At 37.9% G+C, this 67,916-nt stretch overlaps 2 protein-coding genes across 3 annotated transcripts; one reads left to right on the forward strand and one right to left on the reverse strand.

Moving 5' to 3' along the window:
* Window positions 1-20,638: 20,638 nt before the first annotated feature.
* Window positions 20,639-40,593, forward strand: LOC122089028 (nuclear pore complex protein NUP1-like). Of its 2 annotated transcripts, none has more exons than XM_042658443.1 (9): window positions 20,639-21,013; window positions 26,546-26,595; window positions 32,119-32,240; window positions 34,261-34,468; window positions 34,648-34,950; window positions 35,050-35,136; window positions 35,229-35,987; window positions 37,445-37,926; window positions 38,467-40,593. In XM_042658443.1, exons 1-9 carry the CDS (start codon window positions 20,764-20,766, stop codon window positions 40,049-40,051), a joined length of 3,846 nt encoding a protein of 1,281 aa, XP_042514377.1. In that variant the 5' UTR covers window positions 20,639-20,763; the 3' UTR covers window positions 40,052-40,593. The 2 variants fall into 2 exon arrangements, with proteins under 2 accessions (XP_042514377.1, XP_042514378.1); XM_042658444.1 differs by having other exon boundaries at window positions 26,549-26,595.
* Window positions 40,594-54,639: 14,046 nt separating this feature from the next.
* On the reverse strand, window positions 54,640-56,789 carry LOC122089498. The gene is made up of 2 exons (XM_042659256.1): window positions 55,953-56,789; window positions 54,640-55,746 (listed from the first exon to the last, which is right to left on the reverse strand). The coding sequence occupies exons 1-2, from the start codon at window positions 56,787-56,789 to the stop codon at window positions 54,640-54,642; spliced, it is 1,944 nt and encodes a 647-aa protein (XP_042515190.1).
* Window positions 56,790-67,916: the final 11,127 nt, after the last annotated feature.

The following is a 67,916-nucleotide window of genomic DNA, read 5'->3' on the forward strand; positions in this document are numbered from 1 at the left end:
TGGCCATCTCAGCCAGCCTTCCATGTGCAACTGCATTGCTAAGTGCATGCATTTTATAGATAGGATTCTACATCTCATAGTTATTCTCCCTCTTGGGGACGCAATGGTGAAATAAGCAAGGTTTAAAGTATCGGTGGGTGTTGATATGATACAGTGAGATACGTATCTATTTTTTTTTTAAGGGTGGTTACCGTATCCCACCATATTGGCCGATACAATGCATTACCATGTGATACCATCGATACGTCTCTTATAACCCCTGAGTGGGGGTTTTTTTTTTGGGGGGTAGGAGTTTTGGAGGTTTTTTCTGTTTCTTTTTTGGGTTCTGAAATGAACACCCACATAAGGGTTTTTGTCAATTTTTCGTACATATTGAATGTGGTCAATACTATGCCTATGTTTGGTTGGCAACTTGGTATTGGTGTATTACAACATGTAAGAAACCTCATCCCTTTTAGTAATTTCGATTGGATGCCATTATCTCATATTATATCTCCATTTCACAGTTTATGCATGATACATATTATATATTGGTTATTTATACTGTTTTTTTGCTCCAAAAGTGTATTTTAATGCATATCTTGACCATTTATATGTGTATCTTGTGTATCTCCGATACGATACAATACGTCTCTCAAAATCCCCCGATCAATATGATACGAGATATCGATACTTTAAACATTGGAAGTAAGTATAAACTTTGTGATATGATTCACCAAAACCCTTTTAACATTGTGTACTTAGTAGCATCTTTTCAAATCTCAACAAAGTCTTTATCTTTGGTACAACAGTAATGTCCCAACTTCCATCCCACTTTTTAAGCATGGCTCATGGATTCTCAGGATTCATGTGTTTCTGAAGAGATGGCAACCTAAGAGAATCCTCCTCCCTTCTAGGTTTTCCCAAAAGGCATAATGGAATTTTAGTCTTGTAATTGGAATGTTACTCTAGAATCCTTATGTTTGGCATTTGGATGCACCAAAATCTTTGATATTCTAATTGCCATGTAAGGTTTTAGAAGTGGTGGGTTGTGGTGGTTGTTATCCATGTATCTCTTAAAGTACACAAGATATCTCCTCTATGCATCTCTATGTAATGATGCGCAATTAAGGGTCTAATCTCTGGCTCTTGGAATCATCTAGTCTCCCTCCACCCCCCAACTCCCGAATTTTTTATTGTTGTGTTGATACAACTTGACATAGGTAGGGGGAGGGTTGGGCATGCCACTAGTTTTCCTGGAGGTAGCAGCTCAACCAATGGGGATGCTGGGATGGGGGAGGGGCATTGGGCTTATTTCTAAATAGGGAAGGGGGGGGGCAGAGAGAGTGACAGGCTGGACACCTCAGTAGCATGCCCAACCTTTTCACAAAGAATGTAGAAGTAGAGGAAGAAAGGGGGTGTGTACGTAAACTTTCTTGGTCTTTCTGTTGCTTCATCCTCACTGTGGACCTGTGGAGACAAGGAAAGTGATGGAAGACTAGCCGATTAAGAATGAATGTGAAGGGGGAACTATACCTATCATCATAGCTCCGTCTTTTCCTTGGATTTGTGGAGCTTTGCATGCCAGATCATGTTGGTCTGACTTAACTTCACATAAGCTTTAAGCCCTTTGAGCTTAGTACTTTTTCGTGATTTGTGTTTGTTAATATTATTGACCACATTTAGCTTATTCCCCATACCCTATTTTAGGGGGGGGGGTGCTCAAATTGTTCTGATTCCTAGACACATCCATACCACCCAACACCCATACCCTTATTAGGAGTAGATTGTATTAGTAGGCACAACTTGCAGTCAATTTTTTAATCTGCCATTCCTTTTAAGGACTTTTTCTGCTTATTATGGTCGAACTTCTAACCTTATTAATACTTTAAACTAGAAATCTTATGAAAATCTGGTTTAAGTCTTGCTCGGCTCAGACTCCATATTCATTTTTCTTTCTGTTGAATACGAGTATTCGGTGTGAGGTAGGTCCTCCAATGATGGTGTCCAGGTCTTCAAGAATAGGCTAGGGTTGACTGTTCAACTACCATTGCGGCTAGTTCCATGGCTTGTTCTTCCTCGCTTCATTAGATGTTTGGTGTTGTCGCTTGCTAATGTTGTTTCCATGGATGACACCAATCTATTGCGATAAAAATTAATTGGGTCATATTCTTTGCAAGACTTGGTATTCCATGCTAGAATTGTAGAGAAGAGTAAACAAAGGAGAGTCGGGCTAACCCGACAGGAGACCCTCCAATGCCTAAGTCAGATTTCTTCCACAACAAGTACTCAAAAGGTTTTACCATGAGAATGATCCCTTCAATTTTTTGGGCGCTTACCTTGATATTTATAGGCAATGGATGAAGTGAGACGATTGAGGGGATTCCCATTGGCAAGTAGTTCACTTTTGTTAGGAAATCTCTTCGAAGAGTCCCATTAGGTAAGTGTTATCTTGTTCGGTTCGGATTCGTATCTGGGTAGATCTCTTTGATAGATTTCTTTCGTGAGCTTCAAGCGATAAGATTTGCTGAGATCTCGTGATAAGATCTATTATGCTGGCAGTGAGTGGTCTTCAACTTTGTCCCCCGCAATTGTCGAGATCAAAGTTGACTACTTGGGGAGGCGATCTGATGTGTTGGCCATACTTATAGGCAATCTGAAAGGTCAGCTCAGCCAAGTGATGACCTGGATTGCCAGCTTGAGCTAGGGGTTGGCTCAGCCAAAGGATGACCTGATGGTCAGCTCAACCAAGGGGTCGGCTCGGTCGAAGGATGACTTGAGGGATTGGTTTTCCGAGGGACAATTTGGATGGTCGGCTCGCCCAAGGGATGGCCCGAGGGGACAACATTTTTACCCTCATCCTAAGCCCCTTACTTTTTCAGGTCGAGGTTCATAGGTCAGCCTATAGAAGTTTAATAAGCAAGGATTCTATATTCGGATCAGGTCTTGATCTTCAATTCAATGAAGACATCTTTGTTTACTTTTGATTGATTATGGTTGTCTTTTTCTACCGACCTTCGGGGTCGGGCTTTGAGTGCCGACCACCAAAGACCCGTTGGCTTGGTTTTCCCTACCTTAGAACGTAAGGTCTTTGGTGCCGAGTTGAGGTTTGGTCTTGTGCACCTTAGGGCGTAAGGTTTTTGTTATGAAATGTTTTCATAGTGATGCGCATAGAATTATAAGGCAAGACACGGGATTGAGGAATGTATAGTTAATAAGGATTAGAGGAGGCTTGGAGGGGGTCTTCTTAAAGACATCAAACTCATCATTGTTTGCACATAACTTATTTTTTTTAGGATTAGCGGAGGCTTGTTCCTTTATTTCTATTTGCTCAAATTTTCATTCTGACTAATCCTTGCTTCCAAATTTAGTTTGAACTCAACTTTAAGTTTTTCTTTCTTTGCTATTAAGTCTCAGCTAGCCATGCTGAGGATGTGGAGTGTATGCTTCTTTTTTTCACCTTTGATTGTGAGCTACATACGTTTAAGATGGTAGGTGAACTTGTGCTGGTTTCTTCCATCTCCTAATCAATCCTGGATTTTCTCATTAGATCCTTGACAGTTGAAGTTAACTTCAAATTTAGGGGACTGGTTGTCTGGACAACCCACTCAACCACCCAAGGATGCCTCCCTATACATACCTAGTATTGGCCTTACCTCCCTACACACCCTTGTATCAGCCATGTGGCAGGGCAGGTGGTGCTTGAGTTCTCTGGACAAGTAGAATGCAGGGCCCCCATCCATGTATCACGTTTCGGCTCAAATGGAGTATGCCAGGTGGTGGAATAAAGCTTTGATTATCTATTAAATAGTCATATCGTCAAAGTATGGATGGATAAATTTTTGATTTTTGCTCTGAAGTTATGGCCTATCCTGACCTAAATCCTATGTATCCTAAGCTCAGACTTGTCAAATCACTTTCACGTTGTACAATCTGGTAGGCCCTATAGGAACCTTCCCTGGGTGGGCTGTCTGAAAAACTTGTGCCTTGTATTAGTTTTTAAAGAGAAAGGGTCTACTTGGGAGGGGACCTCCTACATCATTGCTTGATCAAGATGTTTTCGCACTATTTTGTAGTGCCATTTTCATTTTTGTGCCTCTTTCATTTTAATTGTCCTTGTCTATCTACACCTCGGTGCAATTAATTGCATGTTTTATGGACTTTCAAGCTTTGTACTACTTTTTCATATTCTAACATGATAGAATTCTTTCCAGAACATGATAATTCCACATTTGTTATGCCATCTACTAAAGATCAAAGTGTTGGCATGTACTTTGATGGAGCTGTTGAATGCACTATGGATCTCGGTGTAAAGAAGGCTACAAGTCCAGTCCTTGATAGTTACAGTCCATTAAAGGCTTCATCAGATGCTATGGGTATCAGCCATAAGGAGGTTTCCAGCCCACTTATTTAAGGTTGAAGTCCATTCAAATTTATTCAAGATTATGCTTTTGATGACAGTGTAGAGGATGATGAGACTTCTCTTGAAAATGTCAGTCCTGTAAAGGTTTCGGAATGCACTACTGACGGTGCTACAAGTTTTTGCAAGGATACAGGGACTGGTCTGGATGTAAATGTAGACTCCATGATGACTAAAAAGGGAGTTAAATCGTTCAATGAGTCCATTGTGATAGATCCTATAAATGTGCCAGATATTTCCCTAGAGTCTCATAAAGTGGGGGAGGTAATTTTCATAACTTCTGATGCATTAGATGCGAGCACCAAAGCTGATGAACTTGGAGCTAATAATGATGGGAATCAAACATGTAATGACCCAACTACTTCACCAGAGGTTTTAGAGAATAAAGGTGGTTTGAACAATGATATTGTATATTGTATCTATTGATCACCGGAATAAGTTATGGATGGAAGATGCAAAGCAAGGTTGTACCTCTATGAAAGTGGACAAGTTTGGGAGATTGGTGACAGAAGATGCTACTGACAGTGACTCTGATGGGCCACACTATTTTGTGAGGCGTGGTAAGAGAGGCAGGAGCCGGAGCCAATATCCACAAGATTGGAGGAGGAAGTGAAGTCTCAGTCCATGGAGGAGGGAGAGACGGAGCCAATCTCACAGAGAGAGAGGGGGTCCTGAGCTCCCGCTGCATCTATCCATTTCTTGTCCAGTGGTCCCTAAACTCTTTAACTTCGGTTCTAAATTTATTATCTTCATATGATCCACTCCCTCCACTCCTGCGCTATGTCACTTGTGTCTCAGAGTGGCTTACGTTGTTTTAACACACTAGCACATGCAATTGAGTGAGGAGTTTTATCATCATTAGGTGATGTTCATGAAAAGTGGTGCAATAGCGGTTTGGTATTTTTGAAATCTGTGAATGCCAGTGTGTTACAATTGCACGCTTATGCAGTAATATTTTACCGTTGGTGCTTTCAGGTTGCTCTTAGTAGCAAGAATACACTTGTCAAAGGAGCCTCTGGCACGGTTACAACTCCTGATGATTCTGACTTGGAAAGAAAAGCTGACAGGGTGAAGGAAGCCAAGTTGGAAAAACGGTAGAGAAAATGGATGATGAGTCTCAACCCTGTTGGGGTTGGTTTTCCTCTTTCACTCCTAAATGTATTTTAAGATGCTTTTGTATGGATCTCTTGTTTTGTAGATTCACTTTTTTTTTTCTACGGTATGTTTATGTGAAATAACATTGTTCTCAAGTGAACCTATCTCATAGATTCACATTATTTTGTCTTTTCCTTCTCTCTCTCTCTCTCTCTCTCTCTCTCTCTCAATTAAAGAATGGTAAAGAAAATGGATGCAAACATAGAACAAGAGAGAAGGAAAAGGTTGATGTGAAATATGAGCCACTACAAGTTTTTAATCGTCAACACTCTTCTTTGAAGAGGGGGGAGAAAGAAATAAAAATCAGACACTTTTGTCACATGCTTGCAAATTGACCTCTTATTATTCTCCTAACTATGACACAAAATGGAATGACTCTCGGAGTAATGCTGCTCGCTGATCGGAGTCCCTGTGAGAGAAGGAAAAGGTTGATGTGAAATATGAGCCACTACAAGTTTTTATCGTCAACACTCTTCTTTGAAGAGTGGGGAGAAAGAAATAAAAATCAGAGAAACTTTTGTCACATGCCCGCAAATTGACCTCTTATTATTCTCCTAACCATGACACAAAATGGAACGACTCTCGTAGTAATGCTGCTCGCTGATCGGAGTCCCTGTGTCCGCTTTTCTCCACCCTCAACTTGGCTTTGCCAACACAACATTAGGGTTGTCCAAACTTACGTTTTACTTTGGTTGACATGAAGTATTCTTCGTGTACTCTTGGTATGTTGTCAATTGATGGTTGAATCCTAGTTCCTGTCTGTTCCAATTAAGGTGTATGTGAATGTACCTTTTTACTCTTTTTGGAAGTGGCACAATTATGACCAATCTGCGATGTGGATCCATTTATATTTGGATATGGCTTTGATATATTATGACTTAATCACATCATTGTTGTTGTTATGCACATTTATAATGTTAAATCAAAAACATCTTTGATTCTTTATACCTCTCCATTCTTAACATGTTAAATCAAAAGCATATTTTACTCTTTATACCTCTACATTTTTAACAGTTTATGATTATTTTTTCTAGTGTGTACATATATATCATTTTTTTTTTGTATTGCACATACATATCGTTGTTTGCACAAAACTTACTTTTTTTAGGTTTAGTTAAAATTTCTATCGATATAGTGATCTTAAAGTCGGAATTGAACCATAGAATTTGTTTCCTCTTCAGGTTGAGTGTGGTTTCTTGAATATCTAATGTTACTCTATCCTGTGATGTGTTTCTGAGTTTGAAAGAGGGGGTTTCTTCAAAAATTTGATTTGATGTATATTACTTTATTAACTACAATTATTTTTTGGAATCTACTTTGATATTATACAGTGGTATTCTTACTGGAGAAGTATTGGAATTATTGCTAATTTAGGAATGTGGGTGGAATAAAGAAAACATCAGTGGTTGGTGACTGATGCTGCAAAGATTGAGTTCCTATCTCCTTTTCCTCTTTTTTTTTTTTCCCCTTTTCGTCGCCTTCTTCTGGTATTCAATTTGTTTTGTAATTTTATTATTTTTGCAGATTAGATGCTCGTGATGTGGCACTTGTACTCGAGTTGAGGTTTTTCTTACCTTTTTTATTTGCTTTATCGTTGCTTCGATTGAAGTTTTATGTTATTATGTTTGTACGTCTTCCACAAATAGTTAGTGGTTTACAAAAAAGTGGGTACGTAATTGAAAAAATAAGTTTACTCCCCCCCACCCTTTTTTCTTCCTTGTCTTTAGTTCTAATTCTTTAGTGTTAAGAGCAAGACATACTTTTTGTAGTACTGTTTAAATCTGTGATTGGTTTTATTTTCAAGGTTAGTTGTGAGTTTAGGTCATGGTTATGGATGAAGCTATACGAAATGTGGATACTTTTCCTAAGTACCATTCATTTGTCTCATCTTTGAATTTTTCTTGTTTTTCCCTATTTAGTTACTTTGTCATTGTAATGTATGCTATTATTTCCTGTTTGAGTTAGCCACTGAATTATTTGATTTATTGTGCACGATGTTTGCAGCGCATAGAAAGGTAACTTCTGTCGCAAGATTGAGGAGCATATCGTTAATGAGTCAAGCTGAGGGGCTCTTCTCGAGAAAATTCATTGAGGTTCCTCATTTTTTCCAATTGATTTTTGTATGAATTATGATTTTTGACGTTATTGTATTTGCTTCTTCTACAAAGATGTGCGTGCTACTGTTCCAAATGGTAGAAAGTGGGTATATACTTGCATAATGATTGGTTTTTAAATCTATTTTGTTGTAGTCCTTGGTATTGAATATAAGCATGTTTCTCTCGAATGGTCTTTAAATCAATATTTAGTTGAATATATTTTTCGACAGGATTAACTATAAGTCCAGGACATGGTTATGGATGAAGCGACACATAATATCCTTGGTTTGATGCCTTTTTTTTTTTTTTAATGAAATATTTCACCTTTTTTTATTTTTTATTTGTTAAAGGTCTAATTACTTTATCTTTGATACGTAAGGTTTACATAGTGATGCACATGGAATTATAAGGCTAGACATAGGATTGAGGAGGACATGGTTAATAAGGACTAGCAGAGCCTTGGAAGGGGTCTTCTTAAGGACATCAAACTCATCATTGTTTGTACATATCGTATTAATTTTTAGGTTTTGTTTGAATTTCTATCGATATATTGATCTTAAAGTTTGAATTGAACCATGGAATTTGTTTCCTCTTCAGGGTGAGTGTGGAATCTTGAATATCTAAGGTTGGAGTATCTTAAGATGTGTTTCCTAGTTTGAAATAGGGGGTTTCTTTCTTATTTTGCTTTCATGTGTATTTTATTAAGTACAATTATTTTTTAGATTTCTTTTGATATTATACTATGGTGTTCTTACTGGTGAAGTATTTGAATAATTGCTGCTTCAGGAATAAAGAAATATATAATTGGCTGCTCATTGATGCTGCAAAGATTGAGATTCCTTTCTCCTTTTTGTCCACTTCTACTATCCAATTTTATTTTGTTTATTGCTTTTGTAGATTAGGGACTCGTGATGTGGCACATGTGTACGAGTTGAGGTTTTTTTACCTTTATTATTTGCTTTATCACTTATTCAAATTATGTTTTACGTTATTGTGTTTGTATGCGTTCTACAAAGATTTCTTGGTGTAAAAAAGTACGTACATAATTGAAAAAATGAGTTCCCTCCCCTTTTTTCATTTCCAACTTATTAATTCTCATTCATTAATTTAATATAAGACAATATTTTGTAGTATTGTTTGAATCTGTGATTGCTTATTTTTTTCAAGGTTGGTATTGAGTCGAGGACATGGTTATACGTGAAGTCGTACGAAAGAGGTGGTTTATTCCATATTTTTCTTTGATGTGTATTACATTATTAACTACAATTATTTTGTGGAATCTATTTTGATATTATATTGTGGTATTCTTACTGATGAAGTATTTTACTTATTGGTGCTTCAGGAATGTCGTTGGAATAAAGAAAAATATCATGGCTGTTGGCTGATCTTGCAAAGATTGAGTTTCCTTTCTCATTTTCCTTGTTTATTTTCCTTTTTGTCCCCTTCTTCTACTCTCCAATTTTATTTTGTAACTTTATTGTTTTTGCAGATTAGGTGCTCGTGATGTGGCACATGTATACGAGTTAAGGTTTTTTACCTTTATTATTTGCTTTATCATTGCTTCAAATTATGTTTTACATGATTTTCTTTATACGTATTCTAGAAATATTTCTTGGTGTCTAAACTAGTAGGTAGATAATTTAAAAAATGAGTTCCCCCACTTTTCTTCCATCTCATTAATTCTAATTCATTAGTATTAATAGTAAGACATTCTTTTGTAGTACTGTTTAAATTTGCGATTGGTTATTCTTTTTTTCAAAGTTGGTTGTGAGTCTCAGACATGGTTATGGGTGTTGCGATACAAAATGTGGATATTTTTCATTAGTACCATTCATGTTGACCCTTTATTTCTATTTTTTATTTTTTGTTTTTGCCCTATTTAGTTAGTTTGTCATTTTTTACAATTGTCTTTTTGTACTGGCCTTCGAGGTCAGACTTTTAAGTGTCGACCATCAGAGACCTGTTGGCTCGGTCTTTCCTGGCTTTGAACGTAAGATCATTGGTGTCTGACTGAGATTTGGTTTTGTGTGCTTTAAAACATAAGGTCTTAGTTCATGCTAAGGCTCAGTTTTTTTGTGCCTTTAGAACCTTAGGTCTTTGATGGCGAGCTGTGGCTCGATCTTGTGCTCCTTAGATCGTAAAATCTTGAGGTGCCAAGCTAAGGTTCACACGTGCATCTTTGAACGTAAGGTCTTGAGGTGTCGATCTGTGGCTTAAACCTGTGTGCCTTAGAGCATAATGTCTTTAGGTTCCAAGCTAAAGCTCAGACTTGCAAGCATTAGAGTGTATGGTCTTTCGAGGTGCCAAGCCGAAGCTGGACTTACGTGCCTTGGTGCGTAAGGTTTTGAGGTACCAAGTTGAACCTCGGACTTGCGTGCCTTAGAGCATAAGGTGTGTAGTGCCTTAGAACGGTCCTTCTTTCCTAACAAATGAGGTCTTCTTTTGTCGACCAAGTCGGGTCGGTCTTTGTGTTCCTCATGGATGAGGTCTTTTTTTACCGACCATTGGGGCTGACCCTTCCTTTCTTAATGGATGAAGTCTTCTTTGGTTGGCTCGACCTTTCATCGTGGATGAAATCTTCTTTTGCTGACCAGTTCAGGTCGGCCTTTCTTTCGTCACGAATGAGGTCTTCTCTGGTCGACCATGTCAGGTCGACCATTCTTTTCTCACAGATGAAATCTTCTTTTGTTGATCAGTTCGGGTCGATGTTTCTTTTTCACGAATAAAGTCTTCTCTTGTTGTCCAATTCGGTCAGCTCGTCCTTTCCACGCGAATGAAATCTTTTATCGATGAGTTCGGGCCAGCCATTGTTTCATTGTAGATGAGGTCTTTTTTTATCGACTATTAGGGTTGGTTTGTCCTTTCCTCGTGGATGAAATATTCTTTTTCCGATCAGTTCAGGCCGGTCTTTCTTTCCTCACAGATAAGGTGTTCTTTTGCTTACCATTGGGGTGAGCTCATCCTTTCCTTGTGAGTGAAATCTTCTTTCGCCGACCAGTTAGGGTCGGCCTTTCTTTCCTCATGAAGAGTTCCTCTTGTCCACCATTGGGGTCGGCTCGTCCTTTCCTTATGGATGAGATCTTTTACCAGATCTTTTACCGACTAATTTGGGTCGACATTTTTTTCCTCACGAATGAGGTCTTCTTTTGTTGACCATGTCGGATCGGCCCTTCTTTCCTCAATTTTCCAACTATTGGGGTCGGCTTATCCTTTTCCTTGTGAATGAAATCTTCTTTTGCCGACCAGTTTGGGTCAGCCTTTCTTTCCTCACGAATGAGTTTCTCTTGTCTACCATTGGGGTCAACCTTTCTTTCCTGAGAATGAGGTCTTCTGTTGTCTACCATGTTGGATCGGCCCTTCTTTCCTCATTGTTTGCTGACCATTGGGGTTGGCTCCTCCTTTCCTTGTGAATGAAATCTTTTTTTTCCGACCAGTTAGGGTTGGCCTTTCTTTCCTTATGAATGAGTTCGTCTTGTCGACCATTGGGGTTGACTTGTCCTTTCCTCCTCGTTCTTTTTCCGACCCATTCATGTCTGCCTTTCTTTCGTCACGAATATGGTTTTACCTCGCCGGCCATGTTAAATCGACCATTCTTTCTCCATAGACGAAGTCTTCTTTGGCCGACCAGTTTAGATCGGGGTATTTTTTTCATGAATGAGGTCTTCTCTTAACTTCTAGTTCGGTGGCATGTCCTTTCCTCGCAGATGAGAGAGATCTTCTTTATTGATCAATTTGGGTCGGCCTTGCTTTCCTTAGAAATGAGTTCTCTTGCCGACCATGTCGAGTTGGCCCTTCTTTCCTTACATATGAGCTCTTCTTTTACTGACTATTGGGGTCAGCTTCCGCATAGGACATGGATAAAATCTTCTTTTGACGATCCGTTTGGCCCTTTTCCTTTCCTTGTGGATAAAATCTTCTTTTGACAATACATTCAAGCCGACCTTTCTTTCCTCACGGATAAGGTGTTCTTTTGTCGACCATTGGGGTCAGCTCGTCCTTTCCTTGTGAATGAAATCTTCCTTTGCCGATTAGTTATGGTCGGCCTTTCTTTCCTCACGAATGAGTTCCTTTTGTCGACCATTGGGTTCGGCTTGTCCTTTCCTTGTGGATGAGATCTTTTACTAATCAATTTGGGTCAACATTTCTTTCCTCACGAATGAGGTCTTCTTTTATCGATCATGTTGGATCGGCTCCTCTTTCCTTATAGTTTACCGACATTGGGGTTGGCTTGCACATTCCTCACTGATGAAATTTTCTTTTTCCGAACTGTACGGGTTGGCTTTTCTTTCCTCATGAATGAGGTCTTCACTTGCCGAACATTTTGGGTCGGCCCTTTGGTCTCGAGGACTTTTCGTGTTCATTATGGATGAACTTCTAACCTTATTAATACTTCAACTAGAAATCTTATGAAAATTTTGTCTTAGTCTTGCTCGGCACAGACTCCATATTGATTTATCTTTCTGTTGAATACTAGTATTCGATGTGAGGTGGCTAGGTCCTTCGATGATGGTCAAACTGATTGATTTGAATATTAAAGTCCTTGGCTTGATTGGCTACAAATATCTTAGGTGTTATGACTGCAAGTATTGACCTCTGTACTGATGACAACATTTTTATATAATTCCTCAAGAATTTTGCACAATGTCAGGAGCCCCGATGCTTTGACCTTATCATTAGGAAAGATTTGTTCATTTTTTTCTATTTGCTCAAATTTTCGTTCTGACCAATCCTTGCTTTAAAATTTAGTTTGAACTCATCTTGGAGTTTTTCTTTCTTTGCTATTAAGTATGAGTTAGCCATGTTGAGGATGTGGAGTGTTTGCTTCTTTTTTTCCCTTTGATTGTGAGCTACATACTTTTAAGATGGTAGAAGTTCATTTGCGTGCAAGAAGTTGTGCTGATTTCTTCCTTCTCATAATCAATCGTGGATTTTCTAATTTGATCCTTGACATCTGAAGTTTAACTTCAAATTTAGGGGACTGGTTGTTTGGATAGCCCACTCAACCAGCCAAGGCCGCCTCCCTATATAGCTCTTGTATCAGCCTAGCGTCCCTATACACCCTTGTATCAGCCATATGGCAGGGCAGGTGGTGCTTGAGTTTTCTGGACAAGTAGAGTGTAGGGGCCCTATCCATGTATCACGTTTCAGCTCAAATGGAGTATGCCAGGTGGTGGAATATAGCTTTGAGCATCTATTGAATAGTCAAACTGTCAAAGTATGATGGATAAATTATTGATTTTTGCTTTGAAGTTATGGCCTATCCAGACCTAAATCCTGTGTCCTATGCTCAGACTTGTCAAATCACTCACGTGGTACAATCCGGTGGGCCCTATAGGAACCATCCCTGGGGGGCTGTCTGAAAAACTTGTGCTTTGTGTTACTTTTTGAAGAGAGTGCTTTTGAAGGGGGGGTGCACCTCAATCATTTGTTTCCTACATCATTGCTTGATCAAGATATTTCTTCGCACTATTTTGTAGTGCCATTTCCATTTTTGTACCTCTTTCAGTTTGGTTGTCCTTGTCTGTCTACACCTTGGTGCAATTAATTGCATATTGTATGGACTTTTAAGCTTTGTACTACTTTTTCATATTCTAAAATGATAGAGTTCTTTCCAGAACATGATAATTCCACATTTGGGATGCCAACTACTAAAGATCAAAGTGTTGTCATGCACTTTGATGGTGCTGTTGAATGCACTGTGGATCTCAATGTAAAGAAGGCATCAATTCCAGTTCCTTGACAGTTATAGTCCATTAAAGGCTTCATCAGATCTTGCAGGTATCAACCATAAGGAGGTTTCCAGCCCACTTATTCAAGGTGGAGGTCCATTTAGACTTATTCAAGATTATGCGTCTGATGATGACAGTTTTAAGGATGATGAGACTTTTCTTGAAAATGTCAGTCCTATAAAGGTTTTGGAATGTGCTGCCGACGGTGCTACAAGTTCTTGCAAGGATACAGGGACTGGTTTGGATGTAAATGTAGACTCTAGGATGACTGAAAAGGGAGTTAAATTGTTCAATGTGTCCATTGTGATATATCCTATAAAAGTGCCAGCTATTTCCCTGGTGTAGACTCCAGGTTGAGTTTCATCCTCGATCTTTCCCTCCAATGGAGGAGCCTTATAGTCCTCCTCTTCATTTTGGTACACCCGCGAAGGTTGATTCAGCAAGATACACATCAAGTTTATTGGAGAGCAATAAGCTAGCTTGCTTATCTGATCTTGGAGGATAAAAAATTTCAGACACAACTCATTATAACCCATTTGCATCCACATTTGAACAGCCACCTGGAGGTTCAAAGTTCAGTTCGAGTTTTTTCAGGCGTGAATTAGAGACAAACTACAGTGGCAACTATGGAACTTCTTTTGGTCTGAGCCATGTTCGAGTGGATGGGCAGGGTGTTGTTAGGCTTGGGTCAAAGCAGGCAGCTTCACCAATGGATTCTTGTAGGCCTAGAGGGCAGATTTTACCCAGGGCTGATGATTCTTTGTTGGCTCTGATCATGTACACCCAAGGGATGTTCCGGTGTAAACTTTTTCTGGCACCCGGTTTCAGAATGTGAGAGTAAACGGCTGTTGACTAGTATGATCCATTATTTGACAGTATTGAGCCTTCTTCAAACACATCGAAGAAGTTTGGCCGTGTTCAAGAACGACATCTCAACAGTGATGTTAGTAGGCCTGTTTCTGCCCTTGTGGCTGGTGACTTAGACCTGGTATCAAGACTTACTGGATCACATAAGCCTTTGGATAAAGCTGAAAACAATAAGCAGAATGAAGTTGTAGCTGCTGAGGCTGTAACCAAGTCTTCAGAAAACGATGAGTTTGGTGAGACAATAGAAGTGGATGCTGTGGAGAGTGGGATCCCTCAGCCAGGGGATGGGAAGAACTGGAGTCCAGGTAGTCCAAATGTGGCCATAGGAGATGTTGAAATTGACATGGTTCGGAGCCCAGGGAAGAGCAAGAAGAGCAAGGATTCCAGGTCTATGAAGCTCTTCAAGAGTGCCATTGCTGATTTTGTAAAGGAGGTTTTGAAGCCATCATGGCGACAAGGTAACTTGAGCAAGGAAGCTTTCAAGACTATTATTGTCAAGAAAACTATTGATTAAGGTATCTGGCGCTATGAAGAGCCACCAAATACCCAAGTCCGAGGCAAAAACAAATCAGTATGTCGAGTCCTCCCAGCGAAAGCTTACTAAACTTGTGATGGTAAGTGATCCTTTTCCCATCTTTTCATTTCCTGATTAAATTATGAACTAGGTCTTGCAACAAAATGTGGGTTTATTGCCTGCCCTATGGTTACTACTAATACACATGCAAGGGGTTGATTCACTTGCATGCTTTACTGCATACATGCTTTCATGGAGTACTGTGTGTTGGATTTATGGGCTAAATTAATTATTCGGGTTGATTAAATGGGTGAGAGTCAAATTGCATGAACCGGTTCGGTCCACTCTCAAGCTTAGGGATATGCTGGCTCAACCCATTGTGGTTTAGGGTTTTGAGTGCAGGACAGTATTATAAATACTAGATTTTGGGTCCCTACAACCATTATTCACTCTTCCCCACTTTACCACTAAAGTGAGAGAACCAAGGAGGTTTAAGGGGTTGTAGAAGATCCATAGCCAAGCCAAGAGAGCGAAAGTGGGAGTGACCAACATCAATCATCTTCAACATACTTGGTGAAAGGTACAAATCGATCATCTATAATTTTATTAGATTCGTGTTCTTGTTTTTCCTGTGTGGTTTCCTCCATAGGGTTTCAATCTCAAACCCATAGGGAGTTCTAACAATTGGTATCAGAGCAGACCACATGGGACAAGAATCGATTGAATTTTTCTTGTACATGAAGATTTTGATTATTACTTAAAACCTGATTTGATTAAAAATCATGAAAATCATAAAAATCATAATTTTACCATCACTTAAAGATCCTTTATGGAAAAACTTTCTTCACGAAAGTTGTAGATCACGAGAATACGGTCGCGGCGGTATGCCGCAAGTCACCGGAAACATCCGTACGCGCCGGCACGCGCCACCGGAAACCGGCTGCCGGAGGAGAGAGAAAAAAAATTCAAAAAAAAAAAACGGCGGCGAGGCATCGCCGGTTCAACTCGAAAACCCTACCGATTCGAACCGGTGACACAGTGGGTCAACTCATATGTACTATTTGACTCGGTCAAAGGTTGACCGGGTCGTTGACCAATTGACCCGAATTTGACCCGGAATTCATATGGCCGAACCGGTTGGTCTTGATTGATTTAAAAAAAAAAAGGCTTGTTTGGTTTTTGTTCATTTTGGGTTTTTATTTAAACTACTTTAAATTTCATTTAAAGGTTCGTTTTAAGGCCAAATTGAAATCTGTTTTTTGCGTTGGATTCCTTGTTTCGGGCCACATTTAATGATCTAATTTTTAATATGACATGTTTATTTGAAATTTTATGTTGTATTTAGTTTCAATCATTGAAACAAAATGGCATAAATCAATGCTTTGAAAAATATATATGTTATTGGTTACCATGAAATTGAGAAATTTTTTTTTAAATAAAGATATGTTAATATGGAAAAGGGTGTAAGCTTCCGCTCATTCTTAGTTGCAAAGTAATTTTGCTTTAGGAAACCATGAAATGATGAGGTGGAATCCACCAAAGTGGTACATCTTATTATTTCATGATTTTCCACAGGGTAGCAATGTAGGTGACATTTGCCCAAAGGTGATGTCACCAAAGTTAAGAAAATGACAGTAACCTAGAGGTTCCTAAGCCCAAAGGTGAGGGGATTTCAAAAGTTATTGTTCTTTTCACAGTAAATATGAATTTACAAGAGAATCAGTGCATTCTTAGCCCAAAGGATAGGAATGTAGTTACAGTTGTGACTTTTGTATGGTTATTGTTGTCCTAGTGACATTTATATGTATGTTTTGAACATAAAGATATACATCTCCAATGGGAAAGATATGATAGAACTGAGTGAAACCCACCAAAGTGGTACATTTAGTTCGATTATATCTTCTCCAACAGTAAAGGTGATACTTTCCCAAAGGTTATGTCATCAAGGTTTGAGGATAATCATCCACATTTCAGAAAGGGACATTGAATTTGGAGTTCTTTTGCCCAAAGGTGATTGAATTCCAAAGTTAGTGTTGCTTTCACAGTTAAAAGAAGAATATAAGAGCATCAACTAATTCCTGTCCCAAAGGATAGGGATATATTTTTAGTTGTAACTCTTATTTAAAATATATTGATGGTATTACATGCTTTTATATTATGGTTTATATTTTGATATTTGGCATGTATTGTGTTGTTGGTACTGCTGTAGTAAGATGGACATTCCCTCAAGTTATGTATCTTCCATCCCAATACTCACTGGTAATAACTATCAAAAGTGGGTAGAGGAATTAGAATTGCATTTAGGTCTTCTTGACTTAGACTTGGCACTTAGGGAGCCTAAACCTGAGCCTCTCACAGACTCGAGCAGAAGTGCTGAAAGGACCAAGTTTAAGAAATGGACTTAAGCAAACAGAAAGTGCATACTGGTTTTAAAAAAGGCAGTTCCTGAAATTATACGTGGGAACATAGAGATCAAAGACACTGCAAAAGAATTCATGAATGCTATTAAAGTTAGATTTCAACACAACAAGAAAGCTGAGAAAACCACATTGATGACCAGGCTAATGAATACAAGGTATGATGGATGTGGGAGTGTTAGAGAATACATTTTGGGTGTAGCTAAACTTAAGGATCTTGAAATACAGATCGATGAAGAATATATTGTACACATTGCACTGAATACCCTCCATAGTCAGTATAAGGTTATCCAATCTACTACATTGCACTTAAGGATGATTGGAGCCTAAATGAGCTCATTTCCATTTGCACTCAAGAGGAAAAAAAATTGAAGCAAACTAGGTTTGAGAGTGCACATGCAACTTTCCACAAGGGATCTTCTGGTGGACCAAGCAGAAGGAACAAAAATTTAAGAGGAGGAATTCTGGGGTTGATAAGCAGGATGATACTAAGAAAGGGTGAGGTAGACTGATCATCAGCAATTGAGAGCAAGTAAAATTTGGTCCCATCAAGTAGTTAGGATTTTTTTACATATAGTTATTTGAAATGCTTGATTAGTGGGAGCTCTGGTTTTGTTTAGTATTTGTTTATGTTTTGAACCTTAGCCCGTATGTTTTGGGGCACAGTTTGATGAATTATGGTTAAGTTTTAGCATTGACATTATGCACAGTTATTTCTTGAAATATTTGGTTTATGATTTCATTTGAAAATGTTTTTATAGGCAGTAATTGTCTTAGTTATAGGCAATATTTTGCTACAGTTCAAAAGGTAATGTTTGTCACATTTTAAGAGAGCATTTGTCACAGTTCATAGGCAATATTTGCCACAGTTTGCAGGCGAAAGGCCACAGTTAGATATTAACCACAGATCAAAGGCGATTTGCCACAGTGAAGGATAATATCTCAGTTAAGGACCTACATAGAATGACAATAGTGTAATTTGAGGATATGTCAATATTTCTATGATGGTATCCCACATAGATTCGTGTTATGAAACTTACTTATGTTTGTAATAACAGAAAGTTGTATGCCGTATATTGAGGTGTGTCTTCTGCTGTTATTCGATGTGAGTGGTTTTTCAACTGAATCACAGTAAGAGTGGTTAATGTAATAAGATTCTATGGCCACACAAATTTAAAAGACATCCTTATAATTACTGTAGCCCAAGTGGGAGATTGTTGGATTTATGGGCTAAATTAATTATTCGGGTTAATTAAATAGGTGATAGTCAAATTGCATGAACCGGTTCGGTCCACTCTCAAGCTTAGGGATATGCTGGGTCAACCCATTGTGCTTTAGGGTTTTGAGTGCATGACAGTATTATAAATACTAGGTTTTGGGTCCCTACAGCCATTATTCACTATTCCCCACTTTATCACTAAAGTGAGAGAACCAAGGAGGTTTAAGGGGCTGTAGAAGATCCATAGCCAAGCCAAGAGAGCGAAAGTGGGAGTGACCAACATCAATCATCTTCAACATACTAGGTGAAATGTACAAATCGATCCTCCATAATTTTATTAGATTAGTATTCTTATTTTTCCTGTGTGGTTTCCTCAATATGGTTTCAAACTCAAACCCATAGGGAGTTCTAACACTCTCGTCCTTGTTGTTTCTGTTCACTGCTCACCATTTCCAACCCTTGCTCGCCATTTTCAACCTCCATCGCCATCCAGCAAGCTATTGCACTAATCCGCTGTATCGTTCAACCCATCGCACATCTAGGCTTCTTGAAATCACAATTTTGAAGCAATCGATGATCTCTTTTACGTATCTTTTTGCTATTTATTATTGAGAAATTTTCAGTTCAATGTAAAATGTTGTTTTCCATTTCTGGTAAACTATATCTCTGTTTTACTTTTATCTGCTGGGAGATTCAGATCTGGAGATCTGGAGATCATGAAGCTTTTGACAACCTCTATGATATCTGTGATTTTCTAATTGATTTCTTTCAGAGAGAAAGGTTAGAAGAGAAAGAACTCCAAATGTTGATTGAAGAAATGATTTGAGATTTCTCTGTTTTATGCTCAGACACATTCAACAAATGCAGAAAGAAAAATCTTCCACTGATGATGGCTTCAGTCCTTCTGCTTCACCAGCATCGCAATATGAAGGCTTCAGTTTCACTTCTTTCGGTTCCTCTTCATTCTCTACGAAAACACCTCCCTCGAACTCCGTGTCACTAAGCCCCTCTGGTTGCTCCTGCAACAAAGATAGAAACGAAATAGCCACAGAGAGTCAACTCTACCTCGCTCGTCTCACCTTAGAATACGACCAACTGGTTGATCGGTACCGTTTGCACCTAACCGCTACAATCTTCTTCAACCCTTCTCTGAGCTTCACCGCCCTTCCTCTGTGCACCAACCCACTCTGCCCCTAGTCCTCCATCACACCCCCTCCTTCTCCGTTAACAGTGGGGATGAAACCGAGTTGCAAAAAGATGAGGGGACCACCAATAGTTGGAGCAACCCCTCGACCATCAAGGCAGATGAAAGCTATGACAGAAATGAGAAACCCACGGTAGAAGTATATGTCACTGATGGAAACATGGGAGTAATGGACGACTTAGATTATTTATAAAATGATCAACGAATCAAATTAAATGTGGTGTTTGTAAATTGCGAGAGCTTAAGCACTGCTGCCACTCACCCGGTCACCCCTCATTTTTCACACATTACTCAAACAGTTAATCGTCATTTCATCATGTGTCAATGGACACTATGGACAACGGCACAGACTTGGAAGAGATGTCAACTGTGAAGCTAGGCCTAGAGGCGCCCCCCACCCTTCGCCGCGTGCACCCACTAATTTTGTCGGCGCTCTTCCTCCCACGGCTAATGAGACCCACAGTTACAATGCGTATTGCGCATGAGGCGTACACTAACGAATCAATTTATTGGCTCTCTAAGTCTCTACCACAACCCCGCCTAGATTCAAAATAAAAGTATTCGTTAACCGCCCGCTCTAATATGACACGTGCTTTCACTTAATTGGCCCGTCACAAGTCTTGATAAATCCAAAACTCCACGCTTCTATGTTCAATAAAAAATGACACTGACAGTAACAGTAAAGGTTTGTCATGTGAGGTCTCCCTCTACATCGTCGGATTGGAATCTATTTGACAATCTTCTTTCATTCACATTGGGCCCGCATCAGACACCATGAAAAGAAACACCACAATATCCGAATATTCTCACGGAAGAATCACTGGAAACGGAGGTCGGAGATGCGGGTCCAACGGCTCGCATAGCCCTTGACATAATTGGGGAGGATCGTGGCCTCTCAGTGAGCTCGACTCACGTTAGAGTTGGATCTTGGAACCGTCCGTTAGCCATCTACGTCGTACCGTACGCAGTTCCAATTCATCCTACTACTATACCGGCGGCTTATAGAAATAAGAATCTCTCATATTTCTCACTATATTGCCTGTTTGTGCTTGTGTAACATTTCTCCCTACCGCGCCGAATAAAAACCCTATTATTTTCTTGCTCTCGCGCTCTCTCTGTTTCATAATCTTTGTGCGCGAGCTGTGAAGTTTGAGCTTTCCTTCATGTCTACCGCGGCGGCAGGGGGATATGAAGGAGGAGCAGGTGGGAAATTTCGAAAAAGACCGTTTCGAAGACAGACGACGCCATATGATCGACCAGTGACCGCACTGAGGAACCCTGTGGAAGGAGGGAACAACAATGGATGGCTTTCGAAGATTGTGGATCCAGCTTCTAGAATTATCGCCCGAAGTGCTCAGAGTTTTTTCTCTTCTGTGTTCCGCAAGAGACTTCCCGCTCCAGAGACGGTTTCAGGTTTGTTTTCTCTCTAATACATTTGATTGATCTTTTTGTTGTTTTCCTATTTAGGGTTTGTTCTCTTTTTGTTGGGGGAACTTTAAGTTTGCTCCATTTCTGGGTTTTATTTATTTATTTATTTATTTTTTGGTTCTAGGGTTTGTTTGATTGGGTTCATTGGTTAGAAAATGTTGTAGTTGATGCTTCCTATGCAATCAGTTGATTTATCATTAATGATCTTGATTGGGAGCATCATAAAATTTCCCCTTTTTAATTCGTATATTGTTGGAGACTGATGAGTTCAATGCCTCCAATGAGAACAAGTTTTTACTTTGAATTGGATGGATTTCCCATAATTGGACTCTGTAAGTTGGAAAAAAAATCCTTGTAATAAGAAGAAATCCACTTCATAAGTTCACTGGAATATTGTTGGATGTCTTTTACTTGGTATATGAGCAACAACAAACAACAATAGAAACAACCAACTTTGTCTTATCCCAACTAAAAGGGGTCGGCTACATGGATCTGAGCAAAGAAAAAAAAAAATATTAGAAGAAAGGAACACAACAACAACAAAAAACTCAGCCTTATTCCAATTAAATGGGGTTGCCTACATGGACATGAGCAAAGACGAAATATTAAAAATAATAGTAAAAAGAAAACAACCCTGCAGCAACACAAACTACTCAGCTATATCCCACCTAAATGGGGTCGGCTACATGGATCTTAGCCCTCCAAATAGCTCTATTCAATTTTATACAAGGGTTAAGACCTAAACTATCCATGTATTTCCTCACTACTCCTAGGTTTATTTTAGGCATGCCCTGAGCTCTTTTAGTTCCTTTAATTTGAATCAGATCACTCATCTGTATTGGTGCATCCTATGGCCTCTGTTGAACATGACCATGCCATCTTAGACGACTTCTCGGAGCTTATCATGTATCATGGTAATTCCCAAACCCGCTCTAATATGGTCATTCCTTACTTTATCTTTCCTTGTTTTGCCTTACATCCATCTGAACATCCTCATTTCTACTACACTTAATTTATCTATATGATGGCTTAACTGCCCAACATTTTGGCTTATACATCATAGCTGGTCTTGCAAGAGTCTTATATAATTTTTCTGTAGAGCCTTAAAGGAATATGTCGATCCTACAACACTCCGGATGCACCTCTCCATTTCATCCATCCCACTTTAAATCTCCGCGAAACAACATCCTCAATATCACTTTTTTAAGTTATGGTTGATCCTAGATATCAGAAATAATCACTTTGTGGTATCTCTCTCTCCTCAATTTTCACAATTTCATCATCCATCTCAGTGTCACTAAATTTAGTACCATTTACTTCCTCTTTGTTCTGCTTATCTTAAAACCTCTGGATTGCAAGGTTAATCTCCATAATTCCAACTTAGCATTAATCCCTGATTTTGTCTCATCCTCTAAAACAATATTAATGTAGAACTAGAATCACAAGTGATCCTAATCCCAGGCAGGATCTGAAATTCTAGCTGAATAGAGAAGATGTCTTCCAATAGGCTTGGTTCTAGCTCTCAAACACTCTCTCACAATAAAGACATAAAAGGAAAATAAGAAAAGAAAGAGAATTCGATGGAGGGTTGAGAAGGATGAAGAAGAACTAGTGAATGAGCATCTCACCCAACTGCATCTCACAGCACAACAACGCCATTCTTTTTTTTTTTTAATTCATAAATAAATTCGTGGTCAATGTTGTAGCCCCTTACAAACTTATATAGAAGACTCAAAACTGACTCAAACACTAAAAAGGAAAGGCCTAACCCAATCCTTAACTAACTGAGAAAGCTAAACTGACTGAAAAACTGAAATAACAAAGGAAATAGACTCAAAATAGGATTCTAATTAAACTAATGAATTAAATCCTATTTTTCTACTTTCTACGCATATTTTAGGCCCATTACAAAGGAAACTCATGGGATCAAAGGCCCAATACATACATAATTCAACCTAAGGCTTATTTACAATAAAATAAGTCCATTAAGTGATTGATCTGCATCAATTCGTCCTCTCTTAGAAAAAATTCGTCATCGAATTTTGTAGAGTGAGGGTGATTATAGCATGGTGCACGTCCCTCTTCAAGTCGGAGAAAAATTAAGGTAGCTATTTGATAATACAGATGTAGTCTAGAATGTGAGGAGCTCGATCTTCTAGATACTTCAATGGGATTATGAACTCCACATGCTCAATCTCAAGGTCTTCAGATGTATCCATGAGGTCATCTTCTAGCACGTCCTCTACTTGCTCTTCTTCGATCATAGGCTCTTCAAGTCCTTTGTCGCTGTTGTTCACAGTCTCCTCAATGGTTTCATCAACCATTACAAGAATCTCGAACCCTTAAGGATCTTCCGCTTGGCTGTCCATAATCACCATAGTTGTTGTAGCACTAATCTCCTTGGGTTCGATCTCTTTGTCCACCATTGTGACCACATCGCTTTCGATTTCATCCACATGAATACCACTGATAGGAACGTCAATGACCAACTCTTTCTTGACAATAGCAATCTTGTGACATGTGGGTGGCTTTTGAAAATCTGGTGGAGGGAAGTGCATTCTTCTTTCATGTTTAGAGAGATACATGCCTGCCAAGTTGTACTCCATCTCGTCCCTAGTCTAGGCTCACGACCTTGAGCTTGAAGTTGCCTTTCACGGATTCTCCATTGTATTTAAACACAATTACTCATCTGGAAACATGCATATTGGAGTCTTTGTGTCTCTGTCAAGTTGTAGTTGTCAAAATACACGTCCAATCCATGCACCCATTCAAGGAATTCCCCACGAAAATAACGTGGTTGAGCATTAGATTGGGCAGCGGTAGCCTCTTTCAATTCTTTGAGCATTAGGTACATAGTATCCATCCTCGTGTTTAGCCGTTAGAGGGATTTCATCACATCCTCCAGTGAATATTGTTTGGAGCTCTCTTCAGCCGTAGCTTTGATACTAAATAATGTAGAACTAGAATCACAAATGATCCTAATCCCAGGCAAGATTTGAAATTCTGGCTGAATAGAGAAGATGTCCTCCAATAGGCTTGGTTCTAGCTCTCAAACACTCTCTCACAGCAAAGAAATAAAAGAAAAATAAGAAAAGAATGAGAATTCGATGGAGGGTTGAGAAGGGGGAAGAACTAGTGAATGAGCATCTCACCCAACTGCATTCCACAACACAATAACATAAGCCGTCTTTTTTTTTTTCATTCATTAATTCGTGTTTAATATTGTTCCTTCTCACAAACTTATATAGAGGACTCAAAATTGACTCAAACACTAAAAAGGAAAGGCCTAACCCAATCCTTAACTAAGAAACCTAAACTGACTAGAAAATCGAAATAACAAAAGAAATAGACTCAAAACAAGACTCTAACTAAACTAATGAATTAAATCTCGTTTTCCTACTTTCTACCCATATTTTAGGCCTATTAAAGTGGCCCATTACAAAGAAAACCCATGGGATCAAAGGCCCAACACATATATAACCTAACCGAAGGCTTATTTGTAGGGATGTAAACGGATTGAATAGGAGCCTATCCGAATTCGAATCCGTTTAATAGGAGCCTATCTGAATTCGATCTGTTTATCCGACCGGATATCTAAAACACTATTAAATTCAAATTTCGTTTATCTTAATGGTAATAGGATATTATCCGATCTGATCCGTTTAACAAATGGATACCAAATATCCAAATATAATTTGGACTTCTTTGCTTGCCCGTGTGTAATTTTAAATGAAAACCATCACACATACTCACAACAAGTACAGAAATCCGTTCAAGCAATTTAGTTTGGAATCACATAGCCTAGAATCACAACAAAAACCCACTTTAAAATCCTAATCTAATATTGGATTAGGTGTTAGGTTTCTTTCAGATTCAGAGAAACAGATACGGATATTCGTTACCATTGGATAGCTAAACGAATCGAATAATAATCGGTTGGAAACTAGTATTATCATATTCGTATCCGCTTAGTTTTTGGACGGATTCGGATAGTTTTCGGATATGTATTTTTCGAATATGGATACCCCTAAACGAATACGAACCCGGATCGAATATGGATTTTCGACTATCCATTTATATCCCTACTTATTTGCAATAAAATAAGCCCATTAAGTGACTTATCTACACCAAATATCATCAACAAAAAGCGTACACCACGAAACCTCATCGAACGTTCTTGATTAATTCATCAATGATAAGCACAAACAAGTAAGGCTTAGGTTGCATTTGGTAACGTTCCAGAAAAACATTTCTAGAGTTTTTTCGTACGGAATAAAGCGTTTGGTGCATTTATGATGTGTTTCATTTTTTTTAGAACAAAAAAAGAAAAAAAAAAAAGGTAGAAACGAGAATTGACAGAACGACAAATGGTAGTTCCGTTGTTCCAATTTCGTTCCCCCCCAAAAAGAAAAAAGCCTTTTGACATAGAAACTGAAATTTCCATTTTTGACACGAAATGTCGTTTCTAGAACAGAAACTTTACCAAACGCAGCCTTAAAACTGATCTTTGATGTAACCCAATTGTGATTGAGAATTCACTACCTTGACCTTCTACAGTTCTCGCACTAGTCACCACTCATTCATATCTTTAATTATTTGCACATACTCAACGCTTTTCTCTTCTCTAGTACATGCTAGATTAACTCTCTTTCTCTTGTCTAGTACATGCTAGATTAACTCTCTAGGGACTCTGTCATAGGTTTTTTCTTGGTCAATAAAGACTATATGGAGATCTTTCTTGGAAGCTCTGAATCTTTCCACGAGCCTTTTGAGTAAGTAAATAACTTTTGTTATGGATCTACCTGAGAGAAAACCAAATTGGTTCTCCGAGGTAGTAGTTTCTCTTCTCAAGTGGGCTTCAATAACTTTCTCCCATAATTTCATAGACTCATTAGTTTTATGCTTCTATTATTGTTGCACCACTGAATAGACCTTTACTTGGCATATGAGCATTTCATTCCTTTTAGTAAAGAAGCCTCATCCCCCTGCCCTAAAGTCATCAGTTTTTGCTTTTATTGTCCTGTCCTCTCAATTAAGCTTATTCGAGTGAAGTAGCTTTTTCTAATTGGTCTATGAATGCTGGTGCCACAAAACTGGGTTTGAAAATTGGAGTAGCTCTTAACTCACTTACAAGAAAAAGGGGAGGGGAAAAAAAGGTAAAAATGAAGTATGCCAATATTAACATTTGAAGTGAACATTTGTACCATCATTTACTCCCCATAATTTGAAACTTTGCATTTCTGAATATCAGAATTTGTTAGTTTTAGTATCTATAGAAAAAAATATCACTACCTTGAGGTTGTGCATGCATTTCTTTTTCTGTTTGATCCAATGCTGATTATTCTTACTAATGTAATTTCCTTTTCCTTTTTTCATGTTTTCTTACTTTCTTTGGTGGGATCTTGGGGGTAGCTTTTTTACTGTTTACCTGTATATTGCTCTATTGATTTGAAGTGGAAGAATGAATTTTTGGATCTTCATTATTGTAATGTCATTCTTTACACAATTGTTATTTAGCAGAGGCAGACCGTGAACTGCGTAATGAACCTACTGAAGCAGTTTCTGCTGTAAGTCAGAATCTTTCTTCTTCTTATTGTTTAGTTAGTGTGGCTCATTCATTGTGCTTGATTCTATGCATCTTCATAATGACCTCAGTTTCATTGATGAAGTTTTGTTTACATATATCTGCAAGTAATCCTTAACTACGTTTTTATTCAAGATGGCCATAATATCCACCCACTTGCCCACCCCAAATTGTGGTTTCGATGTCTTGTTGATGAACCTTCTACTGAACCAAATTGTTTCATTTGTCCAATTTCAGTAGCATTTGATTTGGGAGTTAGACTGGACTCTGAATGTTCCCAATATTGAGTCATTTCAGAATTTGTTGGCGTCAATATGAAGTAATGCTACTTTTATTTATAGGAACATTTCTTAATTTAGTGTAACATTCAAATAGCAATATCAGAAGTTATGAATTTGATTGGCTGAAGTTATCAATCAAATTTCACCCAAATGTGAATCCTTAGCAATCTACTCATGCCAAATCATACCAAATTGAACATGATTTGGTATTTATTTACTGGTGCCGAAGAAGCAATAGATGGCTAAAATCTAACTTGCTATTACTTTTCATAAATATCTTCTATTCTCTAATTAAGTCAGGGAATTATACACACAGAGCAATATAATTTTATAGCTTTAGAAAATGAATATTGGGACCTTGAAAGAAAAAAAGTGGATGGTAATGAATTTTCGAAGGAGTCACTAGTTTTATGTAAAGTGAAATGGCTGATTGAATTAAAATAATACAATAAGAGTTCACTTGAGAATTTTCGAGAAGGAAAATTGGTGGGTTGGGGGGGGGGAGAAAAACATTATTATTGCATTCAAGCATAGGTCAGGGTTGAAATGCCTTGTTTAAAGGAGTGCAACAGACTAGAACGGGAAAAATGTAGAAATTTATGTTTAACGATAAGTGGGATGCTACGGAAGTGGTTTGCTTCCACAACAAAAAAAACATGCAACAAACTCAGCCTTATCCCAATTGAATGGGGTCGGCTACATGGATCAGAGCAAAGGCAAAATTTAAAAAATAATAGTAAAAATAACATAACACCGCAACAGCACAAACTACTCAGAAATATCTTACCTAAATGGGGTCGGCTACATGGATCTTAGCCCTCCAAATAGCTCTACTCGAGGTCATACATGGGTCAAGACCTAAGCTATGCATTTCTTTCCTCACTACTTCTCTAAGGGTTATTTTAGGCCTGCCCCGAGCTATTTTAGTTCCTTTAATCTGAATCAAATCACTTCTCCCTACTAGTGCATCCCAAGGCCTCAGTTGAACATGACCATGCCACCTAAGATGACTTTCTCGGAGCTTATTATGTATTAGAGTAATTCCAAAATCCGCCCTAATATGGTCATTCCTTACTTTATCCTTCCTTGTTTTGCCTCACATCCATCAGAACATCCTCATTTTTGTTACACTTAATTTATCTATATGACGCTTCTTAATTGTCCAATGTTTTGTCCTATACATCATACCACTTGTACAACAGTCCTATAGAATTTTCCTTCAAGCTTTAAAGAAATGCGTCAATCACACGACACTCTAGACGCACATTTCCATGTCATCCATCCCACTTTAAATATTTGTGAAACATCATCCTCTATATTACCTTCTTTAGTAATGATTGACCCTAAATATTGTAAATAATCTCTTTGTTGTATCTCTCTCCTCAATTTCCACCATTTCATCATCTATCTCAATGTCACTAAAGTTACATACCATATACTCCATCTTCTTTCTACTTATATTAAAACCTCTGAATTCCAAAGTTAATCTCTATAACTTTTTTTTTTGGTACAAATCTCTATAACTTCAACTTAGCTTTTAATCCTTGATTTTGTTTCATCCACCAAAACAATATCATCAACAAAAAGCATACACCACAAAACCTTATCCTAAATGTTCTTGATTAATTCATCCATTATAAGCGCAAACAAGTAATGGCTAAAGCTTATCCTTGGTGTAACCTGATTGTGATTGGGAATTCACTATCTTGACCTCCTACGGTTCTTGGACTAGTCACCACTCATGCATAGCTCTAATTATTTGCACATACTTAACACCTTTCGCTTCTCTAGTACATGTTAGATTAACTCTCTAGGGACTTTGTCATAGGCTTTTTCTAGGTCAATAAAGATCATATGGAAATCCTTCTGGAAAACTCTAATTCTTTACATGAGCATCCTTAGTGAGGCTAAATTTAAGGTTAGTAGTCAGTAGTCACCATAACCTTATCAGAATTTTGGAGTTGGGATAGTAGAAAGATTCTTGTGCAAACATTCTAGAATGAAAGAGGATATCTAGAGAGTCATATTATGTTAGATGTCGGATAAGTAAAATTATTAGAATTAATAATGCTGGATTGACAAAGGAAAAATAATGTGGTTCCTATTTACATGAAGAAGAGCTATATTTGGAGTCAAACCAGTTATTGCAATCTGCACGTTCAAACTTTTCAACCATTTTATGGATCTTTGGGAGAGACTAACTGAGCCTTAACCAAGATACTGTTGGGATTTTATGAGTCAATGTGGGTTTTCACTAGGGAAACTGATAGCTTTCTCTTAAGTGATTCTGTACAACTTATACTTTGTTTGCATTTACATGATCTTTGTTGAGTGAGAGAATGCTTGGAATTAGTACGGATAGAAGAGTTTCCTATTTGCATGAAGAAGAGCTATATTTGGAGTCAAACCAGTTATTGCAATCTGCGGGATCAAACTTTTCAACTATTTTATGGTTCTTTGGGAGAGACTTAACTGAGCCTTAACCAAGATACTGTTGGGATTTTATAAATCAATGTGGTTTTCACTAGGGAAACTGATAGCTTTATTTTACTTTAGTAATTCTGTAAAGCTTATGCTTTGTTTGCATTTACATGATCTTTGTGGAGTGAGAGAATGCTTGGAATTAGTACGGATGGAAGTCATTTAGTGGGACTTGGAGAAGGAAAAACGAAGGCTATGAATAACCTAAGACGTGACAGCTAACATGACCTTAAATAGAGGTGAATGGTTTAGCAGAGTCTTTGTGGGCCCCATTTTGTTGGGAAAAGGCTTAGCTAAGTTGTGTTGACTTGAGTTGAGTGTTACGATCACTTAGAGAGACATGTGGCTTCCAATCATAGTTGTCATGGCGCCAAGGCGAACCAAGGCATTGGAGGCTATTTAAGTGCTTAGGCGAGAAGGCACCCGCCTTAAGGCGAACCAAGGTGACCAAGTGTTATTTTTTATTTTCTCTATTTTCTAACATTATTTAGTAAGCTACATATACCTTATAAATCAACATTTAGCCACATCAAATCATAAAAAAAATCAACATTAGGTCACATTTAGTTATGAAAAATCAACATTTAAAGAAATTCTATTGTTCTATAATAAGTTTTGCTCGTTAAATGATTTTGTTTTTACCTGAGATTTTTTGTATTAGGTATAACATACAACCAACTTTCCGACAAGTCTAAGATGATTTAAATCTGAGTTGTAATGACAAAGTTATGCTCTGGTCAAACTTATTTTAAAGTGTGCGAATGCTTATTAAGATCGGCTGAATGAAAATAGTTTTATTGATATAAAAAAAAATTATTTTACCGGACTTTTTTCTTAGCAATATATTTTTATGATAGGATTTATAAAATTTTCGTAATTGAGAAAAACCCCAACATATAAAAGTTGAAAATCGCTCCTATAGCTAAAATTCAGTTTTTGTTCTTGGACTGGGGGGTTGATTTTTTATCGTTTTGGAATTTGATTTTTAAACTATTTTTATTGGATTCAAATAAGGGGTATTTGCTTATTTAAATGATATTTGGCATAAATAAGTGCCAAAGCACGAGGCGACATGCAGTGCGATAAGGCGACTGTCGCCTAGGCCTCAGGAAAACTGCCTCGACGCCTAATCGTCGCCTTGGCGACGCCTTGACAACTATGCTTCCAATCATTCTAGTTGTGAAATAAAGGTTTGCTTGAGCATTGTATCTCATTGCATTAACTATGGAGGGGACTAGGTTATGATAAAGTCTCATGGTGTAGAGATTTATATCTCCAACTATAAAGCCAAGACCCATATGAAGAGTTGGGGGAGTACAAAATCCTACATTGTGGGCAAAACTATGCAAAAGATTATCAAACACAATCAAAGCAAGAGAAATTTTAATTCTATGCAGAAAAGTGCCTACCAAGTCATGCTGCTAGGTGGGATGACGTTCCTATCCTTGATCCTTCCCAAAATGGCCTGCTGCATCAGGGTCAAATACATATTAAAGAAACTAAATTATATGCAGATTACATGGTTGGTCTGGAAGTGCAATAAATAGAACTTAAAGAGGCAGGATTATGAAAGGATTAAATATGTTTTGAAAGACTATAATGGAGACTTCTCTTGAAAATAGATTTAATAATCTGAGTAAGTAACATATATGTTGTATGATCTAATCCGATAAAAGCTGAAAAAGATAATTGGTACGCTGAACTAAACTGCAGATGAATTTGAGTGAATGCTACATAAAAGCAAAAGAACACTAGTTCCTTTTTTTAAATAATTTCTTGAAATTGTTCATAGTTACCTTTCACATGTTCATCTAATCTCTGAGAAGTAGTGTATCTTCCTTCAATATTATGATGCTTTCATTATTAGCCTATTAGGATCAAGTGTTTGCAAAATAAAATTCTTTTCCCTTCATTTTAGATGCCCTGAGCTATGATTTGATGCCCACTATAGGTTTTATGGCTCGCCCATGACCTATTGAACAGATGTTGGTTTTGATATATATATGTTTGATGGACTAGGGAATGCCGATCATTGTAAATTGTGAGGTATCAATTAAATATTCTGAACATATAAAACCAATAATCTATTTGCGCATCTTATCCATTTGGCCATGACTTGGAAAAGCATGCCTCGACTTCACCAATGTAAGGCTGGATCACGAAGGACTTAGCCCCAGGCAGGATCTTAAACATGATCAATAAATCTCAGGTTTAATTGGCAAATCACAACAACCAATCATAACCAAATCTGATATGGCAGAAAATAGGTTAAAATCTCATAATTCCAGAATAGACTTTAAGGTTCTCGATGGCAGAACTTGTAGCATCACACAATATAATCAATTGAAATATAAAACAGAAAACGGAGAAGAAGGGGAAGGAGGGATAGGGGACTATCTCAGTCCAGGGTCTCTCACCCACGGCCTCTCACCGTTTGTTTGGTCCTCTCACCAATGGCATCTCACCATACTTCCTCACAGAGCAAAGCACAAAGCTGTGTATCTTTTTTCTCAATCTCCTAGAACTCTCTCCCATGCCCAGAAAAATATCTTTTTTTGTAACAGCCAATCGATGGCTATAGGAAAGAATCCCGTAATCATTTACTTTTGTTTTCTCAATTTGCCTGAAACTTGAAGTTATATTCCTGTTCTAGTTAGTTTCAGCATTTTGTAATAAACTCTTTTTCTTCCATATAATGCTGATTCTGTACCTTAAATTCGTTGTCTTCTATGCAAAACTTTCAGTCACAGAATCCTTTTGGGGTACAAGAACCAGTTGTCAATGGAAGTGATGACCTGAATAATCATTCTGACAATAGTGGGATTGGTGAGCTTGAGCAGATTCTGAAGCAGAAGACATTTACTAGGCAAGTATTTACAATAAATTGCAAATCATATTTAGCTGCCTTAGATTTAAGTTGCTTTGTTTTTTTCCTTTCAACATCATGAAAATTTTCTGTCGATATTTTCAGTAGTCTTTAACTCTATTTAATTATAACTGCAGCCCATTATTGCATGTGGTAGTTTTGGTTCCATTTCCTTCCTTTAATAGAATTGATTCACCACCCTCTGTAATTTTTTTAAGTCTTCCTCCGACAAATGCCTACCTTAGAATGGGAATTCTGAAGAAGCTATGTACATTTCTTTCTGTATTTACATGGCGTGTTTGCAGTGTGATCTCCCGCTCTTGTAATCCAAGGTTCAAAACCTGGTTCGAATCGTTTATGGGGGCCATCCAATCAATAAGACTCCCAAGTTTTAAAAGGCTATGTCAGTTTGGTAAATAAACAGAAAGTTTAAGGAACTGTTGGGTAGAGTAAGATGGGCCGGGACACAAAAGGGATTAGTATTTATTGTTCAGGTATAGACTAGGTAATAAAACAAAATTAGGATAAGGGCTGAATTAGAAGTTAAGGGGAGTGGTATTAATGGAAAGGGGGATGGGATGGTTAAAATAAAAGATTGTCACCAGTTTCTTCTTCAACCTTACGAAAAAGGCCAACAAAACAGCCGAAGAGAAGATGATTTCAAGTGCAAGACCGCTCTCATATGGTCCCTGTTGGACCTGAAAATTCAGGTGATGTATTGTTTCACTCAAGCCTGCTGAATCAAGCAATTACTAGCCCGGAAACCAATGATTAATCTAAAAAAAAACTGCTGAAGTCACAACTGGCAGAAGAGTTCAAGCCGCATAAAAACCCTATTAAGAAAAAAGAAACAAGCCTGTGTCTTGAGGTGGGACTCCCTTTTGAAAAATAAGGGACCCTTGTTTTTCGGTGTTGGACCATATGTAAGTCTGTGGGTTCCTTGTACTCTCTCTGATTGCAGGTTATGATTTGCGAGATTGGGATAGTCTCTGAAACAAAACCCTAGGAGTAGGATCACCGATAGAAAGAACCTACAACAAGACAACGAGAGAGATCAAAGGACTTGAAACGCAACTGAACGGTGACCAACCAGCAATAATGCCTGGTTCGATATTCATAGAAGGGTGTAGGGATTTGGGAATGAAACTTCAGGAATATAATAGACAGAGGGAAGAGCACTTATCCCCTAAAATTCCAGACCGATATGATGGTAATCTGTAAGTTCTAACCAACTCTTCCAAGCCCAGGGTACTGGTTTTGATTAGGAAACAAGAAGGAAGAGGGTGTAAATAACAGCAACAAGAGAGAAGGATGATAGAAAATCGTGCAACGAAATGGGGAAGAGGGAAGAGAAGAAAGATAGGATATGATGGCTGCAGGCCACGCCACACCACAGTAACTCTAAAACCAATTCTTTCAATTCATTCTCTAATCTGAAGTCCCAAGTACAAGCTATTATATATAAGAAGAAAAACCAACTAACAAAGGAAACCTATTCAATAGGAAATAAACTCTAACAAGGAAACTGGAAAATAAATCTAATCTCCTACTTGACCTATCCAAATTAAAGATAACATGTTTATCCCAATAAAAGTAAATAAAAATCCTAAATATTCTACTAGCCCACAAAACCCAATTGGACTCAGTTAATCTTGGTCTCGTGGCCAAACGGGCCAAGCTGGTTCAACTATGAATCTGCATCAATATCCTACTAAACCCAAATCCCAATTCGGGCGCAGATCGGGGCTCTCAAACAGGTTCGGCCCGGTCCACGGAAGTGCCTCCTGTATCAGATCCTCTATTCTCTGGATCTTGTACCTTGGATATCCCTTGGACCAATATATGTCCTGATTATATGATTGTTACTGTCTGGTCTATTGATGCCTGCATTGTTTGGATACCTATCCTTTGTGTAATCTTTTGGCATGCTCTTTCTGTAGTTGGATGCATTCTTAAATTAATATTCTTTTTCTGTAAACACTTCTAGAATCTTTTTCTGATTGACTTCCATTGCCTGCAGAGCTGAGATCGACCGTTTGACTGAACTACTGTGTTCAAGAACTGTTGATATACCTGCCGAGGATGAGAAGATAAGATCTGAACCTAGTACATCGCAACCAGTAGCTTATAATCTCAAAGTGAAATCTGCAAATGTTCTAGTGCAAGAAAATGGACTCGATACCCATAGATTGCTGGGAGAGGCTTCAGCCCCTGCTGTTAGTTCAAGTGTAGGAAAACAAATTCGGTTCTTTTTCTCCTATATCTTTTTAGCGTAGTTGCAAATGCTTGACGGTGGTTTGTACATGGTTCTAGTCTTAAAGTTTGCATATAAGCTACTACTAATTTTCCATTTGCTTTAGTTTGTATATAAGCTACAAATTTTCCATTTGCTTTTATTGTCTTTTAGGTCCTTGAAGAAGACATTGCATCGCCTGCAGAGCTTGCAAAAGCTTATATGGGTAATAGACCTTCAAAAGTGTCCCCATCAACATTAGGTTTGCGTAGTGTCAGAGAAGAGGTACCTTTGCTAAGTAATGTCCCATTTCCAAGGAAGTCATCTGGTATGTCACGTGTACCAAGATCATCAGTTCGCTCTGCTGGCATCCCTGGGGTTTCTGAAAATGGTCATCAGACCCCAAGATCTCAAGGGAGATCTGCCATCTACAGTATGGCTCGTACCCCATATTCCAGAATTCATACCACTGCCAAGGTATATATGATATACTCTCTCTCTCTCTCTCTCTCTTACACACACACACATCTTATCTGTTCTCATAGGATACAAATTCTTATTTAGCTCATTTTCCAGGGTATTGGGGATACAGATGATCGGTTTGCTGGCCCATCAACATCTCCCTGGACGTTGGAGAGCAGCATGGTTTCTATTGGAAAGCAGGTCAGTTTATTGTTTGAAGCCATTTTATGCTATTCTTATTGAAATTCACTGTCATGATCTGATTATTGGGCTTATCCCAATGCGCTTTCCAGGTCTCAAAGCGGAGGAGTTTAGTTTTAGATAATGATATTGGATCTGTTGGCCCCATACGCAGGATCCGTCAAAAGACCAATCTGATGTCTCCTAAAAGTATTGGCTCACTGGCTCCTGAGACTCCTATTCGTGCTCGTGGAACTGCATTGGGTTCTGATTTTGCTCAAGGTTCTGTTTCTTTGACTCAGAAGCCACTTCTGTTGGAAGAACCCAGGCATAACACCCCAAAGATGAGAATTGCAGTAGATGGGAGCAATAGCATCCCCGGAACAAGTTTTGCTTCTGTTCCTTCTCAGTCAAGTGAGATGGCCGAAAAAATTTTGCAGCAGCTTGATAAGCTGGTGCCTTCTCCAAAGGAGAAATCATCTGAGCTCAAGCTAGCTACTGCCAGGGAGAAATCATCTGCAAAACTTTCACTTAATATGTTACATGGCCAGGCTTTTCAGAGGGTGGATGAAGTAGGTTCATCAAAGTTTCTGAATAATGTCCAAAGTACTGGTACTTTGAATGCCGTTGGTGGTGCAGCTCTACCTGTTATTCAAGATTCTGCCTATCGAAAGCTGGACAAAGTTGAAGAAAATGGCTGGTTGAAGATTGCTGCTTCTGGAAACAAATTGGCTTCTGAGGCTAATGGCACAGAAAAAACTGCATTGAAAAAAGAAACTGTCCCTAGTTTTAGGACTGCAGAATCTGTGATTTCCAACTCTGTTGTCACCCATCCACAGAAGAAACAAGCCTTCCAGATGATTGCGCATGAGGTTTGTGATTCCTCTTACATATTCTGATTAGACCATCAAGAATATGCTCTTGTTTTTTTTTTTTTTTTTTTTTTTTCTGATAGGTAGGGAGGGAAGTAGGTAACAGCCAGGGGTTTCGAACTCGAGACCATGGTGAGCATGGGATTTTTGCATACCACAGCTCACCAACTGCACTAGCCAGTTGTTGTTGATATGCTCTTGTTTACTAAGTCTTCCAGAACATATCTTTTCTTGTTGTCGCTTTATCTATTCTTTGATTTAGCCCAACTATTATTTTCCACCTAATGCTAAATATTTGATGAGGACATATTCTTGATGTCCGGAGCTTCCAGTCTTTGGAGCTACTATGTGATGCTCCTGATCATAGTTGTCAAGGCGTTGCCTGGCATTCAGGCGTCTTCTTATATTCAAGGTGACAACATGCCTTGTTTGATGCAAGAAAGGCAACTGTTATGGATTCTAGGCGTCACCTTGTGGCCTTGTGACAACATGCATATGTTATATCAGGTTTTTGATGCTTAATTACGTTGATTTATGTTTATTGTGTGTGTATATGTGTTTTTTTTTTTGTGGGTGAATGTACTTTATTCTAGCATAGAGTTTGTTTATTATATGTTGGTTTTCTCATATTATGTCGTTATTAGCATTGATATGGCTTCTATGCATAGTTGTCACGACGTCAAATCGATCCAAGGCAGTGGAGCGGTGGCTAATCGATTTGGCGATGAATCGCCCGTTATGGCGTTGCCATGGCAATCAAATCGCCCATGTGTCATTTTTTATTTTTCCTATTTTCTAAAGTTATTTAGCATGCTACAAGCCTACAATATATATCCTATACCATATAAAACCAACATTAAGTAGCATCAAATCATCAAAAATCAACATAGCCCTATCAAAATCACCCTGCATTTTACAAAAAATCGACAGCTTAGTGAATCAGGCATGACCTGGCGTCCATGGCGGTACCATGGCGAAGCCTATCAGCCAATGGCGACCGCCATTTGTGAGTCACGTAAATCGTAGCACTGCCATGAACTTCTTTTTCCACCAGGACACCAAATCGCTACCTTGGCGATGCCTAGGCGACGCCATGACAACTATGCTTCTATGTTGCATGTAAGCATAATTATATAAAATTATCACTGCTATATTACATACTGAATGCCTAGGTACCCCTCCAACGCCTTAGGACACCTAGTCTTCATGACAACTATGCTCCTGATCATCAGATTGAGCCTGTTCCAGTGTACGTTGGTTTTGAAATTTGGAAACCCTCCAATTCCTAGCTGGTACTTCTGAATTCTGTGTGCTTAATATTTTTTTTATCCATCATTTGGTGGAGGGAACGGAGAACTTGATTGCTGTCTTCTTTAGGGAACCTATGTTTGGTCTGTTTCAGTCAACTTCATATGTACTCGCCTCTTTTTTATTGATTTTTATTTCTCATTTTGAAGGATTCTCTGGAGCTGGATAATGATTGTTGTATTACCAAAGGTGTACATACAGCTGATGGAAATGAAAAACTAGATGATGCAACTGTGGAGGAGAACAAAACTGTTGCTGCTGAAACAGTTACTGTGGAGAAGCCTTCAATTTCTGAAAACAAAACTCCTACTAGTTTGATATTGAACAAATTCAGTGTTACAGGAGTTTCTGATGGTCCCAGGGTTAATCAAAAGAACCCTGGTTTTGCTGCTCCAGTGACATCAATGTTGAGCACAGTTGCTCAGCCGGCTATCCTCTGTCAGTCACCTCCATTGTTTGGTAATGTAGTTCCAACAAAGGGACCACCAGCTTCTTCTGCGATGTTCAACTTTGGGCCCGAAGTCGCAGTCGTACCAACACCTTTTACATTTTCATTGGTTTCCAGTTTCAGTGAATCATCAGGACGGAAATTTGGTGCTGAGTCAGGCTCAGAGCTGGACACATCAAGCAGGTCAGTTTCAATGCCTGGAATTATTTTCCTAGAATAATGTTCATCTGCATTTTTTGATGGTTGAAACGCTGATTGTGCTGTTTTTTTTCTGTCGTGTTCTTCACAATCCATTCGGTTGTGAATATATCTGCTCATTCCTGTGTATTTTGATGAGGGGAAAGGAACTCATTCTTTATATACGGATGTGGAGTTCACTTGAAAATTCAATGCACAGTTCTCTCTGGTTCAAACTTATTTGGTTTTTATCCGACTAACCAACATAACATAATTCATGAATATGCTCTAAATCCTATAGTTCTTATTTTCTGTACTTGTGAGTAATGAGACTTGTATGATAATTTGGTCGGTCAGATTTACAACTTTTTCTGGTGATAACCAGAAGTTGAAATCTACTGTTTGATGGTCCCATTTATTCTCTGTTATTTTTAAATGAAAAATGAACATTTCTTTCTGAAGAATATGGCTGAATATTGTCCATGGGTTGTTGCAATATTCTAGCAGACCTTTTGTTGACTCTCCTTATTCCGTTTCCATTCATAGCCCTGCTACAATTGGTGCTACAGCGACAGAAGTTATTACCAAAGCTGCAGAATCAGATACAGGGGGTAAAGAAAATGTGCTGAAGACTGGAGACTTGTTCAGGAAACATGAAAATGCCACTTTTTCAAGTGTGTCAACGTCAACCACTGCAAGCACTTTCTATTTCAACAATTCAAAGAACAATTCAAATCTAAGCAATGGTTCAATTGCACCATCAACTTCGTTATTCTCAGTCCCTGCTTCTTCAGTGCCAGCTTCCACTATTTCTGCAAATTTGAGTTTTGTGAATGGCTCTGCAACCACTGGCATCACCACCACCGGCAGCCTCTCTGCCTCAGCTGCGTCCTTGGCAATTTCTTCAGTGCCCATATTCCAGTTCGGATCTGGCACCACTATCGCAGTAGCTCCATCAAGTTCAATGTCACAGCCATCAACTTCTGGGGCAGAGTCAACAGTTTTCGAGCAAAAGGCCGAGATGGCTCCACCTTTTGGCAGTGGAAGCTTTGGTGCCACATCTTCTTCCCTTACAAGTACAGGCAATGGCATTTTCGGGTTCCCCAATGTAGCCTCTGCAAGCACTACAAGTTCCTCTACGTCTGCCAATCATCTGAGTTCTAACCCTTTTGGTGCTGGCACTGGACCCGTGTTTGGTTTGCAGACAGCATCCGGAGCTGTTACTTCACCTTTTACTCAGAGTATTCCAAGCCAGTTGGGCTCATCTGCCGCATCACCCACATTTGGCCCGAGTGCATCTTCTACTTTCAGCACTGGCAGCTCTCTATTTGGCTCGTCAAGCTCTGCTTCTAAACTGTTCAGTTCAGGTTCTGGCTTTGGACAGAATTCTTCAACTACCTTCTCTATGGGGGCTAAACCTTTTAGCACTGCCAGTTTATTCAGTTCTAGTTTGCTGCCAGAATCATCAGTAATCAGTACGGCATTTAGCTCTGCATCTTCTCCAGCGTCAGGGTTTTCTTTTGGAGGTTCCTTGACCGCTGCTGATGCTAGTGTTAGTGCATCATCTCCAGCAACAGGGTTTTCTCTTGGAGGATCCTCAGCTGCTGGCGCTGCTACTGTTATTGCATCTCCGGCAACAGGGTTTTCATTTGGAGGATCCTCAACTGCTGGTCCTGCTACTGGTAGTGCACCAATGGGATTTGGCTCTGGTATTGGTGCCTCATCAGGGCCAGTTTTCTCATTCACTTCAGCTTCTTCGGCCACCTTGTCGGCCTCTCTTACCTCATCACAGCCTGTGTTTAGTGTGCCAAATCCAAGCATTACATTTGGTTCATCATGTCCGGCTAATGACCAGATGAACATGGAAGATAGCATGGCAGAGGACCCAGTACAAGCATCTGCACCAATTGTTCCGACATTTGGCGAGCCAGCTACTACCCCTTCACCAGGTTTCATGTTTAATTCTGCTCCATCAGGAGCTCCATTCCAGTTTGGTGCCCAACAGAATCCGGCTGCTACACAGAACTCGTCTCCATTTCAGGCTCCTGGGGGAAGCGTCTCATTGGGTACAGCTGATAAATCTAATCGGAAAATATTCCGACCAAAACGATACAAGATGCAGAAGAAGTAGACCTTGCTTGTTCATTAACTGATTTGGATGAATTAGTGATTTGGGAGGAACACCCTGATCATTTCATGGTGCATGATGAGCGACTTGCTGGCTGTGCCTGATGTTATTCCTCAGATGTTTAGTACTAGTAAGGTAAATCAGCCTCTCTCAGACCTGAAGTCTGGTGGCCCTTATACTTGGTCTTTCCAGTGCGGGCTTATAATGTTTCAATTTTGGTCAAGTCTTTGTAGTGATACCAGTGCATGTTTGCTGTCGGTCTTTTAGTTACTTTCTGGGTCCAGGTTGAGCACTGCTGTTCATTTCTAGTGTACTTTTCGTGTAACATAGGAAGAAAGGCTCATGTCTGTGAAGAACAGTTGCCTGTCAGTAGCCTTCCATATGCTCTCATTTAATAATCTTGCTGTCTATTGTTGGGCAAGATGATTTACCAATCGAATGTAATGAATGTGGTAGAGCAGGAGCACCTGAATATTTCAGTGGAAATGTACATTTTTTGTTAAGCATTTAAATGGCAAATGGTTCAAAATGGTACTATGAGTGAATTTGGTGTTCTTTTGAGCCATGTTGTGAGGCTAACATTGTCAAACTGAACATTGGATGGCTGATATACCAATTGCTTTGTCAGATGGTGTCCATATTTTGTTGGACAGGTAATTCCCAAGGTCCCTTCTCCACCTGTTTAAGTTTCAATGCAATTGGAGTCGGCCCAGTGGTAAAATAACCTTAAAATTCCATTAAAAAATGTTTTGAAATTTTAGATATGTTGGGGGCCATGGGAAGGTGCATGCCAATATGTTAGGTAAGCAAGACAGGAGAAACATATAGTCCATGCCGTGGACACAATACTTCTTCTGAAGAGTGGCTTAGTGCTCTGAATATTCAACCTCAACCTCCACATTTTTTTTTTTCTTTTTTAAATTTGGGTAGAGCTGGAGAACTTATTTTTTTGGTAGGAAGGGGTGGAGAACTTCAACCTACACAGTAGAACTGGAGAAATATGAACATGGATTAGGAATGGCTCTAAAACACGTGTCTTGCGTGCTTCTTGGTTTGAAGTGGAGGCAAGTGGCCAAAATGGAGTGAAAAATTCAAGAGATTTTTATTTGTACTGAGTTTTCTATCATCCATGATGAAGAGAGCATCTTTCCACTCATGGGTTCTAAGTTTGTATGGGGCTTCCTGATATATTGGGAAGGGTAGTTCAGATATTTGCATACAGAGTGAGTGACAGACCATTGACATTCCAATAATGGGTTTTCCTTCACTTTCCAACTTCCAAAATTCCCATTTTTTTCATCCATCTCCCACATGCCTCTCATACCTAGAAGGCTGGAACCCATCCTCTCATACTGCCATTAGGTCTAAGACAACTGCTCGGTCAGGCACAATTCTATTTTATTTATTTTATTATTATTAATTTTTTTAATGGTGGTTTTAGTGAGAGATTTTAGAGAAAAAAAAATGAAATGTGCCTAAATGTGACAGATAAGGTGGGGTGGAATTTTATGGACAGTTAGACCTTTAGCTCTCTTTAACGCATGTAAAATTTATTCTAATAAAAGTAAGCCTCATGACACAGCAAAGCATGGAAAAATCACACTATGAAAGGGTGCATGGGATTATATGAGGTGTATAGACATATTTGAGAGGGTATGCCATTAGATGAGAAGATAAATGATCAAATTTGCGACAAAAATTTGATAGATGATCATTTTAAATCATTTCTACATGTTCAACGACTACAATTGCCACATCACTCTTACTCATGGAAGAACATATATGTCCACCCACTAAATTTGTCCGTGAATTGCCGGGTCACAAAAGCTTTCATTTTTTTATTTTGGAGAAAAGCTTCTGGTCAGTGAACCAGTAAGGAATATTTTTCTTTTGGTTATGGAGGAATCCACCTATTAGATATTATTATCTCCCCCAATTGTCCGAAGTTTTCGAAAAGCCCTCAAGTCTCATCCCATGGTCATTATTACCTTAGCATTTTACCCGGCTGATTAGAGAATCTCTCTCCTTTTTCTTTTTAGACTTTTGTTTATATCCAAGTAAAATCTATATAAGTATTAATATTACCGGTAATCCCTATTTTATTTTATAAATATTTTTCCTGGAAACAAACAAACCAAGCCTCATGAAATTGTTTGAGCCAAGCTTTTTTAGTTTTGATATTTGGTTGTTGGCTCTTTCCTCAGATGAAATTTGTAGAAGATTCAGGTTAGATCTGGGGGCAAAAACAGAGTAGGATATTTAAGTAGAAAAAGGGGAGGGGAAGAGAAGAAATGAGCTGAAATGTCTATCCTCCTTGTACGTAGTTTATTGATTCTTCTTTTCTCACTCTACTGAGACTGATTTTTGCCAGTAGCTTTTATATGATATTTGCATACATCTGATTTAGACACTTAGACCAATTCTTTTTTTTTTTTGGGTATCAAGGCTTTCGGCCTGACTAGTTCTACGGGACTATACTGACACCACAATCGCATGGATCGGATCATATCGGAGTTAAATGTGAACCATTCAACTTTCACCGAAAGAAGTGAAGAGCACTAAACACCACTGTGTGAGTGACCCTAAAGAGGAAAGACGAGTTGAACTCAGAACCATACGCTTCCTGAGGTGAAGGTCCTTTACGAACTCGACTAGCCCCTTGGGGTTCACTTAAGACCCAACTTAGATAACAAAACAACACACAAAAGACTAAAAATAGGGCACAACTTAAAAACATGAACAAGACATTAACTTCACATTTCATCCCCTTAAATGTGCTGTTTTTATCTAAAATACTGAAATTTCTCTTTTGAAAGTGTTTTTCCAAGAATGCCAGTAAGCTGCTCCTATGATTCTTCTTAACCAAATTGCTTATGAAGTTGCCAATGGAATTGAAATATATTCATATTCGGTTGAGGATTGAATTGAAATATCATCGTACCAACTCCTTGTGCACCTTTTTTAGGGATATGAATTGTTAAGGTAGAAGCTTCTCGAGTAACAAGTCCCTAACCTTGAAGTTTTCTGCTTGCCTCCCTTTGTCAATCCATTTCTTCGTCTTTTAGTTGCCTTGTCTAAATATAATTTATCCACGTCAAGCTTTGCTTGACACTCATTAGCAACCTTAAATGCTAAAGGGCTCTTTCCCGTGCAGCCTGCCATCACATTGTGTGGCGTTGAGGGTTGTTGTCTCATGGCAATCTCGAATGGACTTTGATTTGTAGTCTCACTTCGTTGGAGATTGTAGAGAATTGCCACATCAAGCAACTTGGCCCAGTCATGTTGATTAGCACTCACAAAGTGCTTCAAGTAGAGCTCCAATAAGCTATTGATGCGCTCTATCTACTAGTCAGTTTGGGGATGGAAGCTTGTTGAGAAGTATAGTGCTGACCCAACAACTTGAACTACTCTATCCAAAATCTCTTCGTGAAGCGAGGGTCTTGATCATTGATAATGGATTGTGGCACATGCCAATGCTTGACAATATGCTTTAGGAATAACCTTGCCGCCTCTTCCATTGTGCAACCCTTGGTGCAACCACAAATGTACTATACTTAGAAAATCTATCATCCACCACCAGTATTGACCCGCAACCAACTTGGGTAGGGCATTGATAAAATCCATGGAGACACTCTCCCATGGTCTCTCTGGTGTGCGGAGCGGCTCTAACAATCCCTTGGGTGGTTGCTACTCCACCTTGTCTTGTTAGCACACAACACAAGTTCTCACATGGGCCTTTATGTCATTACGCATCTAAGGCCAATAATATGTCACTTCCAACAATGCCCATGTCCACTGTTGCCCTGGGTGACTAGCCCATTTAGTGTCATGACATTCGCGAATGCAATTTCTCCTTAGCTTACTCCATTTAGGCATATAGATTCTCCTCTTCTTGGTTTAGAGCAAGCCATCTTGATCCCAAAACCTTCGTGTCTTGCCCTCTTACGCAAGGAAAAGTAAGCTTTTAGCCAGAGTATCATGTTGGAGGCCCTCTTTGATCAAGTTTAGAAGTTCCCCCTCTGGTTGGCTCAAAGAAGCTTATTTTGCCTCCCTACTTAGTGCATTGGCCACCTCGTTGGCCTTACTTAGCTTGTACTCGAAGACGAAATCAAACTCTGCCAAGAAGTCTTGCCATCTAGCTTGTTTAGGTCTTAGCTTCTTTTGAGTCTAAAAATAGTTGGTGGCAACATTATTCATCTTCACCACGAACCTTGATCAAAGTAGTTAGTGTCGCCACATCCTTAGGCAATGCACCACTGTAGTCATATCCTTCTAGTGGATTGTGTAGTGTTGCTCCATCTCATTCGACTTGCGGCTTTCATAGGTAATGGAATGTCTTTCCTGCATTAACACCCTGCCAATAGCAAAGTCGAATGCATCCGTATGCACCTTGAATGACTTGCCATAGTTGGGTAGGCAAGCACTGGTTCCTGCCTAACAATCTTCTTCAAGTCTTCAAAGGCGTCTTGACATGCATTCGACTAAACCCATGGTCTGTTCTTCTTTAAAAGGTCGGTGAGTGGAGCTACCTCATTGAGTAGCCTTGAATAAACCGCCAGTAGTAGTTAACTAAGCCAAGGAAATACCTTAACTCGGTCACGTTGGTAGGTGCCTCCCATTCTTGAATAGTCCGCATCTTGCTTTCCTCCATCCATAGTGTCCTGCCTTCAACCTTGTGACCAAGGAACTCCACCTCCTCTTGTGCGAATATACATTTTTCCTTCTTAATATAAATTTTGTTGTCCCTTAATTCCTTGAAGCTGATCTTCAAGTGTTGCACATGTTCCTTCAAGGTGTTACTGTAGACAACGATGTCGTCCAAGCACACCACCATGAACTTGTCAATGTAGGGGTGGAAAATCTTGTTCATAAGTGTGTTAAACATAGCTGGTGCATTAGTGAGGCCGGAGGGCATCACCAATTACTCATAAGAGCACATGTCATATTTGGCTCACCTCCCTCACCAATACGAACTTGGTAGTACCCTGATTGCAAGTTCAACTTGGTAGTGTATCAAATAGATCAACTATCAAAGGAATGTGATACTTGTTCTTGGTAATTACTTTATTCAACACCAGTAGTTAATGCATAGTCGAAGTGGCCCATCCAGCTTCTGCTGAAAGAGAATCAAGGCGCCATAGGGAGCTTTGCAAGGATGAATGAATCCCACATCAAATAATTCTTCGAGTTGATTCCTCAGCTCCTCCAACTCTAACAACAACATTCTATAAGGTGCCATTATTGATGGCTTGGCACCGGGAACTAACTCGAGGATTCGGCTCGTCTCCAACGACTGACGCTCCAACGAGCGTCCAATGACCCCTCCAAACGTGACATCTGTTCTGCTTTCTCCACTTAGGGTTTAGTGTTAGTAACTTCCTCGATTTCATACTCTTCTTCTCTTTCTCTTCTACTGAATTGTAACGATTTCTCCCCTTAAGATTGTTTTTCTCTACTTTAGGGTTTCTAAGAAAATTCTATGAAATTGAAAGGGAAAGAGCAAATCTGGAAAGTCAAAGGAAACCTTTTGAATTGGGGTAACTTGTGTTGTGGGTCGGTCTTGTGTGATTTCAATCAACCAAATGTGTTGATTGTTCAAGGTCGTTGGATTAAAAAAGTGCCACATGGCACTCTCTAAAAACTAGTTGGAGGATCGTTGGAGCGGCAGTCATTGGAGATGAGCCGATTCCCTAACTCGGTAGCATTATCCACCTCCCTCCTAGGTGGAAGTCCCTTAGGTAGCTCAGTTGGCATAACTTCTTTGAACTCCTGAAGGACCTTTTAAATAGGCTTGGGCAGCACGTCAGTGGGACAATCTTCCTTCTGCTCCAATAGCACAACCAAGCATAAGATATTCACTAACTTAGTGAATTAGTGGGGTAAATATGAAAATGATAGCCCAGTACAATTATTATTAGACCTCTGGGGTAAAATTCTCATTTTACCACTAGAGTTATGACTAAGGGTTTCTGAAATCAAGGGTTTTACATGTACTCCCAGTGTCTCACTTCTTGATACAAATACTTTTCCATTCTTTCTCTTGCAAGTGTGATTTTGTTATGATTTATGGGATGTCATTTTGTCATTTGTTATACAACATTTAAGGCCTTGCAACAAACAAGAATAAATAGAAAGATAGCTCTCTGTAGCTCGTAATCAAGCAAAGTACAATTGACGCTCTATCAGTGTCTTTTTAGGGAATCTAATTACAAAGGATTAGAGGGAACTAGCAGTTATTGGCAATAGAAAGAAGTTTAGGATGACTGGAGGATTTGCCAAGCTTAAGACACAGTACTTGAATGCCACCTTAAAAAATATAGAATTCTCATAGAAGAAGATGCAATTAAGGCTGTGGCCCTTGCCTACATATGTAAACGAAATTTTATAATTTAAGTGACTTCTTGAGGGATGTTGGCCTTAGGAAATCTTCTTTGAAACATTTAACAACTATCCTATGCTGGTAAGTTTAAAATGAAAAGCTTGCAATGAGAATTTTTTTATCAAGGTTAGAAGCAGGATTTTCTTAAAATCTTAATGCATTTAATATTCAGTCTTTGGATTTTTCAAAAATGCCATTACTTTAGGATCTACATATAAACCTTGAACATATGAAGCATGAAAAGGTCATTCCTGACCTGGTGACATATGGATGTGTGGTTGATGCATGAATTTTTCTCAAAACAAAATGAATATTGATGATACCCCAATTGTTTCAACAGATACTTACGTGTTTGAGGTATTTGGAAAAGAGATTTTTATTCAAGTTTAGAGGCTTTCATAGAATACAAGAAATAGAGGAAGTGGAGATAGAAGACCTAGTTACAATTTATTTGAAGAAAGAGTACTAGTGGAACCAAATGTTTTGGATTTACTAAAAACTAGCATATGAGCATGTGAAACATCACCAAAATAACTGAACAATCTGTAACAAACTATATGAATATTAGAGATGCAACAAAAAAAAAAAAAATGTGATTGATTGTTTATGAGCTGAACCATTTGAAAATTTATAAGTTTCAAGGAAGATATGGAAATTTTTTATTATTTAATTCATTAGTAAATACAAAATGATGAACTATTTCTTCTGAGGAGTTTGGGTTTTTGGACAATTCAAAATACTAATAGCTCAAATGAATATACAATTAACAAGCTTTGAAGATTAATCCTATAAATATTTGCTTAAAATAACCAATGCAATCCCTATCAATAAAAGATCTTCCAAATTGATTATTAATTTAAGACAAGAAAAAATATGAACTATTGTTTGATATTTTAAATGTAACCGCAAGCATACGGATCAGTGTAGCTATGGGTCGAACACAGGGAGAGCAACCATTTTTTTTTCTTTTAATAATGCAAAGGTTAACAGATTAATGGTTGTGATCTAATTCTAATTACCGTCCTAAACATATGTATCTAAAATAATGTCCTAACCATTTTTCATCTAAGAATTTAAAGACGCAAGCCACACACTTAAAATTAAATAAATAAATAACTAAAAATAAACAACCCACGTAATTAAAATAAATAAATAAATAAAGAAAAAAATACTGAAATAAAAATAAAGTAAAAGAAAGGGGATAAAGCTAGAGAGAGACTCACAAGTAGGTTTCTCTACTTAGCTCGAGGAATGCACCATAATATGAGTTTCCCTACTTGACCAGAGAGTCACTCTTACAAGGGTTACTCTACTTGACTTTAGGGAAAGGGAGAATTAAAATAAAAGCAATAAATTGATGGTTCTATGGCTAGGAGGGGCAAAGCCAACACATACACTAGCCATGAACCTTGGGCGAAAGGGATAGCAATAATGTAATGACTAAAATTAAAATCTTAAATTAAGAAAGAAAGGATAGTCAGAAGAGGGAATGAGAGGAGGGAGAGAAGATTACTGAAGGAGCCTACTTACTTGAATCAATGCTTGATTTGAGATACTACCAGTATTGAAAACCATATCTGGAATAAATCAAATCTGAAATTTTTAGTACTAGAGAAAACAAATCTTGAAACAAAAAAAATTGAACTTGAAAAAAAAGATGCTCCACGGCTTGTGAACTTGTCACCTAGATCTAAGCCTAGAACTATACTTTAAAAATTACAACTCAATTGCATAAATCATAAACATAAAAGGCTGAATAAGAATAAAAGAGTGATTGCATTAATTGACATAAAAAAAAAACTATTGCAAAAGTGATTAAAGCAAAAATAGAGAAGAACTAAAACTAAAGAGTGGGAGAGGGAGAGAGAGAAGAAAACTAAGCATAAACTAGAAAATAAACTAAGGGGAATAATAATTAGGAGGGGGGAGGAAGGGGCTTTTATAGGGCTTTTGTCTTGCCTTCTTCTTTCTACAAGTCTTCTTTAAGAAAAGAGAGAAAATAAAATAAAATAAAATCTTGGTAAAATCCTTATTCTCTGAGATATTGTGTGAGGAAAGAGAGAATCCGTTTCCAAAATTAACAAATTCTATTCCTTCTTTGTAATATTAACCAATATCTTACAATCTTGATGAAATCAGAAAGGAATCTCTGCATAACATCTTCAAGATCTTGTAAGGTGGCAAGGAGAGAGAATAATCTTCAGGATTTTATAGGAGAGAGGATGTGGTACCAATGAGTGGGTTCCACCTTTGGACTGGTTCTTGATTCACTTTAAGCACTTTCTCTTGTAAACTTGAAACCTAAAAAAACCAAGAAAAATAAAAGTAGTACTATCCAAAGTGGGGTAAAATGTACACTTATATCCCTAAGATTTCACACATTATTGTGTTCATCAAATTCCCCCATACTTGACTTTTGCTCGTCCTCGGGCAAGATAAATAAATAAAGAAATGAAAGAAAAATCCTAACTCACTTTCGTAGGAATCACGGTTGTAATTAGCATGTGCAGCAAGCCTTTAAACCCCTAAGTTACCCTAGTGGACGAGTTGTGTCTCATGGGTGTTTGCAGTGAATATACACCCAAAATTCAAATTAATTTGAAAAATTATCATTTAAAGTTTTCAATAACTACAAAACACACACCCTCTTTCAATTAGAGCATATCAACCGAGGAACCCCCACACTTGAACTTTAATACTCCATCTAGATTTAGGAACAATCACATATCTCAAATAGGGACGACCCTTGTATCTTCTAAAGCATGACCAATCCTAAGGCAAACCACATTGTAAGGTAGAGACCATGAACTAGGGTTTTAGAGTGTTAACCAATCATAAACAACAAGGCATAATGGTATCTTTTTTTTTTTTTTTAGTAGAGAACTTATTCTACTCCACTACATTTGGCCTGAATAACATGGTGGAACAAACACTAGAAACCCAATTTACTAAATAGCTTCGCTTTATGCATATGCCAACAAAGATAGTGATGCTAAGTTCTTTTCGGAAGTGTTCCTTCCTAAGAGGTTCGATCAAAACACCCCGCTTCATAAGACGCGTATTCTGTCTAGCTCATAGAAATTCTATACTTACTTTCTACTTATTGACAAATTTTCACTTTCTTTGCATATCCATATCATATATTTTTATACCATGCCAAGCATATGGTCTTAATTCCTAACCTAAGAACAAGGACACCAACTAACAAATGGTCCTACACCTTAAGACAAGTATCTCTAAATCATTTAAGTGAGGTCCCACTTCAAGACATATATTCATTACCATCCTCCCAATAGGGATTATAGTACCAAGATAGGTCCTAGATCTCAATTTTTTTTTTTGTATGGTGTGTATAAAGCACCGGAAAACTCTTAAAAGTAACCTCAAGTTCTAAATAGTCAAACCCTCCCCCATACTTAAATTGTGCAATGTCCTCAATGCAGAAAAAGAAAGAAATAAAATTGATAAGACAATAGAACAAGAAGGACAAAGGAGAGAAAATTATCAAATGTGATCAAATATCATCATAAAGAGGCTCATGGAGAATCATGATCTTTGCATCATGCATTGAAGACAACTCAAGGAATGGCTTCAAACGGTGCCCATTAACTTTAAAAATTTTCCGAGTGGATGGATTCATAACTTCTACGGCACCATGGGAGAATACTGTTTGCACAAGGTAAGGACCTTCCCACCGAGAACGAAGTTTTCCTAGAAAGATATGCAATCTAGAATTGTACAACAAAACTTTATCACCAGACATAAAAGATTTCTTAACAAGGTGCTTATCATGAAAAGCTTTAGTCTTTTCCTTAAAAATTTTGCACTATCATAGGCATTATTTCGCAATTTCTCCAACTCAGATAGTTGGAGATCTCTATGAGCTCCTACGGTAGACAAATCAAAATTAAATTTCTTAATTGCCCAAAAGGCATGATGTTCTAACTCAACAGGAAAGCCGCAGGATTTTTCGCATACCAAACGGTATGAGGATTGACCAAGTATGGTCTTGTAAGCAGTCTTATAGGCCCACAAAGCATCTAACAGATGGTTAGACTAATCCTTTCGATTTGGGTTAACTGTCTTCTCTAGAATTTGCTTGATCTGTCTGTTGGACACCTCTACCTATCCACTGGTTTGGGAGTGGTATGGGGTAGCAACTTATGGGTAATCCCATACTTTTTCACTAAGGCCTCAAAAGGCTTATTACAAAAGTGCTTTCCTCCATCACTAATGATAGCTCTAGGGGTACCAAATCGGGAAAAAATGTTTTCCCTCAAGAATTGAATGACCACCTTATGGTCATTGGTCTTACAAGCATGAACCTCAATCCATTTGGACACATAGTCCACAGTCAACAAAATATATTCATATCCACATGAGTTAGGGAAAGGGCCCATAAAATCTATTCCTCAAACATCAAAAACCTCAACCACGAGGATTGGGTTGAGAGGCATCATGTTCCTTCTATTGATTTTTCCTAAAGACTGACAAGAAGGACAAGCCTTACAATAAGTAAAGGCGTCTTTGAAAAGACTGGACCAATAAAATCCACATTGCAATACTTTGGTTGCAGTCTTAGTAGGCCTAAAATGGTCACCACAAGCCTAATCATGGCAAAAGGAAAGAATATAATGGTGCTCATGATCAGGGATACATCTCCGGATAATTTGGTCAGGGCATGATTTAAAAAGGTAAGGATCATCCCAAAAGAAATACTTAACCTGTGAGTAAAAACGGTACTTCTCTTGGGAGACCAATGATCCGGAGTCTTGTTTGTAACTAAAAAATTTACAATATCTGCAAACCAAGGTTCACTAGATGCTGTAAAGAGTTACTCATCGGGAAAATACTCGTTAACTGGAGTATTCACAGTCAAAGAATTGGGTAACCGGGACAAATGGTCTGCAACCAAATTTTCACTGCCTTTCTTATCCTTAATTTCTAAGTCAAATTCCTGCAAAAGAAAAACCCATATGATAAGACATACTTTGGCATTCTTTTTCTGAATAAGGTATCTGATAGCTACATGGTCAGTGTAAATAATTATATGAGAATCTATCAGATATGCATGAAACTTTTTTAATGCAAATACAACAGCTAAAAATTCTTTTTCAGTTGTGGTATAGTTCAGCTGTGCATCATTGAGAGTTCTACTGGCATAATAGATAACACGAGAAAGTTTATCAACTCTCTTCCCTAAGACTGCCCCTATAGCAAAATCAGATGCATCACACATTAATTCAAAGGGCTCAGTCCATAAGGGAGCTTGAATAATGGGGGTTGTAGTCAATACCTTCTTTAATTTCTCAAAGCACATGAGGCATTCACTAGAAAATTCAAAGGGTTGCTCTTTAGCCAAAAGATTGGTGAGAGGTCTAACCATGTGACTGAAGTTCTTGATGAACCGACGATAGAACCCTGCATGACCTAAGAAGGAATGAATGTCTTTAATTGACTTGGGAGGTGGTAAATTAGAAATTAAGTCCACCTTAGCTCTATCGACCTTGATCCCTTCTTTGAAAATGACATGACCCAACACTATGCCCTGTGTGACCATGAAATGACATTTCTTCCAATTGAGGACTAAATTAGTCGCTTTGCATCATTTGAGTACTAAAGAAAGATGATGCAAACAATTAGAAAATGAGGAGCCATGAATAGAAAAATCATTCATAAATACTTCTAAAAAATGCTCCACCATATCAGAGAAAATATTCATCATGCATCTTTAGAACGTGGCAGGAGCATCACAAAGCCCAAAAGGCATACACTGATAAGCAAAGGTTCCATAGGTGCATGTAAAGGTGGTTTTGTGTTGGTCATCTAAGACAATGGGAATCTGATTATAGCTAGAATAACCATCAAGGAAACAATAATACTTATGTCCGGCTAACCGCTCTAACATTTGATCAATGAAAGGCAAAGGAAAGTGGTCTTTCCAAGTTGCCGCATTTAACTTCCTGTAGTCAATGCACACATGCCATCTTATTTGGACATGGGTAGGGATCAACTCATTTTCAATATTTTGGACTACTATGATCCCTGACTTCTTTGGCACCACGTGCACTGGACTTACCCACTCGCTATCAGAAATATAGTAGATGATACCATAATCCAAGCACTTTAGGATTTCTTTCTTGATATCTTCTTGCATCATAGGATTAGCCTTTATTTGTGGTTCCCTAGAAGGTCTTGAATCCCCCATGAGGTGAATATGATGTTGAACGATTGAGGGGCAAATTTCTATAATGTCTGCCATGGTCCAACCTAAGGCTTCCTTGTTTTCTTTTAAAACTTTGATCAACTCTTTCTCTTGACTTGAAGTTAACTCTGAGGCGATAATAACTGGTAGAGTTTGATCTTCTCCTAAGAAGGCATACCTTAAGTTAGAGGGCAACTCTTTCAAATCAAGCTTAGGGGGCTCAACAATTGAGGATTTAGAAAGGGAATTTGATAGAGGACCAATAGGCTCCATGGGTATATGAAGACTCTAAACATTAGAGAAGAAATTTTCAGTATCATCCTCTAATTCTTCCATACACTCTTGGAATTCTGAATCAAAGTCAATGTCAAAAGTTTGAACAATATCATCAAAAAAATTCTCAAGCATATTGACCTCTTCATCAATATCATCAGAAGAAATTATGGGTTGCTTGCCCAACCTATACATGTTGAACTCCACAGTGTGGTTGCCAAAAGATATCCTTAGTAGACTATTCCGACAATTGATTAATGCATTACTGGTAGCCAGAAATGGTCTTCCAAGAATGATGGGGATCTTATCCCTAGTGGTGAAGGGTTTGGTGTCCAAAACAATAAAATCGACTGGAAAAATAAATTCTCCTACCTTAAGTAGGACATCTTCGACCATCCCTTTCAGAATCTTGATAGAACGGTTGACCAATTGGAGAGTGGTCCCTATAGCTTTTAAATCTCCTAATCTAAGTTGTTGATAAACATGATAAGATAGAAGGTTCACACTTGCACCAAGGTTAAGTAAGACATGATCAATACCAGTGTTGCCAATGACACAAGAGGTGGTAGGACACCCGGGATCTTTATACTTGGCTGCTATAGGTTGTGTGATCATTGAACTGATATTAGCAATCAAGAACACCTTTTTGGGCACACTTGTGGTACTTTTGTGAGTGCATAAGTCTTTGAGGACTTTGGCATAGGCTGATATTTGAGTTATGACATTCAAAAGAGGAATGTTTACCTCTCCCTTCTTAAAGACTTCTAAAATTTTTTCTATTGAAGCTGTCTTCTTCTTATTCATCAAATGGTTAGGATAGGGGACAAGAGGAACATAAACACTGTCAGAAGTTCTCTCATTAGTAGAATCATTTTTTATGGCCTTTACCAAATCATCTTTAATCTCTTCAGGTCCATCTGACGAACCTGAAATGGGAGGCACAGTAGTAGCCTCGATAGTTGGAGAGTCAATAGAAAGATTAGATGATGAAGAATGAGTGGTACCATTCCGTAGATACTTTTTTTTTTTTGGTAAAAAGTGAATCTATTGAGAAGAACGGATTACACTCAAGTTGTCTAGAGCCACAGGCGTAGACAAACAAGGATCGGAAATAGGCCAAACAGTCCTATCCGTAACGGACTGGGCCCTCCTAGCAAGGGTATCGGCTATAACGTTAACCTCCCTTGGAATACCAAAAAAAAGACAATCATCAAAGAAAGAGCAGAGGTAGCCAATATCCTCAATAATTGGCCATACTGCAATATCTGGGCTTTGAGAAAAGTCCTGCAAATAAGAAATCAGTTGTTGATTGTCGCTCTCCACATGCAATTTGTGAACTCCTTCCGAGATTGCCTCCATAAGACCTTCCCTGATTGCAATAGCTTCACCAACCAGAATAGTGGAGAATTTAACAGGGTTCGAAACGGCCACCTTAGGATGTCCCAGCCAGTCGCATAAGAGAAATCCAATACCTCCTCGCTCTCCGGAAAGATTGAGAGAAGCATCACAGCGTAACCTGTGGAAATTTGGTGGTGGGGATGCCAAGACCGAAGCCCTCAAGATAGGTGGAGATATGTGAAGTTCTTGCTGGTCTTTGGGGGTTGAAATATATTCAGACCAAGCCCTATGTGCGGCAGCAACGACCTCCATTGGTGACCAGACCTTCGTTGCAAAAATGTAGTCATTTCGAGCCTTCCAAATATGCCATGCAATGAAAGTACATTGTGAGACCACCTATCTTGCAACCTTCTTTCCATATGACTTGAGTGCTGCCCAACCTTGAATCCATTTGTAAAGTGGATCATTGTTATCTGCTGGAACCACATATGTTACGCTGCTACCATGCCAGACCGCCCGTGCAAAAGGGCAATAGAGGATTATATGTGATATCGATTCTGACACCTCCCCACATCTATGGCAAATCAGATCCACATGTATATGTCTGTGGGTCAAGGCCGAGGCTGAAGCTAGGCCGTTTGCACAAGCTCTCCATAGAAAATTCTTAACCTTTGGTAAGGTGTTGCAATTCCAAATGGCCTTCCAAACATCTGTTGGAACCTCCCGCCATCGATGACTGGTTGATGAGGATGGCCGCTCCAACTCCTTCTCTGTCCACATGTTACAGAGAAAATGATATGCACTCTTCACTGTGAAAAGACCTTGTTTTGTTGGTCCCCAAACCTGTTTGTCCTGAGTCTCAAATAAGCTTATTTGGATTTGGTAAATAGCGGGTCTTTCAGAATGATGTATATCCCTGTCGATCAGTGTCCTATTCCACCAGCGGCTTTGAGGATCAATGAACTCAGAAACATGAGTAAAGGGGCAGTCCTCTAATGGCGGATGATGTAATTTATAACCTGGCAAAGAGGGTAACCAATTATCCTTCCAGATATGTATGTTCTCTCCCGTACCAATCCGCCATATTAAACCGGATCTTAAAACCTCTCTGCCCACCACTATGCTCCTCCAAGCCCAAGATGGGTTAGTACCCAACTTTGCATTCAAGAACTCACAATTTGGAAAGTAAATTGACTTCATGAATTTCGCCCATGCTGTATCAGGTTTATACCAAAGCCTCCATGCCACTTTCACTAATAAAGCTTTGTTGTGAAGTGTGGGATCACGAAAACCCAATCCTCCTCTCTCTTTGGAGTGACACAATCGAAGCCACGAAATCCAATGAATCTTGTTCTTATCAGAACCATCACCCCAATAAAATTTAGTAGCTGCCTTTTTAAGGTGGTTGTGATGGGTGATCGGTAGCTTAAAATGTGAAGCTGCATAGTTAGCAAGAGAGAATGCTACTTTCCTGCATGTGAGAGGAGACGGGTCTTCCAACCACTGAGGCATTGGTTAGATTTTTCAATAATATCTCGAAAAAGGGTGGATTTAGACAAACCGAAAGAGGTTGGTAAGCCTAAGTATTTATTAGGGCCCTTCCCAAAAGGGATTTTCAGTATTCGAGAGAACCAACGCCTAAAGTGTACATGTACATTTAGGCTGAATGAGAGAGATGACTTTTTCAAGTTAATTGCTTGGCCACTTGCCTTACAGTAGGTCTCTAGGCAATGTTTCAAATGACAAATCTCATCCAATTTCATTTGAGAGAAAAGTAAACAATCATCAGCAAAAAGTAGATTTGTTATTGGAACTGACCGATTGCGGACTCGAATACCTCTTAGAAGACCAGATCTTTGAGACAAAGAGATCACACTGCTGAGAGCTTGAGAGCATAAGATGAAGAGTGCTGGGGAGAGAGGATCTCCCTGGCGAATACCTCTAGTTGGAATAACTGTTCCTCGCACTGCTCCATTAATCAAGAGCTTGTAAGTGACCGTACGTAGACAAGACATAACCATAGTAACCCAATGAGAGGAGAAGCCATATTGGAGGAGAACCTTTTCAAGAAACTCCCATTCCACCCTGTCATACGCCTTCTTCATGTCCAGCTTCAAGGCAAGAAACATCTGCTTGCCTTTCTTTTTTTTATTGATATAATTAAAAACTTCATGTGCAGTGTAGATGTTGTCTGAGATAGAACGCCCTGGTATAAAAGCTGATTGGGCAGTTGAGACTAAAATTTCCATAACATCTTTTAGCCTGGATGCCATAATCTTTGTGACTATCTTGACCACCACCGCACATAGACTAATGGGTCTGTACTGATCTGCAGTCTCAGGATTAGTACATTTAGGAATAAGGCATAGAAGAGTATCATTGCAATGTAAAGGAAGTGAACCAGTACGAAAGAAATTACAAGCGAATGAGTACACATCTTCTTTGGTAAAATCCCAGAACCTTTGAAAGAAAGCAGGTGGCAGACCATCTGGACCAGGAGCTTTGAGGGGGCCCATCGCCTTAAGTGCCAATGCAACTTCCTCCATAGTAGGGACAGCACACAACTGCCATTCCGTAGATACTCTTGGCCATGGTTTTAAGTATCTCCGATACCGATACGATACCCTCCGATACGTATCTTAAATTTAGTCGGCCGATACGATACACACCGATACGATACATTGAATTTTTTAAATAATTTCGTATCGATATATATCCTACAATACATACCGATATACATCAATACACCACTAATACACATCGATACGATACGACATGCCTTGATACGACTCTATGAAAAATATAAAATTGAGGTAAAATGTGCGTTTCGATATGTATTGGTACGTATCGGTGAGTATCGGTATGTATCGATCAGTACGTATCGATATATATCAGCACATATCAGTGAGTATTGATATATATATATATATATATCGGTACGTATCGGTGAGTATCGATACGTATCGGCGCTACGGTCATATAATGGCCAATATGGGTAATTTTTCAGAAAAAAATGATTTTTTGAAGGGTTTTTGTTCCAAAGTTGCTGTCAGCCATATTTCTCTCTAACTAAAGTGGAAATCAAGGTTGGGAACAAGGATTTTACATTTATGGGACAACTACAGACCTTGAATTCTTAGTACGATACCCTCAATTTAGTGTTTATGCATAATACATGTTATCAATAGCTTTTTCTAACAAATTTTTTATGCAAAAATGTTTAAAAAAATGTTTCCTATCCATTTATGTATGTATCTTTAGCGCATCTTAGTGTATCTCCGATATGATACGATACCCTCCGATACGTATCTTAATTTTGGTCGACCGATATGACGACCGATACCGATACTTTAATCATTGCTCTCGGCCATTCCGTAGGGCATATACCGCATTACACTGGTTGGAGGGCTCATAGTGTTGTTGACTCCGTACAACATTGAGCTGAGGAGCAAGTAGCCCTTGTGGAGTCAGCACCTGATGTCTAGGATTCGGCTCTGGCTGACTAGGCAATTTTCCTTTCTCTTTCTCATGCATGATTGTGACAAGTTGGGTGAGTTACCTCTCCACATTAATGTGGCTTGTCATGAGAAGGGCCATGCTTTTCTCTAGCTCACTAATTCTTACCGCCTCTCCAGTGGATGTAAACCCTGGGGGTTGTTGATAAGGTGCTTGGAGAGGGGGCTTAGCAAAATTTGATTGAAGACCTAGATTAGGCCGAGGGAAAGAATTAGGTAGTGGTGCAAAATTGGGCCTTTGGGGACTAGGCTACCCTTGGTTGTGAAAGTTGGATGGACCTCCTTGATTCCCTTGGCTCCATGAAAAATTAGGGTGATTTTTTCACCCTGAATTGTAAGAGTTACTAAACAGGTTGTTCGAGTAAAAAACATTAACACTTTCATTGCCCCCAGAACTGTTGGGGCATTCTTCCATTACATGTCCAGGGGAGTGACACCAATTGCATATAGAGACCTGATTTTGGACTTGGTGGACTAGGGCATGTGCTTTAGGGACAAGGGCTTCTATTCTCTTAATGAGGCTATCTAAATGGGCCTCCTTGGCTACTATCCCATCGACATAGTACCCTTTACCTCCTATAGTTCTCTCACTTTCCTGAGTAGATTCTCATTTTCTTATCTTTTTCAGCTAAGTCAACCAAAAAGTTCCAAGCTTTGTTTTCGTCCGCATAAGCTGTGAAGCCTGTAAGACACATAGACTCTAACATCTGCTTGGTACGGTAGTCTATCCCTTCATAAATTATTTGGCAAAGATGCCATTTGTCAATCCCATGATGGGGACACTCTTGGAGAAGGTCTTGGAACCTTTCCATGAATTTAGAAAATGACTCTTGAAGTTTTTGTCGGAACTGCATAATCTCGCTCTTAAGTTTGTTTATTTTATGCAAGGGAAAAAATTTTCTTAAGAACGCTACCGTAAACTGATCCCATGTGGTAATGGAATTAGTTGGCAGCCCATATAACCATCTTTTTGCTCCATCCTTGAGTGAAAAGGTGATGCATCTATGTTTAACAGCATCATCATTGAGCTGTTGTATCTTAATGAGGACACAAACTTCCTCAAATTCTCTCAGGAACAAATAAGCATCTTTGGAGGATAGCCTATGGAAGTGGGGTAACATAGTGATGAATTGAGTTTTAAGCTCATCATTGTTCCCTGTGGCAGCTGGTAATCTATTGCAAGAAGGTTGGGCTACCCTGGCTAGGTAGAATCTATCCTTTAAAGTAGGCTTAGGTTGTTTTGCCATTCTTAAAATAGGTACTCTTACTAAACGATTGGTAGAATCACGGGTCCACACACTCATGCAACAGAAAACTATCCACAACTAGAGTAAGACAAACACAAAAGAATGGAAAGAAAAATTAGTTTTTTTTTTTCTTATTTGATTTTTTGATTTTTTTTTGGCTTTTTGGGAGCTTATCGGCAGGGATCCAGGGTTGCTCAGGTCAATTCCTGAGGTACTGCTACAGGGCGAAACCTGTCTTTATAATACTGTAAGGCATGGCGACTTCTACTGATACAACTATTATTGCAAGTTGATCTTTTCAGGAATTCAATAAAAGAAAAGTAAAAAACAAAACAAAGCAAATAAAGCACTCTGATTTACCAAAAGAAAGCGAAAAATAACATGGCACTGTTTCCTCGGTAACGGCGCCAAAAACTTGTTTGAGGTTTTAAATGTAACCGCAAGCATACGGATCAGTGTAGCTATGGGTCGAACACAGGGAGAGCAACCACTTTATTTATTTTTTCTTTTAATAATGCGACAGTGAACTGATTAATGGTTGTGATCTAATTCTAATTACCGTCCTAAACATATATATCTAAAATAATGTTTTAACTATTCATCATCTAAGAATTTAAAGACGCAAGCCATGCGATTAAAATTAAATAAATAAATAACTAAAAATAAACAACCCACGCAATTAAAAAAATAAATAAATAAAGAAAAAAAATATTGAAATAAAAATAAAGTAAAAGAAAGGGGATAAAGCTAGAGAGAGACTCACAAGTAGGTTTCTCTACTTAGCCTTAGGGATGCATCATAATATGAGCTTCCCTACTTGACCAGAGAGTCACTCTTACAAGGATTACTCTACTTGGCTTTAGGGAAAGGGAGACAATTAAAATAAAAGCAATAAATTGATGGTTCTATGGCTAGGAGGGGCAAAGCCAACACATATACTAGCCATGAACCTTGGGGAAAAGGGATAGCAACAATGTAATGACTAAAATTAAAATCCTAAATTAAGAAAGAAAGAGTAGTCAGAAGAGGGAATGAGAGGGGGGAGAGAAGATTACTGAAGGAGCCTACTTACTTGAAGCAATGCTTGAACTTGAAAGCTTGGGTGATTTGAGATACTACCAGTACTAAAAATCAGATCTGGAATAAACCAAATCTGAAATTTTTAGTACTAGAGAAAACAAATCTTGAAACAAAAAAATTTGAACTTGAAAAAAAAGATGCTCCACGGCTTGTGATCTTGTCACATAGATCTAAGCCTAGAACTATAACTTGAAAAATTACAACTCAATTGTATAAATCATAAACATAAAAGGCTAAATAAGAATAAAAGAGTGATTGCATTAATTGACAAAAAAAAAAAAAAAAAAAAACTATTACAAAAGTGATTAAAGCAAAAATAGAGAAGAACTAAAACTAAAGAGTGAGAGAGGGAGATAGAGAAGAAAACTAAACATAAACTATAAAATAAACTAAGGGGAATAATAATTAGGAGGGGAGAGGAAGGGGCTTTTATAGGGCTTTTGTCTTGCCTCCTTCCTTTTACAAGTCTTCTTTAAGAAAAGAAATAAAATAAAATCTTGGTAAAAATCCTCATTCTCTGAGATATTGTGTGAGGAAAGAGAGAATCCGTTTCCAAAATTAACAAATTCTATTCCTTCTTTGTAATATTAACCAATATCTTGTAATCTTGATGAAATCAGAAAGGAATCTCTGCATAGCATCTTCAAGATCTTGTGAGGTGGCAAGGAGAAAAAATAATCTTCAGGATTTTGTAGGAGAGAGGATGTGATACCAATGAGTGGGTCCCACCTTTGGACTGGTTCTTGATTCACTTTAAGCACTTTCTCTTGTAAACTTGGAAACTGAAAAAAGCAAGAAAAATAAAAGTAGTACCATCCAAAGTGGGGCAAAATTTACACTTATATCGCTAAGATTTCACACATTATTGTGCTCATCAACTATAAAACTTAACTACGACCATACATGCTCTAACACATATTTCATTATTCAAATAATTTTCAAAACCCACTAAAACAGAGTCATTTCATAACAAAAGAAAAAAAGACCAAGTTGTCATTTAAGGAAAAAAAAGAAAACTTGACAATTCACCCAAAATGAAGGCATTTCACTAAAAAGATATCACCCGATATTCAATCTTTACATAATCAACTAAGCCAACCACAGAAACAACTAATGACTACGAAAAACAAACTCATTGAATTTGCTAGACAACTTCATTTGGTTGCTCATCAGATTAACCCACTTAAAGTGATACATAATTTCTTTCTCCTGACCAAAATCTCTTCAATTTCTCCTCAAGTTCATCTAATTTTGAATACTGAATAGAACCCAAAAACTCATTCACATTAAACTTCAAATCAAATTATATGGCTGATATGTAAAGTTTTTTTTAATTAAATTCTTACATATTTATGCATAAGTGGTCAAAAGATGAATTGTACGAATACAACTAAATACTGAATCCCACACAAAAATATCATTAATGGTCTGATCGTAGAATCAATCACATAAAACCCTAATGTAAATCAAAATAAAATACCATAAAAACATATATGCTCCTATGGATTGCAAATCTGCTCTGATGCCAATTGTTGTTCTAATACCAATTGATAGACTTTAAATATAGAATTACATCATGCTAGATTATTGAACAGTGTACACAAAAAAGAATAAGTATCTAAACTAATAAGTTTTAATTAAATTCTTACATATCGCATAAGTCAAGAAAATATTTTATTTTTACAGTATTGTCAATTTATTTATTTATCTAATTGAATATACATTCAAAGTTGTTGTCGACAACGCATTCGAGTTAGCTGATAAGCCACGTTAATGTAAAACTATTAGAAAACATTATAATAAAATTTATAAACATTAATTTTCATTATTTATATACCTACATTTAGAATTATTATGCAAAAAAATAAATTGTGATTCAGCAATCGTAATTACAACTACACTTTGCATAAGATATTCACTATTTAATTTGTTCTTCTGTTAATCATTGAATAAGAACTAGCCTATCTTGTTATATTTACTTGTTCTTTACATGCCATGCCTAATTCTATGAGTTTGGAAGAATTATCTTATACAACATCTTAGGTCTTGCCATGAACAAGAATAAATAGAAAGGTGGCTCTTTGATGTGTTTTGTTTATGATTTATGGGATGTCACTTTGTCATTTGTTATACAACATTTAAGGTCTTATAACAGACATAAATAAATAGAAATGTAACTCTCTGTAGCTCTTAATCAAGCAAAGTACAATTGAAGATCAGTGTCTTTTAGGGAATTTAATTACAAAGGATTAGATAGAACTAATAATTATTAGCAGTAGAAAGAAGTTTAGGATGGTTAGAGGGTTTGCCAAACTTAAGACACAGTACTTGAATGTCGCATTAAAATCTAGAATTCTCATAGAAGAAGAAACAATTAGGGTTGTGGCCCTTGCCTATAAAGAAATTTTACAATTTAAGTGACTTCTTAAGGGATGTTGGCCTTAGGAGATCTTCTCCGAAACATTTAACAACTATCCTTGAATAGGTAAGTTTAAAATGAAAATCCTGCAAAAAGATTTTTATTTTTATTTTTTAAGGTTGAAAGTAGGATTTTCTTAGGATCTTTATACATTTAATATTCTGTCTTTGGATTTTTCAAAAATGTCATTATTTTGGGATTTACATATAAGCCTTGAACATATGAAGCATAAAAAAGTCATTCCTGGCCTAATGACATATGGATGTGTGGTTGATGCATACCTAGATAGAAAACTTGGAAGAAACATGAATCTTTCTCAAAGCAAAATGAATGTTGATGATACCCCAATTGTTTCAACAGATACGTGTTTGAGGTATTTGGAAATAGAGAATTTTATTCAAGCTTAGAGGCTTTCATAGAATATAAGAAATAGAGGAAGTGGAGATACATGACCTAATTATAATTTATCTGAAGAAAGAATACTAGTGGAACCAAATATTTTGGATTTACTAAAACTAGCATATAAACATGTGAAACATCACCAAAATAACTGAACAATCAGTAACAAGCTACATGAATATTAGAGATGCAGCAAAAAAAAAATGATTGATAGTTTATGAGCTGAAACATTTGAAAATTTACGGGTTTCAGGAAAGATATGGAAATCTGTTATTGTTTAACTCACACGCAAATACAAATGAGGAACCTTTTTTACTGAGGAGTTTGAGTTTTTGAATAATTTAAAATACTAATTACTCAAATGAATATACAATTAATAAGCATTGAAGAGTAATCATATAAACATCTACTTAAAATAACCTACACAATTCCTATCAATAAAAGATCTTTCAAATCAATTATTAATTCAGGGTAAGAAAAAATATGAACTATGAAAATTAACTATGGCCACGCATGCTCTAACACACCTATTCCATTAAACCTCCAAAGAATTCTCAAAATCCTTTGAAACAGAGTCATTTCATAACAAAAGAAAAGAAAAAAAAAAAAACAATTATTATTGAAGGAAAAAAAAACTTGACAATCTACCCAAAAGGAATATTTTCACCAAAAAAATATCACCTGATATTCAATATTTACATCATCAACTAAGCTAATCACAGAAACAACTAATGACTACGAGAGCTAAGCTCATTGAATGTGCTAGACAACTTCATTTGGTCACTCATCAGATTAACCTACTTAATGTGATGTATAATTTTCTTCTTCCTGAAATCTCCTCAATTTTTCCTCAAAATCATCCAATTTTGAATACTGAATAAAACCCAAAGAATCATTCACATTAAAATTCAAATCAAATCCTTTTTCATTAAATTTTTACATATTTATGCATAAGTAATCAAAAGATGAATAACAAGAATACAATTAAATACTGAATCCCACACAAAAACACCATTAATGGTCAGATCGTAGAATCAATCACATAAAATCCTAATATAAATCAACATAAAATATCATAAAAACACATCTGCTCCCATTGATTTCAAATCTACTCTGATATCAATTGGTGTTCTAATATCAATTGATAGAATTTAAATATAGGATTACATCATGCTAGATCATTGAACATCGTGCACAAAACAGAATAAGTATCTAAACTAATAATTTTTAATTAATTTCTTACATATCATATAAGTTAAGAGAATATTATTTTTTTTGCAGTATTGTCAATTTATTTACTAATCTAATTGAATATATATTCAAAGTTTTTATCGACAATGCATTCGATTTAGCTGATAGATCACGTTAATGTAAAACTATTAGAAAATATTATAATGAAATTTAGAAAACATTAATTTTCATCATTTATATACCTACATTTAGAATCATTATGTAGAAAAACAGATTGTATTTCAACAATTGCAATTACGACTACACTTTTTTTTTTCCATAAGATATTCACTATTTTAATTTGTTCTTCTGTTAATTATTAAATACGAACTAGGCTATCTTGTCATGTTTACTTGTTCTTCACATGCTATGCTTAATTCTATGGGTTTGGGATAATTATCTTATACAACATTTTAGGTCTTGCCACAGATAAGAACAAATAGAAATGTGGCTCTCTAGTGTATTTTTGTTATGAATTATGAAATATCAGTTGTTATACAACATTTAAGGTTTTGCAACAAATAAGAATAAATAGAAAGGTAGCTCTCTGTAGCTCGTAATCAAGTAAAGTACTATTGAAGCTCTATCAGTGTCTTTTTAGGGAACCTAATTACAAAAGATATGAGGGAACTAGCGGTTATTGGCAGTAGAAAGAAACTTAAGATGGCTAGAGAGTTTGACAAGCTTAAGACACAGTACTTGAATGTCGCCTTAAAAAATCTAGAATTCTCATAGAAGAAGAAGCAATTAGGGTTATAGCCCTTGCCTATATATGGAAAAGAAATTTTACAATTTAAGTGACTTCTTAAGGGATGTTGGCATTGAGAAATCTTCTCTCAAACATTTAACAACTATGCCATGCTGGTAAATTTAAAATGAAAAACCTGCGAAGAGATTTTTTTTTTTCGAAGGTTGGAAGCAGAATTTTCTTTGGATCTTAATACATTTAATATTTGGTCTTCGGATTATTTAAAAAATGTCGTCATTTTGAGATCTACATATAAGCCTTGAACATATGAAGCATGAAGAATTTCTCCTCCTATGGCAACATTTTCTCGAGGATCTTTGATTGAAGAATCAAGCAAGCTGGCATCCAATCCAGCCTTCAATCTGATCTCCTCAACCCCTCCCTCATCTCTGAGCAGCATGTCGCTTCCCTTGAGCTATCCTCCTTAATTTCTTAAGAAGAGAGCTTCCACAAGTAGAAGTCTAGGATCAAGTGGCTGGAGTTAGGTGACTCTAACACAGCCTACTTCCACTACTCTCTTAAAGACAGATCAAATTTGAATTCCATAATTCCATTCCCCGGTTCATTGCTAGTGATGGAACCATTCTCATTAACTAGGATTTCGTCAACTCTGAAGCCTCATATTACTTTTCCACCCTATTGTGGAGGGGATGGTCAAAGAGCCACTCCCGCAGGCCACGGTGCCGTTGTATCCTCGCTCGAATATACGTGGGGGGCCTATTTCGCGGGGCTATCCTCCTCGGGTATTTTTTTAAAAAAATAATAAATATTTGGAGTCGCCAGCTAGGGTTAGGGCCTAGGACCCAGGATGTGGGCCCGATCCATCAGGATGGATCGAGATTAACTTGGTCTAGTCCAGAGATTAGGATAAGTGCCAGATTATGAAGTTGGGAAGGTGTTAGGCACCCATTTCACCTGACTGAACTGGTCTTCCTATTAGATGTTGGTTTTCGAATATTTTTTATGTCCTAAACCACATGCATAACTATACTACTAATATGCAATACTATACACATGTTGTATTTAATGCAAGATCTTCATCATGGCTACTCTGTTAAAAAATATACTTGACCTTGACCCATATTTCGGGTCAAGAGGGGACGAACCCTGCTGATGCTTCGGTGAGTCAAGATAGCCCGTCGGTGGCTAACTAATGGATAGAATAAGGATACGACAAGATAGCCTAGTCGATTACCTTGATAATTGTACTAAGCAATCATTTTCAGATTTACCCCACTAATTTCACCCCAGGGGTATAATGATAATTGTATTGTTTCTTTGACATCTAGTTCGTATAATGACCAACCTTCTTGAGCCACTAAGGCTATCGACACTATTATGGTGTCTAATCGGGCAATGGCTGCAAAAGTTTTACGAAAGCAACATCATCTGAATTGTGCTCCACTTTGTAAATCCACTTCAACCTGATGATTTTTTTGTCATGTGATCTCTCCACCAATTTCCATGTTTAGTTCTTCTCAATAACATCAATTTCATCATGCATAGTTTTTTGTTTTTTTTTTTCAACTCTCTTTTTACATAACTTGTTCAAAATTTTCTGGTTCAATATTACAAAATTAAATGTTTCAAAAAGTTCATTCAAACTCCTCATTTTTCTAAGAGTTGAGCTTGGTGATGAAGGAATTGAACAAGATGAGGAACTAGATGCTCCCTTGAAGATTATGCAAATGGTTTTCACCATTTGCATGTTTATTTGCTGATTTTTCATGCTTTTCTTAACTATAATAACATGTTTTTTCAAAAAAGTTATAAGTAACATTGTTATCCAAAAGCATATCTCGACTAATAAGCACCTTTTTTTTTCTTTCTTTCTTTTCAATTAAATAATCTATAGCCATTTGACTTTGCTCCATTTCCCACAAATATACAATTCTCACTAGTGTCATCCAGTTTGTGCATCCTGTCTTTTGGGGTTTGTGTATAGTAAATGCAGCCAAAGACTTAGACGTATAGTTGATGACTTCCTTCCACTCCAAGCTTCAATGAGAGTTTGATTTTGGGCACCTTCGGTTGGAGATCTCTTCATAAAATAAATTGAATATTATTAGCCTCAGCCCAAAATGTATTTGGAGCCATTTTTCTTTGACAATAGATCTAACGATTTCCGTAATAATCCTATTCTTTCTTTCATTCAGACACTCCATTTTATTGTGGAATGCACCCAACACTTATCTTTCTATCTACACCTTCATCATCACGAGATTTATCAAATTCATGATAGTTGTACTTTGACCATCTATTACTTCTCAAGGTTTTGATATAATGACCACTGCGCTTTAAAACAAGATTCTTAAAATTTTTAATGACTGAAAAAACTTCAGGTTTTTCACTCAAGAAATAAACCTATATCATTCTTATAAAATTGTCAATGAAGACAATGGAATTTCTATTCTGTGCATGAAAAGGAGTCCTCATAAGTCGATGAACATCTATATGGATAATCCAAAGACTTCTTAGCTTTTCATGCCATTCCTAATGCACATCCTTCACAAACATCATGCATTTCTTTAATAGTAGACAACCCATACACGATAATTTCTAATGAAATAACTTGAGATTTTGGAAGTTTAAGTTCCCAAGTCTTCTATGTCATAATCAGATTATTCACTAATCCATGCCTTCAAAGCTACATTACTCACAAACTTGAAATTAAGTGAAAAATTTATGTTTTTCTCAATGCTTATATTTTCTAGCCCATGTCTTCCATCTCCCTTGCCTTAGATTATACAAGAATTATTTCCAAAAAAGGATTGAATAACCAAACTCTGCTAGCTGCCTAGCACTTCAAAAATTTTGCTCTAAATCTTGGACTAATTACACATCTTGAATATGTTTGGTCTATTTTCTGTTTCAACAACAATTGCACACTACTCAGCGTCCAAGATACCAATTCCCTTAATCTTTTGCTCCTCTGCAAGGCTTTGGATTGGGGGCTTTCTCTTGCTGATGGCAATGCCGAAGGTGGGGTTGGTCTCTGTGTCTCAGTTTTTGATTTTGTTTTTTTGTTTTTTTTT

The sequence above is a fragment of the Macadamia integrifolia genome, chromosome 9 (assembly GCF_013358625.1).
Source record: "Macadamia integrifolia cultivar HAES 741 chromosome 9, SCU_Mint_v3, whole genome shotgun sequence".
Classification (NCBI taxonomy): domain Eukaryota; kingdom Viridiplantae; phylum Streptophyta; class Magnoliopsida; order Proteales; family Proteaceae; genus Macadamia; species Macadamia integrifolia.

Bases quoted from the DNA above. Each gene is read 5' to 3' on its own strand.
- LOC122089028 (XM_042658443.1), top strand. From the start codon at position 20,764: ATGTCTACCGCGGCGGCAGGGGGATATGAAGGAGGAGCAGGTGGGAAA. The intron at 26,596-32,118 runs GTAAGTCAGAAT...CAAAACTTTCAG, and splicing joins CTACTGAAGCAGTTTCTGCT to TCACAGAATCCTTTTGGGGT. The intron at 34,469-34,647 runs GTAGGAAAACAA...ATTGTCTTTTAG, and splicing joins CCCCTGCTGTTAGTTCAAGT to GTCCTTGAAGAAGACATTGC.
- LOC122089498 (XM_042659256.1), bottom strand. From the start codon at position 56,789: ATGGAGGAAGTTGCATTGGCACTTAAGGCGATGGGCCCCCTCAAAGCT. The intron at 55,747-55,952 runs GCAAGTGGCCAA...CCAATGCCTCAG, and splicing joins GCCTAGAGACCTACTGTAAG to TGGTTGGAAGACCCGTCTCC.